We start from the raw sequence: 72,089 nt of genomic DNA, 5'->3' as shown, positions 1-72,089 counted from the left end.
TAGAAAGCTGAAAATTCAGCATAGTCAGATCAAAAAGATTAAGGATGACCAAAGTCAGGCAGAATGCTTCTATTGTAATAAGCAGGGGCATTGGAAGAGGAATTGTCCTCAATACCTTGCCTCACTTGATCCGAACAGGCTAAGTAAGAGAAAAGGGTAATCAGTTGCTGATCAAGGTATTTATATGATAACACCTTGTAATTTCTCTATATATAATAATTCGACCTGGGTATTAGATACTGGAAGTCCGTTTAATATATGCAATTCGTTGCAAGGATTTCAGGTCAATGAGAGATTTGAAAACAGCGAGAGATTCCTAAATGTTGGAGATGGAAGATCTGTTCCAGTTCTAGCTTTAGAAAATCTCAAACTTATTTTCAATTCTCATGTAGTTGTCTTGAGTGATTGTCACTATTGTCCTACGTTCTTATTGAATGTAATTTCCGTAGGCCTTTTGGCCATGAACGGTTATGAAATTTCAATAAAGAAATATTCTTGTGATATCATTATGAATGGTATTACTGTAATGAATGGACAATTGAGTAATGGGATTTACATATTATCACAGCCTGTTAATGTAATGTACAAGTCAAGTAAGCGTCCTAGAATAGATAATGTCACGGATGTCTACTTTTGGCATCATAGGCTAGGTCATCTTAACAAGAACAGGATGAACAGGTTAAGTAAAGAGGGAATCATCGATGTTAATGATTGTGAATCATTGACAACCTGTGAATCATGCCTTATTGGTAAAATGACCAAATCACCTTTTACCGGAAAAGGTGAACGAGCCAGTGATTTATTGACCCTTGTACATTCTGATGTTTGTGGGCCAATGAGCACAGATGCTAGAGGTAGGTATTCATATTTCATTACGTTCACAGATGACCTTTCGAGGTATGGTTATATATATTTAATGAGACATAAATCTGAAGCATTTGAAATATTCAAATTGTATCGTAATGAATTAGAAAAACAAACTGGAAAGAGTATTAAAACTCTACGATCAGATCAAGGGGGTGAATACCTTTCCAATGAGTTTTTGACATATCTAGGAGAGAATGGGATTCTTTTCTAATGGACTCCTCCTGGTACACCACAGTATAACGGTGTATTAGAAAGAAGAAATCGAACCCTATTAGATATGGTTCGATCCATGATGGGGTTTGCAAGTCTGCCCATATCCTTTTGGGGATATGCACTTGAGTCAGTTTGTTACATTCTTAATAAGGTTCCAAGTAAGTCTGTAAATAAAACACCACATGAGATGTGGACGGGACGGAAACCGATACTCTCTCACCTAAGGGTTTGGGGGTGTCCGGCGTACGTCAAATATTTGAAGACAGACAAACTTGAACCTAAGTCTGACAAATGTTTCTTTGTCGGTTACCCTAAAGAAACTAAAGGATATTATTTCTACCTTGCTGAAGAACAAAAGTTGTTCGTAAGCAATAGAGCTATTTTCTTAGAGAAAGAATTCCTTAGTGAAGGAACTAATAGCTCTAATGTTGAACTTAGGGAAGTTCAACATGTAGAAGATCCGACACCATCCACTGAACCAATTGAGTCGGATTTGATTAGATCAGATCCAGAACTTATCTTAGATGCACCATTAAGGCAATCAAGTAGAGTACCACGTCAGCCGGATAGATACTATGGTTTCTTGGTCCGGGACGGGGATCCTGTCGAACTTGATGAAAACGATGAGGATCCGATCACCTACATGGATGCAATGCATAGGTATGACTCTGATGCATGGCTTGGAGCCATGCAATTCGAAATGGAATCCATGAAGGTTAATGATGTATGGACATTAGTTGACCCACCCGAAGGAATTAAACCCATAGGGTGTAAGTGGATTTTCAAAAGGAAATGGGGCGCAGACGGAAAGGTAGAGACCTATAAAGCCCATCTGGTTGCCAAAGGATATCGTCAGCGTTATGGTATTGACTATGATGAGACGTTTTCTTCTGTGGCAATGCTCAAATCCATTCGGATTATGCTTGCGATAGCAGCACACTTAGATTATGAATTCTGGCAAATGGATGTAAAGACCGCTTTTCTAAATGGAGATTTAGAAGAGGAGGTGTATATGATGCAACCTGAAGATTTTATATCTACAGATGAGTCAAAGGTGTGCAAGCTTCAAAAATCCATTTATGGATTAAAGCAAGCTTCACGGAGTTGGAACATACGATTTGATAAGGTGATCAAATCGTATGGCTTCATTAAGAATGAAGAGGAACCTTGCATTTATAAATGGGCAAATGGTTCAGTTATTATATTTCTTGTTTTGTATGTGGATGACATTCTTCTAATCGAAAATGACATTCCTGTATTACAAGGAATAAAGGTTTGGCTATCATCTCAATTTGCCATGAAGGATTTGGGAGAAGCATCTTACATCCTAGGGTTGAAGATTTATAGAGATAGATCTAGAAAATTGCTTGGATTATCCCAATCCACATACATTGATACTATGCTGAAGAGATTCAGTATGATTAATTCCAAGAAAGGCTATCTTCCGATGGGCCATGGAATTAACCTTTCTAAGAGGGATTGTCCGACAACCCTTCAAGAAAGAGAGAGTATGGATAGAATTCCATATGCTTCGGCAGTGGGATCTATAATGTATGCCATGACATATACTGTTGCCCAGTAGATACAACCCAAGAGGGGGGATGAATTGGGTCTTTCAAAACTTTTATGCTACTTCTAAAACTTTTTGATTAACTATGCTAAGTTGTATAGATGCACAGTGAAAGTTAAACTTAGCAAGGGTTTGATGTATAGACTTCGACTTGATTAAATATGCTTGCAACTAAAGGATGTGCGGATAAGAATTAAGCAAGCAATTTATCTAAGTAAGTAAGTGTGTTAGTTAGACAATAACTAGAGGCATTACAAACACAAAGGACATATAGTGGTTCGGTGCACCCCAGCACCTACATCCACTCCCCAAGACCTCTTGGGAATTTCACTATAATCCTACCGATTACAGCCGGTTGTTTTACAAGCTCACAACCCAACTTGTTGTATTACGAGCGCACAACGAACTCGGTCGGTTTTTCCAAGCTCACCGACTAGAACCACTCCGATTGTTTTTCCGAGATCACAATCGAACCCTACTCGTTGGTTTTACCCTTGGCTCACCAACAAACCTAACACAGTTGGTTTTCCCTTTGGCTCACCAACAAACCTTACACAGTTGGTTTTCCCTTTGGCTCACCAACAAACCTTAACCCCTTGATTCAATCCCTTGATTGAATCAAGTTACAAGATATTAAAACAAAGTATAAAACAAAACAAAGCTTCTTAAACAAGCAAATATGACAATATAAACAAATAGAGTAAAGAGAAGCCCTCAAATGAGTTTTGAAGATGAAGGAGCTTGGCTTCTTCTTTACTTGACCCTCTTCTGATTTGGCACGAAGTAGAGGATCACCGAGGCAGCACACGGATGGAGAGGAAGCTTTGGGATTCACTTGGATGCTCTTCTTCTCTCTATTTTACTTTGAATGGCCCTTTTGTGCTTATGGAAGATTTCCCTTGTAATCTCTTTGGAATCTCTTTCCTAAATGATCTCTCCCACTTCCATAACTTCTCCCCTAGCTCTCCTCTTGTTTTTATAGCTTTTGATGGCGTGGAAACAAGAATCTAGCCGTTAGAGACAAAAATAGAGCCGTTGGACACAGTCTGCACTTCCTGACAATATTACCGTTGGGATCGGAGTCGACTCGCGCGATCAGGAGTCGACTCGCCTGTTGCAGGAGTCGACTCGTGCTTTACTGGAGACGACTCGGCCACTGTTCCAAATTTGAATTATGGTGCATCCTCGACTGGGAGTCGACTCGTCTTAACCCGGAGTCGACTCGCCAACTTCTGGAGCTGACTTGGCAATTTCGGAGTCGGCTCATCCACTGAAGTCCGTGGATCCAATTTTGAATTTTGTCCTCTCGAGTCGACTCGACTGTCCTGGGAGTCGACTCGAATCTCAGAGCCCGAACTCCCGATCCTCTGTCTTTTGGCTCGTCCAGTCTTGGAGTCGACTCGAACTTCCTTGGAGTCGACTCGGCTCTCAGTTTGCGAAACTTGGTCTTCTGCCTTTTTGATGTGAAGCTGTCTTGGAGTCGACTCGAGCTGTCTGGGAGTCGACTCGAATCTCAGAGGCAGTAACTTGGTTTTCTGTCTGTTGATGGTCGCGGAGTCTCGGAGTCGACTCGTGCAATGCGGGAGTCGACTCGAATCTCAGAGTCCCAAAAATGCTCTCTGACTTTTTCCTAGTGTTCCGCTGAGAGTCGACTCTTGCTTTCTTTGGAGTCGACCTACCAACCATCGGAGTCAACTCGCGTTCCACTGGAGTCGACTCGAATCTCAGACCCGAAAACTACTCTCTGACTTTTCTGCCTGTGACTCCTAGGAATCGACTCAAACTTCTCCGGAGTCGACTCGGTAAACATTGGAGTCGACTCGAAATCCTCAGGAGTCGACTCGAAGACTATTCTTTTGAATTTTTCCTTTGATTTTACTCTTCCAAATTGAATCCTTTGAACTTTAAGCTTGGGCCAATAAATTGTAGCTTTCTTCCAACTTGAGAGCTTTGGAGGCCTTCTTCCAACTTGCTATGTTCCTTGCAAAATAAATATCTTTCTCCTTGCAACATAAATATTAGTATTTATACTTCAAGGTTTTGTGATCATCAAAATCAATCTTTGGGTCATCAATCTCCCCCTTTTTGATGATGACAAAACTTGGAGTATATGCAATATAAAAGATATTGTTTTCTAGAAGTAATACATAGCTGAGTTGCATGAAGTAGAAGACATGTATATTTAAAACATACTTCATGATAATGCTTTTTAGATTTAATCAGCTTAACATAATCAACATATTTCAATTTCAGCTTTGTAATACAATTCAAAAACACAACGCATTATGAGCATATACTTAAAGATTTCTCCCCCTTTTTGACAACATCAAAAAGATAGTGAAACATTAAGCACAAAAATCAGAATGCTCATATATTTCTTTTCCTTATTGTACTCTGATTTGCAAGTCAAATTATTGCAAGGATATGAATCATATAAGTCAAGGCAATAATATTAGAATCAGATTAACTCAAGGCAATTTCAGAGCAGAACACATCGAATGTGATACCACAGATAGTTTTCTAAGCAAGTGTAGGTGGAATCTTTCTTAAGTTAATTCAAGAAGTACCACACGAATGGAAATCTAACCTCTCTTCAATAATAAGTATGAAAGCTTGTTCATTTAGGACCTTTTGCCCAATCTATTAAGTATTTTATCAACCATGAGAGCAATTTAATTAATTTTCTTAATGACTTCAAAGTTCTTTTATGATAATAGGAGCATTGGGGCACAAATATCAAAATATACATTCATGCAATTTTTGATACATCTTAGAGCTCTTTTAAAGACTTTCTTTTATTTCTTTAGAAAATAAGCACAATTTGATACATAAAATAATGAATTTGCACAAAATTGAAGTTCCAAAGAGCAAGCCAATTAGGACTCATTAGTGAGGTTCAAAATAGATTTTCTAAGAGATACTCAAGAAAATTTAATACATTGTTCTCCCCCTATTTTATTAAATTAGAGGCTCTTAAGATTTGTAATTTGGTTCATGAGTGATGCATAAGATATACTAACCAAATAACACGCCTCAAGGTGTATCATAAAGATTTTCAGATTTAAATTTCAGATGATACATATTGGAGAGTATTAGGATCACTTTTCATTTAGTATTCTTTCCCTCTCCTATAGATTTATGTAATTAAGTTCCATAAGACCTCTCCTTCTGAAATTTTCTTTCTCCCCCTCAATTGATCATTCCATTTAAGAGTTTAGAATCCTAAGAAAATGTTCAATAAGATTGTCAATCTCAAAAATATATTTCAGCTTATTTTCATAAGACTCAAGGTTTGAGACAAGACAACCTTTATAGAACTCATCTCAAGGTATAAACTTATAATTAAAGCAAGTATTGTAATATAAGGAGGTTCATCAAAATCAATCTATAAAAATCAAGGTATGCATCAAAATAAAGTGTCTTTGGGATAGGATACTGAATATCTAAAGCTCCCCCTCAAAAGATACATTCTTCTTTAATCATTTTAAATTGTTGAATTTCAGATTTTAGTGATAAACGTGAATAACACTGAAATTCTGTAATATCAAGAATGTAGAGTGATCTAGAATTATTCAGAATTTATAGTAATCACTCTTTCTAATCCTTTAAGAACAAGTTATGCTTTCTCCTAATCTTAGAGAAAATGTATAAAAGTATTAATCAGAAAATGATTCAATTGAAGCTCAATTTCTTTCAAAAGCATTTACATTTTCTTTCTTTTAGAGTCATTTGAGTGAACTGAAATATTTTTAGTTTTAAGATCATTCACTCTATTGATATTCTGATGGAAATCTTTAAGAATGTAGGAGAGAAAAACATATAGATGATCATTGAGGTATATATATTTATAGAACTCAATTTCTTAATCATAGTTTTTCACCAATGTATTCATGAAACACAATAAATCTTTTTAATATCAAAATAAAATCATATATTTAGAAATTTTTGTTTGCAATCAAGATCATCGAAAGACACATCATTTGGACCAATATTAGTACACTTTGAAGATAAGAAATGATATGTTTCGGATGCGTATCGGAGCAATCAACCAAAGGCATCAGAATTAATTCTGTTTTTCTTACATTAAGATTTTATTTAGAAATCATATTGAGTTTAAGCTTGTATATAAAATCAGATTCTGAATTACATAGGATTCTCAATTGAGGCTTTCAAAATCATAATTTGAGATATGTATCTTCCACATTATAGCTCATCTTAAATCATTACGATTGAAAATACATATTTCAAACATATAAGAGCATATTCAGAATATTTGTATTTATGTTGAATTTTGGTGTGAATTAGAACATTATATACTAAAATTAGGCAAGTTGAAAGATAAAACAAAATCAATTCATTTTTCCTAAATAGATATATCCTTCTCTTCCCCTTTTTTTTTTACAAATTTTATTCTACTTTCAGACTTTAGAGATGATTGTGAATGACAAATCTGAAATAAAATAAAAATAACTTCATATAGTACTTCAAACATTCAATCATGGAACATTACAAAATATTGGGAATTCATAATTCAGAACATCAGGCCACATGCAAAATATGTTATGTGTTAAGTCATGCATTAAAATAATAAGAACACGCATGTCAAGGATCAAAATCAATTCTTTTCAAATAAACTCCCCCTATTTAAATATAATCTTGCATTGATTTCATCCTTAAATTATGTTTTCAAGTGATAAAAAAAGATGACTTGATTCTTCTTATATACTTTCATTTACTTTGTCTTTCATTTTTTTACTTTCTTATGCTCTATACTCTATTTACTCCCTATCCGGTGGAGTTGGGAAGGGGCACGAGGTACTACCACTAGCCTCCCTCTTGTGCCGTCCCTAATATGCCCTACACCGAATAGTTGGGTCAAATAGTGCCGGGTACTACCACTAGCCTCCCCATTGGCACCATCCCTATGATGAGCAATATAGAAAGGTTAAAATGTTCACTCCAAACTCTCCCTGTTTGAGTGTAATTAATTATAGATTTTATCCCTTCCAAATGTGCCGAATATATTATGCTTGTTTTGCTTTTCCTTAAGATTGAAGTACTTGCCTTTGCTCAGATTTTTCATCTCTTGAACAATGTCCATTTTCTTTTCTTTATCTCTCTCTCTTTTTGTCATTCTCAAGTAATTTACATGAAAGAGTAGAATAAAGAGATAATCTTATGTATCATATAGATGTATATTATACAAACAACATTTTCATTGTGCTCAAGGATTCATAACTTCTCACAAGTTATTTTACATCAAAATTTTAAGCATATACTTGTGTATTTCATGGTTATGACATAGGCAAAGATATATTTTAGTTTGGGCAAACCATGAAATAATTTCTAAAAGTATAAGTCAGTCAATACACATATAGACATGATATCAAAAATTAATAATTAAAGAATTTAATCATGCCATAATAAGATTTAAGTTACTGACTTTGCTCAACTAATTTGTGAGAAAGGTATCTAAATTACCTATTCATTATATGTTCTTCAAGCCAAACTAGATTTCTTATGTGTGAACTTTTGGCTGAAGAAGATCCTCTCTCTTGTTTGCATGTGAATCTTTAGTGTATCTTACATGAAGATATCCTTCAAGTTGAAATTTCTCATTTTTCTTTCTTGAAGGAAGGTCATTAGTTTCTTTAAGATACAAAGCATTCATCCAACATATATATTTTTAACTAGATGACTCAATATAAGATATGACAATAGTTGCATGTTGAGTCACTTTACTCAAGAGATTGCCTAAATATAAGCAAGCACATATCACTTGAACTAAAGAGATAGATTCATTAACCAAGATAGTTCAAGGACAAGCATGTGAGGCAATAGACAGATTTATCAAGGTCAAATCAATTTAGTTTAGATTCTATTTGCTTAAGATAATTATCAATAAGATGTGTTAACTAAGTTTTAATCAACTTATCTTAAACGTTTGTTTCTATCAAAATTCAGATTATGACGTATTTGTTATCAATAAAATATGATTAATTAAAGTTAGATTGAAGTCTTGCACAAGGTCACATAATGAGCATACAATCTGGTCTACTAGCTGTATGATAAAATAATTATTCTATCATGCTTCAATACAGCTTTAAACAATAGATCTACTTTGCTCATCCTTTACAATTTCTACAAGATGGGGTCATAGATATACCTTCTTCACGCCAATCTTCTATAAGAGTTTTCTTGTGGACTAACATTGGTCAATGAAGATCCCCTTTCCTGTTTGTCTTAATTTGGAGTTTGAGAGAAGATGTTAATTCATTCATCATATTTCAAACTCACCTTGCAATATAACTATTCATATAAATTTTCATTGGTAGAACAAAAATGATGCCATCAATGTGTGCTATGAGCAAGCAAGATATCATAGATTCTTCTTTTTGATGCATAGATTTATCACTATTACTTTCTATCAACAAGGTTACCTAAGCTTTTATATATCAAGCTTTTGATGCTTGTTTTAAATCACATATTGCTTTATCATATATGTAATGTGTAATTTTTAAATATGGTGGTTATTTGACATAGATCTACTTTTTAATGAAATAACCACATAGGAGTGAATTCTACACATTCATTTGACAGAATATAAAGCTCATGAGTCAAGCAAATGATAGTGGTGATCTTTACTTTTAATCATGCAAGAATCAAGATCTATTTCATCTTTTCTTGATTCAGTCTTTTAGTAGTTATCAATTTTTCTTCATTAAGTGCATTTCTGAAAAACTCAATTTTGTTATAATTATTAACAAGTTTTCAGATTGTTATATGTAAAAGATTAACCATATATAATTTGATCTTAGTATCTTGACAATAAATCATTAGTCTCATAGAGAATAAGACGACTTGATATTTTTACAACTAAAATCTTTTCATTGAATATTCTATATGCATTGCTTGATGAATGATATCCAAGGATAGACATATCTCTATCAGATTTGGCATTATTTTTCATAAGAACATATCAAGCATAACATGTACGACTGAAAAATATGAAAGATATGCAATGGTTCATTTTCCATTTTTCAGAAAATCAAAAGGAGTTTTCATCAAAAATAGATCTAAATAGAAATCATATGTATGACAAGCAGTGATGATAGCTTTTTTTCAAAAAATCATTTAAGTAGATGACTATCATACACAATTGTCTTTTTCATTTCTTCAAGAATTCTATTAATCCTATTTTACTTAAGGTGTCCTTGGTGCTGAAAATATTATTTTTCTGTGCACAACTTAACACAAAATTGGTTTTCAATTACTATGCCATGATTTCATAGTTTGCAAACCTTTATCATTTGATCGCTCTTTGTGAGTTTGTGCCAATGCAGAAAATATTTTAATTTGAGAGCCAAGAACAAGGCTAATGTAAGCTTTTGAAAAAATTAGTGTTGGAAACAACATCTCTAGATTTAGAAATTATTTTTGTTTGTTTCCTTAGTTAGCATGCATAGTAAAACTTTAACCTTTAAGAGGATAATCTAAGTAAGCCTATGGCAAAGTCTTTTGAGATTAAGTACATACTAGCATGAGCTGATTTCATATGCCAAATATGGTTTCTTTAATCTTGGTATTCATAGTGCATATATTCAAAAGCATACCAAGTACACATTATCATATCTATGATCAATAAACAATAATGCCATAGATAAAAACTCTCAATCAAGCATATAGAGAATTCATAGAGTTATTCTTAATAAGTTGATTAATCATTTAGCACCTTATCCACTAGTGAGTAAAATGAAATGATTTGATTATATTTCCAAAAGTATTTTCTATATCACAAAATTGATCACTACTAGCAAATCATATCAAATACTAAAGCACAAATAATGATGAGATGCAAGAATTACTGATTTCATTATTATTTTTTTGTTAATAACTTTTTAAGTTTCTTTATGTTCCATGGGTACCTTGGTACACCTATGTGTACATCCTCATTTTCTCATTTTGGGTACCCAAGCTTGCTTGAGTCCTTGAGAGTTAGGACATATGGTTCCTTTTGGAACCCATATCTGTTTAATAGTAATAACTTTACCATTTGATTTAATTATACTAGAACGATAGGTAAAGTTGTTATTCCCATCCTTTTCATTTTTGAAATAAGTTATCTTATTTAATGGTTTGCTTGGTAAATTGATAACCTTTTTCTCTAGAGATTTATGGCTAAGTGAAGGAGTCAAGCTAAATTTTGATTTATCAAAATCAGCATGTTGGCTTTCAAACATCATTTTTAATCTTTCTGAGCTTACGGTGAATTTGTTAATGCAAGATTTTAATTGATTAATTTCTTCGCTTAAGTTTTGATTTTCTTTAATTAAGCTATGATTTTTCTGAATCAATTCTTCTGAAAATGACCTTAAGCATTCATTTTCAGAATTTAGTTTCTCTTGTATTTCATCATTAGAATTTCTTTCTTTTGAAATTTTCAGATTTAGTTTCTTAAGATTTTTATTCTTTACAGCTAATTTTCTACATTCACCATACAAATCATGAAAAGCATTTAATAATTCATCATAAGAAAATTCTTCTTGAAAATTATTTGATGTAAGAGTAGATTCAGTTTTTACCTTGTCTTCTTGTGCCATAAAGCACAAGTCAGTTACCTCTTGTAGTTTCTTGGAGCTAATATCATCATTGTCGCTCCTAACTTTTATTTTCTGGCTTGACTCTTTCTTGGTCAAGGCTTTCTTTCTTTTTATCTCTTTCTTCCTTTCTTCTTGCTTCCTTTTCTTCTTTGTCTTTAGGAAGCTGATTTGCCTCGGAGTCGACTCGGACCTTATTGGAGTCGACTCGGTGAACTTGAGAGTCGACTCTGAGATACTTGGAGTCGACTCGACTGAGGGAGATTCAACACCCTTTTCTGCAGTCTCATTGTTAGTATATATTTGAAGCACATGTGAGCTAGTCTGAGATTTATCATAAATATTTTCTAAAGTATCCCAGATCTCCTTAGCAGATAAGCATGCAGAAATTTCATTAAACTTCGTTTCTTGAATAGCACAATATAACATGTTCATAGCATTAGCGTTCAATTGTGCTAAGTCCTTTTCATTAATAGTTTGTGAGAGTGTGTGAAGGTCATTTGTTATGATTTTCCATAAATAATAGTTTTGTGATTGAATAAAAATGCGCATGCGTATTTTCCAATGTGTATAGTTTATGCCATTAAATAGTGGAGGTGTATCAATTGATTGTCCTTCTCCTAGAAAACTATCTATTTGACTTGTCATGATCTTTGGCTCTTGATCGTGAGATCAATAATTAAACTTAGAGCACCTGCTCTGATACCACTTGTTGCCCAGTAGATACAACCCAAGAGGGGGGGTGAATTGGGTCTTTCAAAACTTTTATGCTACTTCTAAAACTTTTTGATTAACTATGCTAAGTTGTATAGATGCACAGTGAAAGTTAAACTTAGCAAGGGTTTGATGTATAGACTTCGACTTGATTAAATATGCTTGCAACTAAAGGATGTGCGGATAAGAATTAAGCAAGCAATTTATCTAAGTAAGTAAGTGTGTTAGTTAGACAATAACTAGAGGCATTACAAATACAAAGGACATATAGTGGTTCGGTGCACCCCAGCACCTACATCCACTCCCCAAGACCTCTTGGGAATTTCACTATAATCCTACCGATTACAGCCGGTTGTTTTACAAGCTCACAACCCAACTTGTTGTTTTACGAGCGCACAACGAACTCGGTCGGTTTTCCCAGGCTCACCGACTAGAACCACTCCGATTGTTTTCCCGGGATCACAATCGAACCCTACTCGTTGGTTTTACCCTTGGCTCACCAACAAACCTAACACAGTTGGTTTTCCCTTTGGCTCACCAACAAACCTTACACAGTTGATTTTCCCTTTGGCTCACCAACAAACCTTAACCCCGGATTGAATCAAGTTACAAGATATTAAAACAAAGTATAAAACAAAACAAAGCTTCTTAAACAAGCAAATATGACAATATAAACAAATAGAGTAAAGAGAAGCCCTCAAACGAGTTTTGAAGATGAAGGAGCTTGGCTTCTTCTTTACTTGACCCTCTTCTGATTTGGCACGAAGTAGAGGATCACCGAGGCAGCACACGGATGGAGAGGAAGCTTTGGGATTCACTTGGATGCTCTTCTTCTCTCTATTTTACTTTGAATGGCCCTTTTGTGCTTATGGGAGATTTCCCTTGTAATCTCTTTGGAATCTCTTTCCTAAATGATCTCTCCCACTTCCATAACTTCTCCCCTAGCTCTCCTCTTGTTTTTATAGCTTTTGATGGCATGGAAACAAGAATCTAGCCGTTAGAGACAAAAATAGAGCCGTTGGACACAGTCTGCACTTCCTGACAATATTACCGTTGGGATCGGAGTCGACTCGCGCGATCAGGAGTCGACTCGCCTGTTGCAGGAGTCGACTCGTGCTTTACTAAAGACGACTCGGCCACTGTTCCAAATTTGAATTATGGTGCATCCTCGACTGGGAGTCGACTCGTCTTAACCCGGAGTCGACTCGCCAACTTCTGGAGCTGACTTGGTAATTTCGGAGTCGGCTCATCCACTGAAGTCCGTGGATCCAATTTTAAATTTTGTCCTCTCGAGTCGACTCGACTGTCCTGGGAGTCGACTCGAATCTCAGAGCCCGAACTCCCGATCCTCTGTCTTTTGGCTCGTCCAGTCTTGGAGTCGACTCGAACTTCCTTGGAGTCGACTCGGCTCTCAGTTTGCGAAACTTGGTCTTCTGCCTTTTTGATGTGAAGCTGTCTTGGAGTCGACTCGAGCTGTCTGGGAGTCGACTCGAATCTCAGAGGCAGTAACTTGGTTTTCTGTCTGTTGATGGTCGCGGAGTCTCGGAGTCGACTCGTGCAATGCGGGAGTCGACTCGAATCTCAGAGTCCCAAAAATGCTCTCTGACTTTTTCCTTGTGTTCCGCTGAGAGTCGACTCTTGCTTTCTTTGGAGTCGACCTACCAACCATCGGAGTCGACTCGCGTTCCACTGGAGTCGACTCGAATCTCAGACCCGAAAACTGCTCTCTGACTTTTCTGCCTGTGACTCCTAGGAGTCGACTCAAACTTCTCCGGAGTCGACTCGGTAAACATTGGAGTCGACTCGAAATCCTCAGGAGTCGACTCGAAGACTATTCTTTTGAATTTTTCCTTTGATTTTACTCTTCCAAATTGAATCCTTTGAACTTTAAGCTTGGGCCAATAAATTGTAGCTTTCTTCCAACTTGAGAGCTTTGGAGGCCTTCTTCCAACTTGCTATGTTCCTTGCAAAATAAATATCTTTCTCCTTGCAACATAAACATTAGTATTTATACTTCAAGGTTTTGTGATCATCAAAATCAATCTTTGGGTCATCATATACTAGACCAGACGTGGCATACTCACTAGGAGTAGTGAGCAGATACCAGTCTAATCCAGGTAGCAACCACTGGAAGGTTGTAAAAACCATCCTTAAGTATTTGAGAAATACTAAAGACCAGTGGCTTGTCTACGATGATTCTAACTTAAAACTTGAGGGATATACCGATTCAAGTTTTCAGTCAGATCAAGATGATAGCAAGAGCGTGTCGGGATATATCTTTACTCTTAAGGGTGGGGCCATCTGCTGGAAGAGTTCCAAGCAGCATACAGTGGCAGATTCTACATGTGAAGCAGAATACATCGCAGCATCTGATGCCGCCAAGGAAGCTGTATGGTTGCGGAAGTTCATCACTGAGCTTGGAGTGACACCCTCCATTGATGGTCCAGTGACTGTATTTTGTGACAACACTGGAGCCATAGCTCAAGCAAGAGAACCCAAGGCACATCAGCGGACCAAACATATTCTACGTCGCTACCACCTGGTTCGAGAGATCGTCGAACGAGTTGACATTGATCTTCAAAAGATTGATACAAAAGAAAATCTGGCTGACCCATTTACCAAAGTTCTCGGCATCAAAGAGTTCAACGAACACAAGTCGAAGATGGGTATTAGATACTGTGCCGATTGGCTTTAGGCTAAGTGGGAGTTGTTGGGAATTGTATCCTAAATGTCAATTGTCAGCATGTTGATGATTGAATTTTGTAAATGAATTGATAAATTAATAAAGTGTTATTTGGCATTATTCATCATTTCATTCTACATCTTTAAATGAACTTTTATATGATGAAGTCCTTAGGACTTGTTTTATGATAAAGGAGGATTTATCTTCAAGTCCTTAAAATTGTTCGTGATCAAATGATATGCTGTTACTAGGACGACAGCATTATCGAGATTAGGTCGTTGTGTGACATATACGTTGATTGTCCTCTTAACCAAGAAGTGTGGAGACACTGATATATCATACAGGTGAAGTGTAGGAGTACATTTCACTGAACGTGACCAATTCTGGAACGCTCTGCTGTCAAGAGATGTTCCGAGTGGATATGGGTATAAGTTTGGCCCTTGGACCTGAGACCGCAACCTGTGACTAGAAAGCAACTCACTGTACTTTGGTACCGGACTACCTGAATTTCTAATTCAGTGACGGAAGGTCACTGGGTACAGTCAAGTACTTGCGTAGTCAGTTGTGAGTCAAGATGGAATTGACCCCTCCTGGAAACAGGAGATAATGCCTTGTGTTCAATTTAGCAAAACCTTGGCCAGGGTAATCCTTGTGAGGAATCACAGGATTTCTAAAGTTGAATCATATCATGGATGCACTTATTACAGAGTTGACAGAACTCTGAAGTCATCCTGGCATTTAGGAGTCATAGGGATAAATTATACGGTAACCATAGTCCAAGGGTTCTTGAATGTTGCTTTGCAATCATTCGGCCTATCCGGACGTCGGGTGCCATTGCTAGATGGTCATTTCGATTAGTACAAGAAGTTGTTCTTGTGCTACCGGCTTAGGTTCGAACCTATGGAGTCACACGCATAGAAGTTTCTAGGTTGATCAAATGGCTGATTGATGATTAAGAATCATTCAGGGGTAATTTGGTCAATTTGATTGACAAATTATCCTAAGCTAAAGTTGCATTAAAATAATTATTGAATTATTGGAGGGTCAATTAGTAATTGGATTACTAATAAATTCAATTTGATTGAATTATTGGACTTTAATTAAGCCAAATTGAATTAGATTCAATTTGGGCTAAATTAGGGTTTGACCTAACTCGATCGGGTTCGATCCGAGTCGATTGGGCATAACCTAAATGATCGGACTTGACCCAATTGGATTGGAATTGACTCAAGTCAATTAAGAGTCCTTATTTGATGAGGATTAAAAGTCCAAATAATCAAAATTTATTATGCAGAAGAATTCCTAAAATTTAGGATCCTAGCTTTTTTTCTTGGAGAAGAAAGACACTACATCCTTATCCCTAAAAGTAGTGGTGCCTATCCTCTTTATTTTTGGCCAATTTTTGGCATGAGGAAAGAGGAGGCGTGGGGCAATTTTTTAGAAAAATATGGCGCCTCAAATCTTCCTAAAAAGATAGGAATCAAATCCCTAATTTGTAGGGACTGCATGACGCATCAAGTAGGGTGGCGTGCAGCTGTTGTTTGGGGCGCAATAACCCCTGATTTTTAGGGATTCTTGGCACAAGATTAAAAGAGAATTTGTTCATCTCTTAGCTGCCGATTCATTAGAATTTTTTGGAAATTTTATCAGCCAAATTAGTTGGCCAAAAGAGGTGTGAGGCGTGGGGGATCTTTTGGCTATAAAAGGACACCCACACTTAGGGTTTAATAAGATGGTCTTTAGAAAGGGTTCTAAATTCTGAAAAAATTCTGAGAGCCAGCCACCTTCTCTCCTCCTTCTTCTCCTTCGTCTCCATCCTTCATCCTCTCGAAGAAGAATCAAAAGTTGAGTGCTTCGAGGGAGAAAAGTTCAGCCACTGCAGCATATCAAAGTTCTCAAAGCAAAAAGATATGAGATCTGATCTCATTAAAAATTAAAATTAGAAATCAACTAGGTTGCTGAAATTTCTGCATGACTACATGTTAGACATAGAATCATGCCTACTTGTTTAGGATAAATGTTTAAAGTTCTGGATCTATTTTTGTTGAAGAGATATGATCTCTAGCATGCATAGGAATTAAATAGTTTAATTCATGCTTCCGCTATAAAAGTTTTAAAAAATATATGCATGCGACCACCAGGATTTCCAACAATTTCTGCTTTATGGCCAACGAAAATGAGGTAATGTCTAAAACTCATTTGGATTTCACATTTGAAGAATTGTATGATGCTTTTAATGAGCTAATGAATGAATATAGAACAATAACATTTAAAAACAAAGAATTAAAGCTATCTATCAATCTTACATTCATAAAACTGATAAATTGATTAAAGATAAGGACACTATTATCAAAAAAAATTTAGAAATTAAAACAAGCAACCAATTGCTAACTAAAAAAACTGAAACTTTAATTAAAGATAAAGAAAGATTAACTAAGAAATTTTCTGAACTTAAGAACAATAATCAGACTTTGAAAGATAATTCAATTAATAATGTTAAATCATTGAATGAAGAAAACTTGAAATTAACTAAAGAAGTTGAAAATTACAAGCTTATAGTTGAAAAATTTACCTATAGTTCAAAAAAACTACAAATGATACTAAATAATCAAAGAGCTGTGTTTAACAAAGCCGGCTTATGGTACAATCCAAAGAATAAGCAAAAATTACTCAAAAACTTCTTTGTGAAAGCTGGAGAAAACAAACCCAAAAATATAACTTGCTTTTGCTGTGGTAGAGTAGGACATAAAGCTAATGTATGTAACTATAGAAAAATAGAAACTAAAATGAAATTAATAAGAGTTTGGGTTCCAAAAGGAACCATATTAACTAATCATGAAGGATCCAAGAGAACTTGGGTACCTAAGGTTGCTTGATTTCTTTGTGAATAGGAGTGTCTTGCGGCCAAGCTCAATAAACACTGTTGGTACTTGGATAGTGGCTGCTCAAGACACATGACGGGTGACAAGGAGCAATTCTTTATCCTAAAATCTAAGAAAGGAGGTATAGTGACTTTTGGAGACAATAACCAAGATCACATCATTGGTATCGGTAAAATACAAATCACACCTTCAACCATTGTCGACAATGTTCGGTTTGTAGATGGTCTCAAGCATAATTTACTTAGCAGTCAATTATGTGATAAAGGTTTTGATATTTTGTTTAAGTTATCTTTATGCATCATAACCAATTCAATTGACAATAGATTAGTTTTCAAAGGACTAAGACATGGCAATGTATATGTAGTAGATCTTGATGATCTTGCTAAAAACAGCCGCTGCTTAGTAGCTAATGATACTAAGCTCAATGAGAAAAGTTGGTTATGGCATCGTAAATTAGGTCATGCAAGCATGGATACACTGTCTAAATTAATTAAAAGAGATTCTGTGATTGGTTTGTCAAAGCTGAAATTTGAGAAAAATAAAATTTGTAGAGCATGTCAATTTGGCAAACAATCTAGAAGTTCTTTTAAGTCTATAAACTGTGTTTCTACTACTAAACCTCTTGAGCTACTTCACATGAACCTCTGTGGACCAACTAGGACCACAAGCCTTGGTGGGAAGAAGTATGGTCTAGTGATAGTAGATGATTTTTCTAGATACACATGGGTTATGTTTTTAGCTCATAAGGATGAAGCATTTTCAGTGTTTAAGAAATTCCATAAGGAAGCAACTAATGTAAAAAATACTTCAGTTATAGCTATTAGAAGTGATCATGGAACAGAATTTGAAAATCATCTCTTTGAAAAATTTTATAGTAAAAAGGGCATAACTCATAATTTTTCTGCACCTAAACTCCACAACAAAATGGAGTGGTAGAAAGAAAGAATAAAAACCTAGAAGAAATGGCTAGGACCATGTTGTGTGAAAGTGATCTTCCAAAGTATTTTTGAGCTGAAGCTATTAACACATCATGTTAAATTCTAAATAGAGTTTTATTGAGACCAATTATAAAGAAAACACCTTCTAAACTTTGGAGAGATAGAAAACCCAAAGTAAACTACTTTCATATTTTTGGTTGTAGGTATTTCATTCACAATAATGGTAAAGATAACTTAGGCAAATTTGATTTCAAATCTGATGAAGATATCTTTTTGGGATACTCTACATCAAGTAGGGCATATAGAGTCTTCAACAAAAGAACTCTTGTTGTTGAAGAATCTATTCATATTATTTTTGATGAGACTAATAATGCTGCCTCTAGCAAGGGAGTAGCTTTTGATGATGATGCAGGGATACTTGAAGAAAAGATGGAAGACATGACCTTGTAAGAGGATGAACCGAAGCAAATTGAAGAGACCTCAACAAGCCAAGAGGTAATTGTTGATCATGGGCTTACAAAGGCTTGGAGGTATGCTTACGGTCACCCTAAAGAGTTAATCTTAGATGATCCATCTCAACCTGTTAGAACTAGAGCTTCTCTTAGGTACTTAAATAATCATCTTGCATTTGTATCACATTTAGAACCTAAAAACTTTGAAGCTGAAAATGATGTAAATTGGATAAATGCTATGCAAGAGGAACTTAATCAATTTGCAAGAAACAATGTATGGAACTTAGTTGAAAGACCTTTTGAATACTCAATAATTGAAACTAAATAGGTGTACAAAAATAAGCTTGATGAAAATGGAGTTGTGATTAGGAACAAGGCTAGACTAGTAGCAAAGGGCTATAATCAAGAAGAAGGTATAGACTTTGATGAGACCTTTGCTCCTGTGGCTAGACTAGTAGCAAAGGACTAGACTAGAGGCAATTAGAATGTTACTAACATTTGCATGTTATAAAGATTTCAAGTTATTTCAAATGGATGTAAAGAGTGCCTTCTTAAATGAGTACATTAATGACGAGGTTTATGTAGAACAACCTTCTAGTTTTGAAAATCATCAATACCCTAACCATGTTTACAAATTAAATAAAGCACTTTATGGTCTAAAACAAGCCCCTAGAGCATGGTATGAAAGACTTAGCAAGTTTCTATTAGATCATAAATTTTTTAGAGAAAATGTTGATACAACCTTATTTTTGAAAAAGAAAAGCAAAAATATGTTAATAGTACAGATTTATGTAGATGATATTATTTTCGGTGCTACTAACAATCATCTTTGCGAAGAGTTTGCTAAATTAATGCAGAGTAAATTTGAGATGAGCATGATGGAAGAGCTGAACTACTTCCTCGGACTTCAAATCAAACAATCTAAGGAAGGAATTTTCATCAATCAAGCTAAGTACATCAAGAAGATGCTAATGAAATTTGATATGGATGGAAACAAGTCAATCAGCACCCTCATGAGCTCATCATGCAAACTAAATAAAGATGAGTCAGGTAAGTCAGTAGATCAAAAGCTGTATAGAGGTATGATCGGTTCATTATTATATCTTAAGCAAGTAGACCTGATATCATGTTTAGTGTATGCATGTGTGCTAGGTATCAATCTAATCCTATGGAATCACACCTACATGCAGTTAAAAGAATTTTTAAGTATCTAATATGAACAAAAAATATAGGTTTATGGTACTCTAAAGAATCAAGCATAAACTTAATAGGGTACACTGATTCCGACTTTGCTGGTTGTAAACTTGATAGAAAAAGCACTAGCGGGTTATGTCAATTCTTAGGAGAAAACTTAATCTCATGGTTTAGCAAGAAATAAAACTCGGTTGCACTATCTACGGCAGAAACTGAATATATTGCCGCCGGAAGTTGTTGTGCTCAAATTATGTGGATTAAGCAACAACTTGAAGATTATGGCATTAAGCAAGATAAGATCCCCATAAACTGTGATAATACAAGTGCCATAAATCTAACTAAAAATTCAATTCAGCACTCAAGAACTAAACACATTGAGATAAGACATCACTTCATAAGAGATCATGTGTTAAATGGTGATGTGATGCTTGAGTTTGTTTGTACTAATGATCAACTTGCTGATATCTTCACAAAACCCTTGAGTGAAGATCGATTTTGTATACTTAGAAGAGGCTTAGGAGTGATTGATCCATTTCTTTGATTCTTTTCTCTCGTTCATTGATTTTGATCACTAATTCATGTTTTATATAGCATCCCACGCCTATGATCATCAAATCATTTCTTAAGCTCTAAAGATTATCATTTCTATCTCTTTTGGCACGGTTCTAACTGAGACTTTGGTTTGTGCCAGAGTTCGAGTCGACCCGGATGATTCTGAGAGTCGACTCGTGAACTTTCAGGAGTCGACTTGAGGTCGAAAATTCGTCTTTTAACCCTAAACAAACTGACATTTTACCAAATCCTCTCTTCAGCCGTCACTGTCCCAAAACCCCTCGAGTCGTCTCCCACGATCGTCTTAGCCTCCTCCCTTCATTTTTTTTCCTCCTATTTCCCTCCCGTTTCACGTCTCTCCCTCCCTGGGTAGGTCGGGATGTCTCCTAAGAAAGCCACCGTGTCTTGCCGGAAGAGACCTCTCATTGCGAGCGGCGCCGAGAGACGATCCAAGGCGAGGAATGAACCGGTAAGATCACCTCCTCCGGTTTCCTCTCCGCCTCGGTCGGTTCCCTCACGCACGTGTGCTGGGAGAGTCATCTCAACCGGGAGGAAAGTCGATTTTGACTTCTTCTCCCGAGATGGGTTTACCGTAGGGCATCGTCTTAGGGGTCAAGGTCTAGATTTCTTTTGTTCTCTTGATCTTCCCACATACCCTGGGTTAGTTCGGAAATTTTATGGCACCGTCACACGAGGTGGCGGCGGTCTTTAGGGAAGGGTAGCCAATGTCTCCATTTGCATTTTGGAGGACCTCATTGCCCGAGTTCTCAACCTCTCTCAGGAGGGTATCGTCCCTACTCACTTCTCTGATAGATCTGAGGCCCTTACGGCCATTCTAGGGAGAGTACCCCAGTCCTCTCTTGAAGAGGTCTTCGCAAATCAGCTCTCCGCTGAGATGCGACTTCTTCTTAGCATTATTTCTCGCACCCTCTTCCCAAAAACGGGAATGTTTGATTTTATTTCTGAGAGAGACCTTGCTATTATGTTCCACGTCCTACATGACGTCCCTCTCAATTTTTCTAAACTCATTTACAGTCATATTTGTGATCCCTTAGAAAAACCAAGATTGAGTCTTCCATATGGTATGCTCTTCACTTTGATCTTTAGGGAGTTTGAGGTCCCGATCCCTGAGGGGGAACCCTCGCATTCACTTCGCTACACTGACTATATGGACGAGGGAACTCTCCACCGAATGGGATTCCACAAAGTTGAGGGTACATAGGTTAGGATGAATTCTTCTGACATACCATCTGACCCCGTTGCTCCTCAATCTTCCACTTCTGACCGTGATCCGGATACCTCCGCTGATCCTTCCACCTTCCCATCCACTGCTGTTCCTTCATCCACTGTGCCACCGTCTGCTCCCTCTGATCATCCCTCCTCCACCTCCGGCCCTTCCGTACCACAGCTGAGTACTGAGTTGATCGATTCCTTGGTAGAGAGGATTGCTAGTGAGGTGACTGCCCGGTGTGAGTCTGCTTTGAGAGGCTGCACCACCGGATTGACGCTCTTGAGGAGAGTGTCAAGTCAGTTGAGAGGAGCCAGCTCAGTCATCAGGAGAGCACCATTGAGCGGATCGAGGGCATCCTTGCCCGTGTGTCAGGATTGGCGCAGCCTGAGCAACTCAACATCTCCGACTTTGCAAAGGAAGCCGCAATCCTGAAGGGGAAGATGGAAGCTTCCACAACTGAGATTTTCTCTCAGCTGGCAGTTTTTTAGGAGCTGCAGCAGTCAAAATTCGGTACTTTGACCAATGCAATGGAGAGGCTCCTACTTGGTTTGGAGGTCCGCTTTGGTGCTGGCGCGCCAGCGCCTCAGCCTTCTCCTCCCAAGCCTTCTGCTCCTCCGGCCAGAGCTTCCGCACCTGGTCCGTCACAACCTTCATCTTCGAGGACGAGCTCGACTTCTTCACAACCTTAACAGCGTGGATGATGTACTGCGCAGAGGAGTGCTCGCCCTCGTCCTCCCTCCCCTAGAGGATGATTTTGTATTTGCTGTATTTTGTATCTTTTGTTGGTTATATGCATTTTGTGTTTTAATACTATGTATCTGTTTACTGTAAATGTACATTCTGAACATCTCTTATGTATTCAAGTTTACAGTGAATGAAAAAGCATATCCTTTTGTCTCATTTACTATGTTTCTTGTATGACTTCTTGGTACTTCACCTTTTGTTATGATGACAAAAGGGGGAGAAAATATGGTATTTTTGGTAAGTAAAGGAAATCACTAAACAAGAAAATACTTAAGCAAAATGTGAATTTGTTCTTAGTGGATTCGATACCTCGAGTTTTTTTTTATTCCTCCATTGGGGCTCCTCAATGAGTAATCTCCAGAATCTATTCAAGGGGTATTCGGAGATTAGTCGGATCATATTCAAGAACAAATTGTCAGATTCTCCCTTCTATAATTAAGAACTTAAGTTCAAGTTTAAAACACTAAAAGATAATCCAGATAACGTGAACAAAGTTCAAACAAAATTGAATGCACATGTTGAGGGAGAGAATCTGAAATTCTAAGAGAGCAAACTCATTAAAGACATATAAGCCAAACAATTGATTGTATGATTTGAAGGCTTATATAATTCCAAATGAAAGGAGGAGCTTTAATTTCAGAGTTTACTGACTCATACCTTTCAATTTTGGATACACTAAATGACTAGACATTTGAATTCATTTCAAAACTTTATCTTGAATCATTCCTTGAATGAGTAATTCACTTTATAAATACTTAATGTTTTGTCATCATCAAAAAGGAGGAGATTGTGGAGTGATTGAGTATTTCCTAATTGATTTTGATGAGCTCAAAGCATTTGAGTATGTCTTATATTGTTCTAATGAATTCAATCTAGTGTTTCGGTAAATCTTTATGAATTTCTATCTAAGTGCCTTGAGCTTTGGTTCAGAGTATTGTGGTTAAGTATTTGTCAGGATCAAGCGCTACCATTATACCAAAATCCGCAAGTGTTAGTGAAGGCGTAACTTTATTTCCTTAAACTAGCACAGGGGCCCATAGCGCCATGAGTCGACTCGGACCAAGCTTCGCCCGACTCTGGACTCCGACAGGGCCTCGCCAGTGGGTTTAGGGACCCCCTAGTGGGATAACCCACCCTACTCCTCCAACGCATCCACGTTGGCAGGTGGCAGGACTGACTCAGCCCTTCAAGCCTCCACCAACATTGACTCGGCCCCTCAGGCCTCCGCGAACAGTATTGAACTCTATTTGAACCAAAGTCTGCATCACGAGTCGACTCTTAAATTTTGTGAGTCGACTCCGGCACGTTTGCAAGTTTCTGACACAAGCTCGAGTCGACTCCGGAACTGCGAATCGACTCCGACTGAGAACAGACAGAAAGACAGAACAATGGATTTTCGGCCCTAAGAGCAAGTCGACTCCAAAAGGTTGCGAGTCGACTTCGGTGCTAGGCGAGTCGACTCCAGATGGTCCCGAGCCGACTCCAAGGAAAAGCTGACAAAAAGACAGAACGTTAGTTTTTGAGACCCTGTCAACGAGCCGACTTGCGAAGACTACAAGTCATCTTCCAAATCGCACGAGTCGACTCCCAGCTTGTCCGAGTCGACTTCCAGAGGAAAGCAGTCTAAAAGGCAGAGAGTCAGTTACGGAGATCCTGTAAACGAGTCGACTTCAGGTGTTCCAGAGTCGACTCCCAAGTTAGCCGAGTCGACTCCAGCAAGGCCCGAATCGACTCTGAGGCAGATCAGTTCAAAAAGACAGAAAATCAATTTTTCGGTCTCTGAGAGCGAGACGTATCCCGAAGATCTCGAGTCGTCTTCAAGTTAGCCGAGTCGACTCCAAGTTAACTCGAGTCGACTCGAGGAAGAAAATCAAAAAATGGGTTCTCTGAATTCCTGAGAACGAGCCGTCTCCTGAGTGCCCAAGTCATCTCCAGCTGTTGGCGAGTCGACTCCAGTTTGGTCCGAGTCGACTCCAAGACAAGGCATGCACTTTAATTCAAATTTGAAATAGTGGTCGAGTCATCTCCAGTATAGCGCGAGTCGACTCCAGTAACAGCCGAGTCGACTCCAGATCGCGCGAGTCGACTCCGATCCCAACGGATACATTGTCAGAATGTGCGGACAGGTCAGAACGGCTCTAATCTCCTCTCTAACGGCTATTTTTTGAAGAAAATTACTTAAATAGCTAGAGTGAACAGTAGTAGACAAGAAGAGAGTAATTCCATTTGAGCATTAAAGGGTTTCAACCACCAAAAGCATATGAAGAGCGAATCAAAGCAAAACAAGAGAGAAGTGCATTCAACTCAAACCAAAAGGGCTTCCTTCGCATTCAAAGCTCTACCTACTATCCTCCTTTCTTCGGCTCATTCAAGAGGAGACTCAGAAATCGAGAAGCTCCACTTTCTCATCTCAAATCTGTTTGAGGGCTTCTAACTCAATCTTGTTTATATTGTTTAATATTTGCTTTTCAGAAGCTTTACTTGTGAACTTTAAACTCTTGCTTTTGTACTTGATTCAATCAGGGGATTGAATCAAGAGTTGTAAGGTTTGTTGGTAAGCCAAAGATAAAACCAACAGTGTAAGGTTGTGGTTGGTGAACCGGGGAAAACCAATTGGGTTTGATTGTAAATCCGGAAAAACAATCGAGTGGTTCTAGTCGGTGAGCCTATCAAAACTGACCGAGTTCGTTGTGATCTCGTGAAAACAACAAGTTTGGTTGTGAGCTTGCAAAACAACTGGCTGTAATCCTAGGAATTATAGTGAACTTCCAAGTGCGGCTTGGGGAGTGGACGTAGGAGCAAGAGTTGGGTATGAACTACTATAAACCTCTCTGTGTTTGTATTGGTCCTTGTCTCTCTCTCTCTTCACTCATTGCGTCTAGTGATCTAACTAATTCACTTGCAATAGATTTAATTAATCATTCACATAATTATTAATTGGTCAATATTTAATCAAAACCCAATTCATCCCCCCCCCCCCCCCTCTTAGGTTGTCTCCTTGGGCAACAAATGGGGCAAGGTATTTTCTAACCCTTATTAATGATTTTTCAAGGCGAGTTTGGGTGTACTTCTTGAGGAAAAAGTCAGAGGTCTTCTCTAAGTTCAAAGCCTGGAGGACAGAGGTAGAGAAGGAGAAGGGTTGCTGCGTGAAGTGTGTGCGGTCCGACAATGGTGGCGAATTCACAAGTAAGGAGTTTCTAAAATTTTGCGAAGATTATGGGATCAAGAGGGAATTTTCAGTAAGGAAGACTCCTCAACAGAATGGGGTGGCCGAAAGGATGAACAGGACTCTTATGGAGAAAGCTAGATGTATGAGATTGCAGGCAGGGCTTCCCAAGGTGTTTTGGGTGGATACAGTAGACACAACTTGCTAATTGGTGAATCAATCTCCTCATACAAAGCTAGATGGGAGGATTCCAGAAGAGCTATGGTCTGGAAAGAAGGTGGAGGTTGGCCATCTTAGAGTATTTGGGTGCACGGCATTTGTGCATATTGATCCCAGTGAGCGGAGCAAGTTGGATGCCAAGTCACGAAAGATGGTGTTCATAGGATATCCGCGTGGAGTCAAGGGTTATCGGCTGTGGGATCCCTTGGAGAAGAAGACTACTATCAGTAGGGATGTGGTCTTTGATGAGAATTCAATCCTAAAGATGTAAAGGGTGGAAGAAGAGCGGAGGGAGAACCAACTGGACAGGGTTGGACAGCTAACTTCTTATTCAGTTTTACCTTTTGCAAGTGCACCAGAAGGACATGAAATTCAGGTGGAGCACCAGTCAGAGGTGCCTCCTCATGTGGAGAGGAGCGAGATGCTAACTCGGAGACGAGATGTGCAAAGGAAGGAACAAGATCCTGTTGGGTTGTGGAGCCTGATCCATTCCCTTTTCCTAGACCCCTATGTGCACTATGGTGGTGGAGGATCAAGGGAAGACAAGCCGGAAAGAGTTTCGAGAAGATTCGGAGTTGAATCAGCAAAGAAAGAAACCTTCAGCAAGGTCCGGAGTCGACTCCAGCAGACTTGGAGTCGACTCTGGCACGCAGGTAGTCTTGGCACAGTTTTTGGAGTCGACTCCAGCAGACCTGGAGTCGACTCCCCAGTGTTGGAGTCGACTCGAGAACTCCAGGAGTCGACTCCCACAAGCAGACAGAGAGGCATTTTTCTGTGGACTGTTGCCGAGTCGACTCGCAGTATTGCGAGAGTCGACTCGAGCACGATTTTCACGCGAGGCTGAGTTATGAACCGGGTCCAAGCCAAGGTTTTTTGAGCCCTAATCAAAGTAAGAGATTGGGAGGTATATATAGACTTCTTAAGGGACACGAGAAAAAAGGTTGCAACCTAGAGAAACCCTAGAACTCATCAACGAGAGGTTCCAAAAAGTAGATCCTTTGTGTGCATCAGGAAGACGACGTGTTGCTCGTCTTGAGAGAGATTGTTTGCTGTGAGAAAGAGAGTTTGTTTCTCTTCTCTTGAATCTCTGTAACTTCCTTTGATCATATAGTGAATTATTGATCTGTGCGGCTGTGGACGTAGGAGCAAGAGACTCCGAACCACATAAACTTGAGTGTCTTGTGCGTTTTGCTAGTGTTTTTGCCGTGTTATTCATTTCTCCTACTATCCTTTATATTCCGCATTCGTAGGGTTGATTCCCTAACAACTGGTATCAGAGCAATCTGGTTCGAAGGAAATAAGTGGGAGCAATGGCGGCTGAAGAAGGCAAGGTCAAGATTGACAGATTTGACGGCAAAGACTTTGGTTTCTGGAAGATGCAGATCGAAGATTATTTATATCAGAAGAAACTTCATCTACCTCTTGAAGGTATGAAACCGACAGATATGTCACAGGCCGACTAGGATTTAATGGATCGTCAGGCTTTGGGAGTTGTTCGCTTGACGTTGGCTCGAAACGTTGCGTTCAACGTTTTGGAAGAGAAGACAACAGCAGGTTTGCTGAGAGCATTGTCGAATATGTATGAAAAACCCTCGGCCTCTAACAAGGTGTACCTGATGCGCCGTTTATTCAATCTGAAGATGAGTGAAGGTTCCTCAGTTACGGATCACATCAATGAGTTCAATCTGATTACGAGCCAGTTGAGTTCGGTGGAAATCAGCTTTGAGGATGAAGTTCGTGCTCTAATACTCCTATCCTCCTTGCCAGAAAGTTGGGGTGCAACGGTGACAGCTGTAAGCAGTTCCTGCGGCTCAAACAAACTGAAGTTTGAGGAGGTCCAAAATCTGATACTCAGTGAAGATATCAGAAGAAGGGAGTCTGGTGTGAAATCTAGTTTGATTCTGAACACATCTGAAGGCAGAGGAAGAACTGTGCAACGCAGTGAAAATCGTGGCAGATCGAAGTCTAAGAGGAGGAGCAAGTCTAGATCGAAAGGCGATGGCTGCTGGCATTGTGGCAAGATGGGCCACACAAGGAAGAATTGTTGGCTCAGAAAGAAGAATCCAAGCAAGGGGCAGAATGAGGAGTCCGTGAATGCAACCACAGATGAAGCCAACGATGCTTGATTCTCAGCGTGGACAGTCCTATGGAATCGTGGATACTAGACTCTGGAGCTTCGTTTCATTCTACCTCACGGAAGGAGTGTATGCTGAATTACACTGCAGGAGACTTCGGAAAGGTTTATCTCGCTGATGATGAGCCTTTAGATATTGTGGGAAAAGGTGAAGTTCATATCAGGATGCTGAATCAGTCAGTGTGGAAACTGAAGAATGTGAGGCATGTCTCAGGCTTGAAGAGAAACTTGATTTCTGTTGGGCAGCTTGACAGCGAAGGGTATGTTACTACCTTCGTAGGTGGTTCATGGAAAATTACCAAAGGTGCTATGGTGATAGCACGTGGGAACAAGTTGGGAACTCTCTACATGACCAATGACACCAAGGATACGGTGGCATTGGCAGAAAGAGGTGCAGATAGTTGTCTTTGGCATCGCAGACTCGGACATATGAGTGAGAAAGGTATGAAGATGATGGTGAAAAAGAACAAACTAGCAGATCTGAAAACTGTTGATGTAGGTCTCTGTGGAGACTGCATATTTGGGAAGCAGAAAAGAGTTAGTTTCTCAAAGAGTGGAAGAACACCGAAGACAGAAAAGCTAGAGCTTGTACACACAGATGTGTGGGGGCCTTCACCGGTTGCATCTCTTGGAGGCTCACACTATTATGTCACGTTCATCGACGGCTCTACCAGAAAGGTTTGGATTTATTTCATGAAGCACAAATCAGAGGTATTTGTCACCTTTAAGAAGTGGAAAAGTCTTGTGGAGAATGAATCTGGTGTAAAGATAAAACAACTAAGGTCTGATAATGGCGGTGAGTATGACAGCAGCGAGTTCAAGAAATTCTGCGCAGAGAATGGAATCCAAATGGAGAAGACAATACCGAGCACACCGCAGCAAAATGGGGTGGCTGAGCGAATGAACAGAACCCTGAACGAGAGAGCCAACAGTATGAGGATCCATGCTAGTTTGCCCAAGATGTTTTGGGCTGAGGCAGTCAACACCGCAGCGTATCTGATAAACAGAGGCCCGTCGGTTCTCCTAGATTGCAAATTGCCTGAAGAAGAGTGGACAGGAAAAATAGTAAATTTGTCACACTTGAGGGTCTTTGGGTGTGTCTCCTTTGTGCACATCAATGCAGAGAAAAGGGACAAGCTAGATGCAAAGTCCAGAAAATGTTTCTTCATTGGATACGGTACAGATGATTTTGGTTACAAGTTCTGGGATGCGCAGAACCAGAAGGTCATCAGAAGCAAGGATGTGATATTCAATGAGCGAGTTCTCTATAAGGACAAGAATACTTCAGATCTTGAGAATGTAGGGGAGCAAAGCAAGGAAAAACAGCAAGTTGAGTTGCAAGAGATTACAGAAGAAGACGTTGCCAAAAGAGTTCAGAGAAATCCTGAAAATTCAGAAACTGTTGCGGCACAACCTCAACCAAGTATACCGCAGCTGAGAAGATCTACAAGAATCTCCAGACAATCGGATAGATATTCATCCTCTTTACATTATCTGCTATTGACAGATGAAGGTGAACCCGAGTGTTATGAAGAAGCCATGGAAAGCAAAGATTCGGTGAAGTGGGAGTTAGCCATGAAGGACGAGATGAAGTCCTTGGATAGAAATCAAACTTGGGAGCTCAGTTCACTACCAGAAGGCAAGAAGGCTTTACAGAACAAGTGGGTCTACAAAGTTAAAGAGGAACATGATGGCAGCAAGAGGTACAAAGCAAGGTTGGTTGTGAAAGGCTTCCAACAGAAGGAAGGTATCGACTACACTGAGATTTTCTCTCCGGTAGTCAAATATTCAACAATCAGAGTGATTCTGAGTATTGTGGCAGCAGAAAATCTATATTTGGAGCAGTTGGATGTTACAACTGCATTTCTCCATGGAGAGATTGATGAAGACATCTACATGCAGCAACCTATCGGCTTTGCAGTCCCTAGCAAGGAGAACCTTGTATGCAAACTGAAGAGAAGTTTGTATGGTTTGAAACAGGCCCCGAGGTTGTGGTACAGAAAGTTCGATGGATTCATGATCAACAATGGTTTTGCAAGATGTCAAGAAGATCATTGCTGTTATCATAAGGTACTTGATGGCAGTTTTATCATCTTACTCTTGTATGTTGACGACATGTTGATAGCCGGACCGAACCTACAAGAGATTGAAAGATGGAAGAAAGAGCTATCAAGAAAGTTTGCAATGAAAGACATGGGTGCAGCAAAACAGATGCTTGGGCTAAGGATTGAAAGGGATAAGGTGGCTGGAACACTGAAGCTTTCTCAAGCTAACTACATTGATAAGGTGCTGAATAGATTCAATATGACAGATGCAGATCCTGTGAAGACACCTTTGGCAAGCCACTTCAAACTTTCAAAAGAGCAATCACCCAAGGATGATGAGGAGCTGACGAAGATGTCAAGGGTACCATATGCTTCAGCTGTAGGCAGCTTGATGTATGCTATGATATGCACGAGACCCGACATTGCACATGCAGTGGGAGCTGTGAGCAGATACATGGCCAATCCGGGTAGACAACATTGGGAGGCTGTCAAGTGGATCCTAAGATATTTGAAAGGTACCAGAAATGTAGGCTTGTGTTATAGAAAAGGCAGTCAAACACTACAAGGTTTTGTGGATGCAGACCTAGGAGGTGATACTGACACTAGAAGAAGCACCACAGGATATGTTTATACCGTAGGCGGGACAGCAGTGAGCTGGTTCTCACAACTGCAAAAGATCGTTGCTCTTTCGACAACTGAGGCAGAATATGTTGCCATTACAGAAGCCAGCAAGGAGATGATTTGGCTACAAAACCTTCTGAAAGAGCTGGGCAGAGAACAGAACTGTAGTGTACTATTCTGCGACAGTCAGAGTGCTATTCACTTAGCTAAGAACCCAATGTTTCATGCGAGAACGAAGCACATACAGCTGAGATATCATTTCATCAGAAAGTTGCTAGAAGATGGCAGTTTGTTACTTGAAAAGATTCAAGGAGTAAAGAATTCAGCTGATATGTTGACTAAGACAGTCACTACAGAGAAATTGAGGCTATGCATGGCCTCAATTGGCCTCCAAAGATAGTTGAATGGAGGTGCCGCACAAAGAATACATATCAAGATATGGAAGTTTGTTTTATTTTTAAGATAGATGCACAACTGGATGTATCAGTCTCCAAGTGGGAGAGTTGTTGGGTTGTGGAGCCTGATCCATTCCCTTTTCCTAGACCCCTATGTGCACTATGGTGGTGGAGGATCAAGGGAAGACAAGCCGGAAAGAGTTTCGAGAAGATTCGGAGTTGAATCAGCAAAGAAAGAAACCTTCAGCAAGGTCCGGAGTCGACTCCAGCAGACTTGGAGTCGACTCTGGCACGCAGGTAGTCTTGGCACAGTTTTTGGAGTCGACTCCAGCAGACCTGGAGTCGACTCCCCAGTGTTGGAGTCGACTCGAGAACTCCAGGAGTCGACTCCCACAGGCAGACAGAGAGGCATTTTTCTGTGGACTGTTGCCGAGTCGACTCGCAGTATTGCGGGAGTCGACTCGAGCACGGTTTTCACGCGAGGCTGAGTTATGAACCGGGTCCAAGCCAAGGTTTTTTTAGCCCTAATCAAAGTAAGAGATTGGGAGGTATATATAGACTTCTTAAGGGACACGAGAAAAAAGGTTGCAACCTAGAGAAACCCTAGAACTCATCAACGAGAGGTTCCAAAAAGTAGATCCTTTGTGTGCATCAGGAAGACGACGTGTTGCTCGTCTTGAGAGAGATTGTTTGCTGTGAGAAAGAGAGTTTGTTTCTCTTCTTGAATCTCTATAACTTCCTTTGATCATATAGTGAATTATTGATCTGTGCGGCTGTGGACGTAGGAGCAAGAGACTCCGAACCACATAAACTTGAGTGTCTTGTGCGTTTTGCTATTATTTTTGCCGTGTTATTCATTTCTCCTACTATCCTTTATATTCCGCATTCGTAGGGTTGATTCCCTAACAGATCCCAGCAGAAGCATCGGAGTCGCACTGCACAAGCCTAAGTAGATTGTGAGGCAGCCGGATAGGTATGGTTTTGGCGAAACCATGTCTTATGCATTGGTTGTTGTGAATGAAGATTCGGAGACCTATGAGGAGGCATTGGCACGCCAAGATAGCGATAGGTGGGTCCAAGCTATGGCAGAGGAGATGCAATCTCTCTAGAAAAATCAGACTTGGTGGTTGGTGCAGTTGCCAAGTGGAAAGAAGCCCATTGGATGCAAGTGGGTGTTCCAATACAAGGAAGGACTTTCAGATAGAGAAGGCATCAGATACAAGGCCAGATTAGTGACTAAGGGATACTCCCAGAAGGAGGGTATTGATTATAATAAAGTATTCTCTCTAGTTGTTTGACATACTTCTATTCGGATGCTGTTGAGCATTGTTGCCATCCAGGATTTGGAGTTGGAGCAAATGGATGTTAAAACAGTCTTCTTCCATGAGAATTTGGAGAAGAAGATTTATATGGAGCAGCCCAAGGGGTTTGGTGAGCCAGGGTCAGAAGGAAAGGTCTGTTTGCTGCAGAGATCACTCTATGGGTTGAAGCAATCATCAAGGAAATGGTACTTGCAGTTCGATACATATGTGAGGAGTATTGGCATGACCAGATGTTAGTATGACCCTTGTGTCTATATGAAGACTCTTGAGGATGAGTCTACATTATATCTACTCTTGTATGTAGATGACATGCTGATTGCTTGCAAGAGTAGAGGAATTGTGGAAGACTTGAAGGTAGCCTTATCTCGGAAATTTGAGATGAAGGATTTGGATCCAGCCATAAAGATTCTAGGCATGGAGATTCTCAGGGATAGAACCAAAAAGGTGCTGCATTTATCTCAGGGAGGTTACATCAGAAAGGTATTGTGGAGATATGGCATGGATGGAGCGAAACTGGCGGCATTACCAATAGCCGGTCATGTCAATCTTTCGAAGACAATGTCACCACAGACTGAGGTGGAAGCTGAGGAGATGAAGAGCATTCCATATGCTTCAGGAGTTGGAAGTTTGATGTATGTCATAGTCTGTTGTAGACCAGATCTTGCACATGCAGTTAGCCAAGTCAGTAGGTTCATGTCTAACCCTGGCAAAGAGCATTGGAGAGCACTGAAAGGTGTTTTCAGATACTTGGTGGGCACAGTTGGAGTTGGTATTTGCTATGGACAGGAAGGTAGTAAGGAGAAGAATTCCAACATGACCAAGGAGAATCAGAGCCGGATGATTGGTTTTGTGGATGCTGATTACGGAGGAGACATGGACACACGGCATTCTACCACAGGTTATGTGTTTTGTTTGAACGGAGGTCCAGTGTCATAGAGATCAAGCTTGCAACTAATCACGGCATTGTCTACAACGAAAGCGGAGTATATTGGCATCACAGAAGCTGCTAAGGAAGCTCTATGGTTGAAAGGATTGGCATTGGAAATGGGATTTGCACTGGAGGCTGTCAAGGTGCATTGTGATAGCCAGAGTGCATTATGTTTGGTTCAGAACTCGGTTTATCATACGAGGACCAAACATATTGACATCAGGTACCACAGGATTAGGAAGTTGGTGGAAGAACGTGGGTGGAGCTAGCCAAAGTTCATACAAAGGAGAACCTGGTAGATGCACTGACCAAGACTCTTCCAAGGGATGGCTTTCTCAGGTGTGTGACGCTGATGGGATTGATGGATCAGGAGAAGCTTGCAGAGGCTTTGGAGCACCAAGGTGGAGATTGTAGGCTCATGTGTGGCGCATCCAAAGGAAAACCAGCTCAAAATTCAGTTTCTACAAGGCTGGGGTCGACTCATGGAAAGCTGGGGTCGACCCCAGTGAAGGAAGGGTCGACCCTAAGAAGTCACAGGGAGACAACAGAGAGTACTTCTCTGTCGGTCTCAGGTGGAGTCGACCCCTAACAGTCAGGGGTCGACCCTTCCGACCCCAGGAAGTCATAGGAAGACGACAGAGAGCTGTTTTCTGTCGTCTCAGGGAGGGATTGACCTCTGATCTGCAGGGGTCGACTCCAACGCCGTGCCAAGCGTGCCATTCAGTCAATGACGGAAATTTTTGGTCTTTGACTGGCTTAGGGACTTCATGATTTATGTTCCTAAGGGTCTAAGTCATTCTTGGGCTAGGTTTAGACTCAAGAGGAGAGAGCATGTAAGTCATGGACTTGGGTTGAGTGCTTTCTAATGTAGCTTAGGGGGAGATTGAGTTGGTTTGGGATTAGACTAAATTGAGAGCCTATATAAAGGCCTGATGTAATCAGTTTTAGGGTTATTACTTGTATTATTTCCTGGAGAAATAAGAGCCGCCAGAAAACTTTCTCCCACGTTCTCTCTTCTCTTCCTCTTCTTCTCCACGAAAACCCTCGTTTGTGATTGTGATTCTTCATCTCTTCTTCCTTCTTTTCCCACGCGGCCTAACGCTCTAGGTTAGGAGATATCAGGGATCCACACGCTTCCGCATAGCGCCAACACCCTCCTCTATAATCGCGCCCAAGCCATCAGCCCCACCTCCGCAGTCAACACATAGCTCAATAATCTTCTCGATAAATAACCGATGTGGGATTAAATACATGCCTATAGGGGTTCTTACCCTCATGGTGCTTCTTGAAGAGTCATGGATCTTGACTGCTGAAGATCCAAAGGCTGATTTTGAACCGGCTCTTCGGTAAAGGGGAAGGGTGGAGAAAGTTGGAGAGACAATGCCGAAGGACCCGATCTGGCTCTATCCATGAACGATTTGATGTGAGAGTGGTCGATCGCTGTCAGAAGGGGCGGATAGGGACCACAGGTGCTGTGATCGGCTGGGGTGGCATGCGGTGGCGTATTATTGAACCGGTAAACCATTAAGCTATTACACCAAATATAGAATATATTTTTTTATAGTAAAATATACATAAACTAGTACTAATTATTAGTTGGATCGCTATCATCTGATCATCTCCAAGCTGGTGGGCCATTTCAATGGCGAAGCAACGTCCATTTTTTGTTCAGCTTTGTAAGGATATGAAATGATTGGGCCCATCCACTAATAATTATTTCTAAAATATGTGAAAAAGAGCAGCGTCGTACCACCTACTTTGATGCATGCCCCCTAACCCAATCCTATATTTCTTTCCCATCTTAACGCAATAACGCCACAACAGTCAACACCTTCCGCCGCACTCCGGTTTATGTGTGAATAAAACCAGACGAAACCTCGCTCTAGAATTCCCCAAATTCATTTCCCATTCGACTCTCGCTATGGCTTCGATCTCGAAGCTCGCCAACCCTAGCTTCACCGCCTCCGGCGCGTCGCACTCCTCTCCGACCCTCCGATCCGATCCCAAGCTCTCCGTCAACTTCCACTCCGGATCTCCGATTCGGAGGGGAATCTCGCATCCGCGGCTCTCGGTTCGAAGAGATCGCGTGGAGAGGATCCCTTTGATGTGAGTTCCCCCATCCTTCTCTCTTTTACTTCTTCTTGATCTTTTCTTCTTGTTTCACTTTCCGTCTGGAATCATCTGTGGATGGAGGATTTTGCTGTTGGCTTTATGGGTGTATGATCTTCGTCCTTCGATCTTTCGCTATCTCAAATTTTGTTTTTTACGGATTGAAACTATTCCAAAGGTTACGACTTTTCGAGATATGAATCACTTCGAGGGTCATGACTACTGGTTTGTGCATATTGATAAGCAAGTTTTGGTGCGCTTTGGTATTGTGAATCTTTGGGTAGTGTTGGCTTTTAATTTCGCTCAAGGTGATGATCGTGAACGGAGGTTGATGCTCTAGAAAAGTTGTAGCTTTGATCAAAGAGTCGGATAACTTGGCTTGAGTTGGATTAGTCTGTTGATGCTTTATTGGTTCATATATCTAACTTTACACTTGAGAATCCTATATAAACCCTGCTGTGCTCTTGTGAGTTTTCCATCTAGTTGGATTGGGACCGTGATGAGTTGTTTGATGGACATTTTTCAGCTTTCTAGTTTTGTAAAGGGTTCACAACTTAACAGGATCATATATTGAATTTGACTATGGTCCGGAACTATCTGAGGAGTGCAGGTCAAGCCTTTGTTAATGGTTCTTGTATATTAAAGGCGTTGATCTAATTTAGGCTAGTGCGACTGCAGAGAATGAAAGTTCAATGGAACACCGTTGATTCTAAGAAATGAAAAGATCCAAAAATGACTAACTATTAACAAATAGCTACGTACAGTGTAAGTTTTGGTCATTACAATTTATTAGAATTTAAATATGCCTTGTGATCTTAATATATCAAAAGATTATCATTTAGTTCAATTTATTCAATGATCTTCTCTAACCGTAGGTGATAAATTGGATCTTTTCGACTTCATAATAGCATCACTGGTGACAAGTTTGTGAAATATTTATTTCCTCTCAAAAGAAAGTAAGCTCACTGAGAGACTTTATTTTTTAAGGTTGATTTAGAGCGTCTATGGGTATGATGGTTTGCTGACACTTCAGTTTGAGGGGTTTCTGATACTGATGGTTAGGTACTCTAATGGTCTTTTCTTGCTTTGCAAGACAAGTCTGATGCCAGCGACACTTGGTGCAGGGCAATGTAGGTAAAGTGGCATTAGGCAAAGCTTGATACTAGGTTAATAGAATGCCAGGCTGATAGTACTACAAATGGGAGTGGGTACTAATGTTATCAGGCAAAAGGAGGCTTTGAATTATGCCTTGACTGTGGATCTGATTGCTGTCACTTCACTTTTGTTCAAATCCCATATTTTATGCTAGGATGGTAAATGAAAAGCTGGAAAAACACTCCGTTGTGTAGAGGTGTTACAAATAAATAATTACTATTGAGGTAAATTAAATTACTAAATTGTAATTTGGACTTGACAAGCTTCACTAATGGTGGCTATGTTCTTACAATGGAAATCTTGAGCTTAATGAGGGTTTACAAGCCTGAAAATTGGTTTGAGGTATATTTTTTTTGAGTTGAATTTACACTACTTTAAAACCAACTTTATCACTAACAATATTTTGATTTTGATTGGCTCCTTCTGTATATATCATATAGTGCTATAGTTTTCTACCTTTGTGTGATGCCTAAATTTCTTCTCTTTTGGTGGAATCTGACTATATTTCTTATTTACTATGTAATCCAGAGTGAGGTGCTCCAAACAAGATGGAAATGGTGCCCCAAATAAGAGAACAACCCTCCATGATCTATATGAGCAGCAAGGGCAATCTCCATGGTATGATAATCTCTGTCGCCCCATAACAGATTTGCTGCCGTTGATTGCAAGTGGTATCCGAGGTGTAACCAGTAACCCAACGGTAATATCTTATATGTATTTTATGTATGTATGCAAAGGTTTTCAGTTTTTCTAAACTTGAGAATCATCTTCAATTATAGTTAATGTACACCTTTGTGTATGATATGGTGTCCATTAATACGTGCAGACTCATTGATTCTTTACTTTTACTTTGGGCCTGTATCATTGGCATTTGTTTAACGGTCACACTTTTTGCAGATTTTCCAGAAAGCAATATCATCATCCAGTGCCTATGATGAACAATTCAGGTACAAGCTGCTGATATATCTACTTTGAACATGTGGAATTTGCTTAGAACTGGACTCACCTGCTCAAAATGTCAACACCACATACAGTAGCCTCAGAATTACATGCCTAATGTTTATTGCTGGTTCTGGGGTAGCTGTGTGATTGATTTTTTAGTTGGCCTATTATATATTCATTTTTTTCTTCGGCAGGTTTTCTTGTCACTGAGTTTTATTACTAAATGAATTATCCACCATGATCAATTTCTTATGTAAAACACCCCCAAGATCTAGTGAAATAGTTGTGATCTCCTAGTTGATATTTGATAGCAGTTTCCCTTGTCTGCTTAAGTATGTTCTTAAGCGTAGCTGGTTAAGAAGTGTAAATGTACTAAGATAAACTACCATCCAAAACAAATAACTAAAACAGTCATTTTTTTTCCTAGTGGAATGTTCATTGGGAACCAAGAAAAAAGATAACTTATCAAGCACAGAGATGCCATCATGATCATACAACTTGTTGAATTTATCTTGGTGATTTACATAGTATTTTTTCTGCAGTTTATTTTGAACTTTTTTGAATTAAGTCACAATGGTTTATGGGTTTTATAGGCAGCTCATATCAGAAGGAAAAGACATAGAAAGTGCTTACTGGGAGCTTGTGATCAAGGATATTCAAGATGCATGCAAACTTTTTGAACCTATCTATGATCAAACAGATGGTGGTGATGGATATGTATCAGTTGAAGTCTCTCCTGGACTTGCAAATGATACAAATGGCACTGTCGAAGCTGCAAAATGGTTGCATGGATCAGTTGACCGCCCAAATGTCTACATAAAGATCCCAGCTACTGCAGAATGCATTCCTTCTATCAAACAAGTTATTTCACTTGGTATAAGTGTCAACGTTACAGTAAGTTCGGTTGCATACACAAGCTTGTATGCTTATTAAGCAGTCTAGTTACAATTTGACACTTGTTGCATGTCTACTATGGATAGTTGAGTGTTAAAAAATGCTCGTCTCTTTAATTTTGATCTTCATATCATAGCATTCTCTTAATTTTTAATTTTTATTAGAAAGATCACCTCCACTTGTCATGTCTTGGTATTAGACCTGCAAGACTATTACTTTCTGAATACCATGATATTGGTTAAGGTTGGGATTTTTCACCAGGGTAACACTACTACTGGTACCATCTTCTGTCTTGAAGCTTCTATTTCTGTTGTTTGAAACAGTAATTCATGCTGTCGCATATCTTTATTGATTGATCTGTTTTTTGCTGATTCCACCTAGATGGGTAAACCTTCTCAATCTGCTTTAACTCAGTTCATTGTTTCCTGGTCGAAATTATCATGATATTAACTCCTAAAAGGAAATGTTAGACAAATTTAGTCGAATGTGGCGTTGTCTTGCAATGGTGCTTCTAAGCCTCATTTACAATGGACTGGCTAGACTATTAATTTTCTGGATACCATGATATTGATTACAGCTGGGAATTTTGACCAGGGTAACACTACTACTGGTGCTATCTCCCATCTTGAAGTTCCTACTTTTGTTGTTTGAAACAATAACTGATGCAGTCGCATGTCTTTATTGATCTGATTATTGCTGATTCCAGCTAGATGGGTGAACCTTATCAATCTGTTTTTAACTGAATTTATGTTTCCCAGTCAATTTTTTTTGACATTATCTCCTAAAAAGAAGCGTTGGACAAATTAAACACTTATTCGAATTTGGCATTGTCTTGCAATGATGCTTGTAAGCCTCATTTACAATATATCATAATCCACCTATCCTGTTGTTATCTTGCTCCTGCTCCAGACCACCAAGATCATATAATTTATACATTGATATTAGAAATAAAACTCTCATGCTGCAAATGATGCTAACTTTCTAGGAAGGTATTCCTTTGGTTGTGTAGGATGATTCTGTAATCAAGCCAGCACCGTCTCTTGCTTTGTGTTTCATTGGTCCAATTTTTTTTGTCATTGGACGCAAGTCTCACTGTTTATGTCAGTGGTCATGAATAGCACAAAAATGGATCTTCTTTATGGATTGTCCTGTAATCAGTTAGAATCACTCATTGACATACTTCTTGCATGTCTTTCTGGAGCAATACAGGCTAATCATCAGATTCATATATTATTACTGATCTGTTGTCTATGATGAACAGTTGATCTTCTCACTACAAAGATATGAAGCAGTTATTGATGCTTACTTGGATGGTCTTGAATCTTCGGGGCTCAGTGACCTGTCTAGGCTTACAAGTGTGGCTTCCTTCTTTGTCAGTCGTGTTGACACCCTTGTTGATAAGATGCTTGAAAAGATTGGGACACCTGAAGCTCTTGATCTCCGTGGAAAGGTAAAATCTGTTGCTTGGATCCGTATTAACTAGGAAATCTGTAGGGACACCTCCCAGCTGTATCTTAACTCTTAAATTCCTGCAGGCAGCAGTGGCTCAAGCAGTGCTGGCATATAAGCTTTATCAAAAGAAATTTTCTGGTCCACGATGGGAAGCTTTGGCAAAGAAAGGTGCCAAAAAGCAGAGATTGCTGTGGGCATCAACTAGCGTGAAGAATCCTGCATATCCCGACACTCTATATGTAGATCCTCTCATTGGACCTGATACGGTGAGCAATAGCAACTTATTTCCCAACAAGCTATTTAAACTGTTCTTCATCTCTCATTAGACCTATACCTTACAATAGTATAAAAACTTGATATTTTGTTTCTAGTATGTATCTGTAATGCAAAACCTGTTTCATTTCAATGAGTGCACTTAAAAATTGCAGCAGTGATTCTTCCTGCTTTGGAGATCAATAATCTGAGTAAGCATTGATTTGGAAATAAGTTGCTCAAAAAATTAGCAACGATTTGTAAGGATACCTTTCATCTTTATGTATTTGGTGGCCAAACAAATAATTTCTGACCAATACAGTGAAATATTTTCAGATTTGCCTTCTGTTAGGGTTTTGATTGGACTGGTCTTCTTTTCTTGGTTATCATATAATTAGGCAAAATCTTAGCATGCAGGTGCATTGATATTGTATTTGGGGTCTATTTACCAACCAAAGAGAATCTGGGGCTTAACAGATTTCTGTCTTTCTTACTTATGTTATTGGATTCAATTTTCCCCAATGATTTCCAGTTTTATGCTATTGTATTTAATTTTTACTTCTGATTTCAGGTTTCAACCATGCCAGACCAGGCTCTGCAAGCCGTCATTGATCATGGTGTTGTTTCAAGGACAATTGACTCAAATGTGTCAGAAGCTGAAGGCATTTACAGTGCGCTTGAGAAGTTAGGAATTGACTGGAGTGAGGTTGGGTCACAACTTGAGGTGGAAGGCGTGGAGTCCTTTAAGAAGAGTTTTGATAGTTTGCTAGTCACCCTGAAAGAGAAGGGCGATTCTCTCAAGTTTGTTAGTCTGTAAACTTGTGATTTTCCGCATACCTTTCCATTCTCTGTGGTTGGTGACTTTAATAAATGACCTTGATAAAGCTGGTTTTGGTTCTATTTAGATGTAATTCATCGTCTGTTTTGTAAGTTGCACTATTAAAAGTATGTGCTCGTATTAGCTCCGCAATGTGCTCTTAAATCTGTCTCAATGGAGAAGTTGTAACTTACAGTTGCAGAAAAGTGAAATGGCAAAAAGAGAACAAAAATCTCAAAAAGGAACAGAATTGTGTAGAAAGCAATAAAGTATTTTTTCAGAAGTCAGGATGCAATAACTTTAGTTCTAGTCCTTGTGATTCTAGTGTCTATTTATTTTCTGATCTGATCTGTCATTCAACTACTAACTATTTTTCTGAATAATTAATAATTGTAGGACTGTTTCACTATATCATCAACAACTGAGTGACTAGAACATAAACATATAATTTTGGTGGGACAATTTATTTGTATCTTTTTTTCAGAGTAAGAGTATATGCAATTATGTTGTCATAAAGAGTCAAGAAAAGGTTAATAATGCAATGGCCTTTCTCTATCTGGTCTCAGGATCCATGGTTTTTCCATGCTAGGTTTATCCTACATTGGTTTCATAGAAGTCTGCAGTTTTAACAGAGATAGGCTTTGGGCGCCTGCTTGTAGGCTTGCATCTACTTCCTCCAAAATGATGGTGGTGGTTGAGGGAAACTGGATATTAATGTGAAGTGAATCAGAAGAATTTTTGAACAGTTTTATGATGCATGTGGTGATGTGCATGGTTTGTAATTTGATAGATGCATTAGTTGAGAGCTATCCAGCATAGGTCAAGAATCTGCTTAGATGCTCAAATACCATGTGCAATTTTCAATCTTCATGAGTGTTAACCAATGTGAATGTGAGACCTGAGATGAGGTTCCTGATCAACTTGCTGCACTGTATCATATTCTATGCAAAAAGATAATTTGCTCTATTCCAAATATTCAATGGTGCAATCTTCGCAGCGTATCATGAACTCATTTTGTATATCCATTTAGTAAAACTCCACAAACCAAATAGCTTCGTCGTCTCCTTTAAGCCTTTCCTACCGTCTGAGTTGTGCAGATAGACAGTTTATGAATCAAAACTCATGTGTGGATATATTGTCTAGAGCGCTCTGACATGCCACGAAGGCGCAAGCTTTGGAGGTATATAGCCCAGTACCAGGCTCCACTTAGGTTTCGCATCTGCTATTTGCCGATGACTGTATGCTGTTGGCCTGGGCGACGAGGCGGTCTGCACAAATGATCCGGAGGATTCTTGTAGAGTATTATGTGGCGGCGGAGCAACAGGTTAACTTGGCCAAGTCGGCTATTCACTTCAGTCCGAAGGTCAAGCCGAGGATGAAGACTTCTATTATGGAGATCCTGCGTGTAGGCAAGCAGGAGGGCATCTTGATGTACCTTAGGGTGTCGATTACTAGGCATTGACTCCATGGGAGGGAGTGTTCCACTATGGAGCAAGGCATGAGGCACAGGTTGGAGGCATGGCAGGCGAGTTCTCTGTCCATGATGGGCAGAGTCACCTTGGTGCAGTCTATTCTCAGCTCGATCCTAGTCTATCTTCTTTGCAACACCATTGTGCCTTTTGCACTGCTGAGAGCCATGGAGCTTTTGTTCAGAAGCTTCAGCTATTGTCGAAGCGGGGGAGGGAGGGGTGTTCACCTGTTGGCCTGGGATGTGATCTGTCAGCCGACCAGTGATGGTGGTCTAAGTGTTCACTCCTTGTTAGAGTAGTGGGAGGTTCTTGCTACCAAACATGTGATGATGCATGAGGACAGGGTATGGGAACGGAAAGGATGAAGATGGGAAGGGATGCTCCGATACCAACTAACACAGACAGGGGTGGGATGGTTGTTGATTTTCTTGGATGATGGGGCTTGATCTCTCTTCTTTTTTTTCTCTTTTCTTCTATCAATGTGGTTTCATGGCGTTGGGACACAACTCTAATTGAGTCCACATGCCCAATTAAAAGGACTCAATGTGACTCTTGGGCGTTGGACACTTGGACTCAAAGGGGACTTGACATGCCCCAATAAATGGACTCAAACTCCATATGACTCAACACAACCAAACTAGAGGACTCAATCCTCACACGCCCAAAGGGATTGGGCTCAATACTCCTGCATCAACATGCGGCCAAGTTTCTTCTTGAACCAGATAGTCTCTGGGGTTCTCTGATGAAAGCCAAGTATGGGGCTCCGGTCGGGGTGCTTGTCTTCAGTGTTAGGCGCCACAACTCCATTTGGAGAGAGATTTGCACATGCGGCCCTGCGGGTCTCGCTACGTTCAGGTGGGAGATCGAGGATAGGTAGGCGATTGACATCCTAGAGGATAGATAGTTGGCTAAGCTGCCACTGTGTGGGTGGTCCACACTGCTTGATTCGGGGTGTCTAGTAGGGTGCAGAGTTTGTAATCTATTTGTTCCAAGAGAGCGAAGGTGAGATGAGGGTGTCATTCGGCGGGCCTTTGGGGAGCAGGCTAAGAGAGTCTTGGCTCTGCCGGTACCTGTAGAGGAGATAGCGGGCAGAAAGGTCTGGATTGGCTCTAGGAGATCGAAGGTGAACTGTCGAGACCTTCAGGGCCTGGTGACAAGGGCCCCAACTCGACATATAGATGGGACTTGGATTTGGATGTTGTGCATCCACCCCCATGTCACCATATTCATTTGGAAGATAGCTTAGGGGTGTCTGCCAACTAGAGAAGTATTGGCCAGCAGAGGGGTGAGGGTCTCCCCAACTTGTGAGGCATGCTTGGAGGTGGAGTCCATCTGCCATGTCCTTTTTGGATGCTCGTGGGCAGCCTAGGTCTGGCGGTGCGCGGTGATCGCTCATGGTTTCGGGCAAGGAACAACCCCAATGGAGGACTTTCTGGCTTGTTTGAAAGCATCTTTGAGGAGGCTCGACACCGTGGATTGGGGGGTCAGATATGCCTACCTAACCTATCACATATGGCTGGATAGGAACACCTGAATCTTCGAGGACATGTGGGTTCATTCGAAGGTTGTGGTGGACAGAGTATTGTTTCACGCGGCCGAGGTCATCAGTACCGCGACGTCACTTTCTCATGGGATGGCTAGGGACATCTAAGACCGTCATGTAGCTTCTTTAGCAACTAGGTTTGCTTTTGTCTCCTAGGAGCCCTCACCCCCTAGCTATCTTAAGGTAAATTTCAATGACAGTATTGTTGAGAGAGGAGAAAGTGGGGGTGTGGGCTTTTTTATCAGGACCACTACTCTAGACTTGTGGTGGCTAGGGACCGGTGGATCTTTGACACTTCTGTCATTGGGGTTGAGCTGAGAGCATCTCCTATACGAGGCACACTCTGGATGCGGCCTACATCCACCTCGAAGGAGATTCGGCTATGGTGATCCAGTGGGTTTGAGGCCGACATACCGTGACGGGTGGGCAGTCATTGCTCCACAACATTTGGAGACTTGCGAGAGGATGTGGCTCCTTCTAGGTCACCCATGTCTACTGGAAGGCAAATAGTGTCGCTGACTGAGTGGCCTCTTTTGCGGCATCACTTTGGAGGGCTCCGGAGAACCAAGCAGATATTTCTTATTCTTTTCACCGGCTTCTTTTTTCTGATTTTGTTGGTTGCACTCATGCAGGTGTCATGTGAGGTGTCGTTGTACCCAAAAAAGAAATCTCAACACTTATTAAATAAAAAGGAGGAAGAATCCCAACTTGAGACCAAAAGCAGAATAATTGCTAAAGAAAAAAAAAATAAAAATCTCAAATTTAGATCGAAAACCCAAATATTATCAAAGAAAGAGGCAGAATTAGTCAATTTAAATAGAAGAGGAGACAAGGGAGAATGGGGGCCTTGGACTTGGTGGAGCACTTGATGAGGCACCAGAGGCCGGGGACGGAGATCACGAAAAGCTCCAGCGACGTGTACTGGTTCATCGGCGAGACCCCACCTTCGCTGCTACCGTCGGCGAGACCTCAAGGAGGAGAGAGAGTCGGGCCACCAATATCTCCACCTGTCGGAGCCATGGACCGGCTCAACCGAGCCTATTATGAAAAATGCCGGACTTGCTCTAAATTTTTTTTTACGAGAAGAGAAAAAGTTCTTAGGATCAAACTGCAGTTAGATAAGTGCAGAAGTATTCAACAATCATAATTATTAGAAATAATGTCAATTTTTCAACGAAATAAGAAGGGCTGACAAAAGTTTGGTAGTCACAATTATACATGGCAGATTTTCTTTTCAAAAGTGATGACATGATTCAGTAACATATTTAAACAAGCAAAATGTCGCTTAGATTGGTCATTATTATGTTTGAAAGGATTCAGGAGTTGCAACATGTTTTATTGATAAAACAAGTGTACTAGAAACTGAGAAACATCTAAGAGAGATGTCATATTCTGAGTATGATTTCCGAATTCAAAGATGTCGCAGCCAAGGATTATACCTGAAACTTGATCAGCCTTCTTCGCTCCTTCTGTCCAGCACCTGCTGTCACCCCCTCGACAAGCTTCTGCTGCTGCCCCAGGCTTCTTCATGCGCGTCGCCTCGAAGCAGGCCTACATCTGCCATGACTGCAGGTCATATCCCTTCTCCCCACCAATCCAATTCTCCATTTATCCTTGGCTTTCTTTTACCATTACTACTTTGAACACTGTTGCATTCAGATGTCTCAATTGTCATCTGTTTCTAAACTGTGTGCAGTTATACATACAATGAAAGAGCACCCTTTGAGAAGCTGCCAGATAAGTATTTCTGCCCTGGTGAGTTGCATTCTTTTCTTCTCCACATTCAGTTTCCTTCTTTTTGTTTCTTTTTTTTTTCCTGTGTGATTAAATCTATTGAACTCTTGACTGTCCTCACCAATTCGATGTTGTCAAGCTCAAAATATCATCCCTTCATGCCTTAGACTTTGATATATTTGGCTTCACCTTGATGGATTTTGCCCCTCCATTCCTTTGTCATATAATCAATCATTGCATGGTTTCAGATCCCTTCTCTAAATTTCCATCTTAACTCCCGCAATTCTTTTATTTCTATCTTTTTTTCTCACTGTTTATTGCATATCACAAGACCATCTCATTGCTTCATGAAAAGATGTGGTACACATTCATAAAAGTAAATTGCAAGCAAAATGCACTTTTATATGCTACTACATAGTATGACCAAACTTTTCCTCAAACTCCAGCTTAAGAGAAAAAGATGAGCACTAACCCACCAAAACTAACTGATCATTTTATCCACAACAAGCAAAATGTCAGATTTTTTTTTTCTTGAAGAGATAATGCATTTTCCTGATAGTTAATTCATTTCTTGTAGTCTGTGGGGCTCCCAAACGTAGATTCAGGACATATGAACTGCAGTAGCCAAGAATGCCAATGACACAAGTTTGTACAGCCAGGAAAGCTCCAATGAAGAGAGATGAAGCCACTGGATAATTGCCTTCAAAAAACTACTCCATCTTTATCTAATTTTGGGTGGATCTGAGAATTTGGAAGCATATCTCACTTGGATCTATCATTCTTGACACTCTAGTACTTACAGGCAAGCATTACCTGTTGCCATAGTGCTTGGAGCTGCAGGGCTAACTGGCTTGTATATCCATCTCAACAATGCCTCCTAGTGTCCAAGAGGCTCTTCTCCATTCTGAAACTAGTTGAGTCAATAGATATTTCATAATGTATTGCCATTTATAACAAAACAGTGAGATAATGTACTTATGCTTCCAATTTCAAGTTGTGAGTCTTGTTAAACGAGCAGCAAATGCGAATGTCACTGATAAAGAAGATAAAACCAAGAAATAGAATTCAACCAACATATGATCTCACTAACAAAATATAGGCGATGAGAATTATGAAAGGTTAATGCGAGCATTTGCATATATTTCCACATCAAATTCTCGAATCACTGCCGCATGGGGCAGTTAAATCTGCATGATTAAATCGAATGAAAGTAAAAATGCACATATAATGAAATAATGTTATGCAACTCTTCTCTGGTTCAACACAATGGATTTACCCTTTTCCCTCGAACCTGTCTGAAGGTGATCCACTTTAATTTGCCAGGTGGTGAATCCATTATTCCTCGTACCAGTTTTCTGTATCAAGTTGGTTCCAATATCTGCAGCCCAAGGAATGCAATATTAAAGGAAAGGGACTCAATTGTACACAGACGAAATGATTTTTCACTCATAAATTTACATGAAGTTGCATAATAACATAGGGAGCCATCATTCACCCACTACAGTGAAACTTATTTCTTTGTTGGCATCAAGAGCTTTTCATTGAAACTCACGCATATCAGGGTTACTGATATGGACCTTCACTCCAAAAGTAACGAACCATAAGAAATCCCATATATTAGTCATTTCAAGATAATATCACAAACATTTGATAAACATAATAAATGTTCTCGACATCTTGAAGATTCCTGTTCTAAATTTGCTAAAAGAAAACAACAGGCATTTGACCATCCCTGGCGTAATTTAGTAGCAAACTATCTCACCAATGACATAAAAATAAGACAAAACTGGAATTGCTATGCAAACAAAGCCAGGTGCAATATCTGAATGGCTGAGAAATTCCAACTCGCAAACACTTCTCAGAGCGGTACTTCAAACATCTGCAAAATTTCTCAGGCTTCACTATGCAACTAATATCTACTCCTCAACCTTGTTCTTCTTTTTCTTTTTCTTCTTCGATTCCTCCGATCGTAATGAAGTATTGGTGATCTGGCTTTCTGGACCAGAAGTATGAGAAGATCTTTCAGCAGACCTCATAGATATCTCAGAATTCGGTGCGCTGTCCTTATGTCTCTTCTTCTTCTTGGAATGCTGTGAGAATTCCACGCTTCTTTGTCCAAGGCTCTGAACTGAAGTTAAGGTATCGCGAGACATGCTTCCCAACTTCTCAGAACAAGACATGCTCTTCCTCATGGAACCTGAGACATAATAAGAACAATTATATTACACGAAATGTTGTGGCATACACTTATCGACCATATGTGCCTTGAAATAAGAGTCGAACATGTTCAGCCAACAGAAGGCTGTTTGATGCTAAAGAGTTGAGCATGCTGTACAGTATCAGAGGTTCCTTTTCTAACAGCAGCATGCCAACATGCACACGAGGAAAGGTGGTGTCTAAATGTCTAGTAGTTTAAGACATGCAGCACTGTTAAGTTTGATTGGAGACAAAAAATGCAACTCGAGAAAGAAATAAACTAGCTTCAAAAGGCATTACCCTCAGATCTTTGCCTGCTCAAGTTGAGATTATGGAACCCAGGTTTCTCAAATTCACTAGGCTCTGGATATCGCACTAAACAAACTCGGCGTGAAATCTTCCCCACTGAAGCACATATTTAAAAGATCAAGGAAACTGTTAGTTTGATGACAGTGGATTCTATACAATTAGTAGGTGATACTAGACATACATATGAATATAAAAACCAGCACTCATTACCTGGTTGGAGTGCAAAATTATGAAAATGAACCAACAAAACAAGATACATGCCCTCATCTCCTCTTGTCAATAAATAACACCAGAAGGCTAATTAACATATAGTTCACAAATTTTACTAAGATCCAGTGTTTTTTTATATAATAAGGTAAAAAGGGAAATTAATTTACAAAAAACTAAAAGTTCTCCAATAAACTAGAAATTTTGCCTGAGGGATCCACATACATAGCATCACCTGCATCTCCTTTGCAAAAAAATTGGCTACATAATCACAGAATCTTCTTGTATGAAGATTTCCCACTAGACATCAGCAACCATACAGAGTACTTTGACAAAACAAAAAAGGGAATTAGATGTACAACAGACCCCTGCATTCCAGGTTACCTACTCCTTACTGTTGAAATTGATAGTATGCATGCCAGTAGGAGACTATAGCTTCAGCAACACTGGCCATGCATGCCAGTAGGAGATTATAGCTTCAGCAACACTGGCCATGAAAACTGCACCTATGGACCTGGTGACATCTACTATATCACATCATTCTACAAACCCTCCTAATGCTGGCAAACTGTTGGTTTCTGAAGAAGCATTTGTCAATTTTTGCTCCAATTTACCCTATAGATGCCTCCATGCAGGCTTTGGTTGGTCCATTTCACTTGAGCAGAATTTCTGTCTAAATGTAAAAATCCAACTCTAGTAAAAGGATGGATTTTAAAAGTTGTGCACGTACAAGAATATTGTTTTAAGATTTTTTTGGGATATAATGATGTATAAGGATTTGGAGTCTGTAAAATTCATTTTAGAACTTAGAATATGTAAATCATTAGTAAAGCTCAGCATACATCACAAACATTCTTTTGTTCAGTTTAATTGAAGGATTCATTCCTAAAAAAGGGATCTTGTAGAGTGTTTCAGCATGCTACTTCAGAACCCAAGGCTTATTGCTCATCAATCCATTCATCTAACCTTGAGTATGTGGAGACATCAGCAGTTCCTTCCTTGATTCCTTCACAGTATTGGGTCACCTGTAGCTCTATTAGATCCTCTTTTACTCCTCTATAGGTTCATTGGATACCCCCGCGACTTTGAAGGTCAACTTTGATAGCTCCCTTAAAGGTAATCAGGGTGCTGCTAAGTCTGTCACTAGAGATCACTGTGGTTGACTGCTCTATGCTGGTTCTAGGCACTTCTTGGCTGCATCTGTTCCTTTGACTGAAATAAGAGTGGCTTAGGAAGGGTTTATGGTTGTGTTCTACACTTTACAATGCAGAAGACTTTTGCTTGAAGGTCACTCTAGCATTGTCATTAATTGGATCAATGGGAAGTCTTCTTCTGGGACACCACATCCTCTACTTCTTGGCATCCTCCATCTATCCGAGAATTTGGACTTCTTTGATACCGATCATGTTTTCAGAGAAGCTAATTTCCCCGCAGATTGGCTGGCAAATAGAGATTTTGATAGTGATATACCCTTAGGTGTTGCTGTGCATCCGGAGTTGGCTCTTTTATTGCAAACTGATTGTATGTGACTTTGTTATTGGCAGTCTCGCTGAGATCATTTTAAGGGTGTTCTTTGTCCATTTACCAAAAAAAAGAAAGAAAAGGGAAAAGGAATCTTGTGGGATGATGTATTTAATAAAGCTGCTGTTTCTTTTTATGATTTCCCCTAGCTCTACAAGTCTTCCATTGTTTTCTGTGGATTCCTTTTCAATAAAGACTGACTAGTCTCACAAGGAACTGGATTTATGAACCGCCAGTCACATTATCTAAGGGCTTTTCAGTATAAAATTGGAAGATTTCAAAGAGACATCATAGAACTAAAGGATGCCTACTATACTGGTCCACCTTGTTTTTGGCCAATGCATCTCTTAATTGTGTTTTATTGTGTCATCCTTCCTATTAGCTTATTGGATGCATCAAGATTGATAGTACCAAAATGATCCATTGTCTCCTTTGTTCGGGGCCTCTTACTGTCCCTCTTACTAGGGTTATCTAACTTCGCCTCTAATTAGCTGTAGGTAGCATCAAAGCAGAAGCCAAATAAGGCCTTGTCATAAACTATAATGGCTACATGTGCATTAAATTATAGGCACACTCAGTTTCACAAAATATTTTTTCAATTCAAACAACAGATCAGTGCCACATTTATGGATCTATTTCAGTTGAATTAACTTACAATCTATATCTCTCCCTTTCCTATGTCTCCTTTTTCTCCATTTCGGTCCCTCTGCCCCCACTTCCCCATTCCCATCCCACCTCACTCCCTCTCCCCACCCCTTCTTCTCATCTTGTTTGTCTTTTACTCTTCCACCTAATTCTCCTCTTCCTTCTGACCTTTTCTTAACTTTTTCTTTCCTTTTCTTTCTTCACATCCTTCCTTTCATATCCTTTGCAAAGACTGCAGCTACACTAGATCTTAGTGAAAGTTCAACTAATCTGTTGCAACTAGTTATCGAAATGGGGTTTTTAGTGCTCACTTAAGCATCGGCAGAGCTTATCATAAGCATATCATAGTTACAATCACCAAATCTGGAAACGATATAAACGCTATAAATAAATAAGGAATCAGTTTTTTCTTCAAAATTCTGAGCATCGTATTAATGGAAGTGAAAGATATTTGGAGAATTTTTAAGTAGCACTGAGGCAACAAGATAACTTGTTAGCAAGAAGATATGATGGGTGAATATTTTGAATTTTAAATATTGAAAATGATCTACGAACATATCCCAATTGATAATAGGTTTTGCTCATGGATTAAGGTAACAGGCATTTCCAATCCATACATATCTATAAACATATGTCCTGTGCAAGACGTGTATGCTAGGAATAGAGATACCTATCTTTGTATCATACGCACTGGTTCGTGCTGACACATTCCCATTTTGTTTGCCACGAGCCTTGGTACGTGGCTAAGCACATGACCAACAGCTTATCACGATACTGTACATATAATATTGTGCCAGCTCATGACTGTCAGAGGTACAACAGACAACACTTTAACCCTTGCATTCACCTGAAGCATGGCCCACAAGTTGATCTCTGCTGCAAATTAGTTACTAGAACAAAATGATCTTTTTTCTTCATGGGTCCGGGAAATAGTGTGATATAAAAACTACAAATACAGACCAAATCTTGTCATTATAGTCATACTTCATGAAATATGCCTCCTTTAGTCTTCATGGTGGCACCCTCTCCATTAAGCTCATTAACGAAATACATGCATTCTACTGAGATTCTTTTCTTCCAGTTTTTTTTTTTTTTTTTGAGGGGGATGCAGTTTGACTCATTAATTTGTTGTAGATTTGCCAATTTTCTCTGTAAGAAGTCTCTCTCTCTCTCTCTATGTGTGTGTGCGTTTCTTTTATGAGGTGTTAATGTTGAACAGGACCTTCAGATTCGTTGGCTTTTCTTTCTCTTTTATTAGATACAATGACAGTAGATTTAAGGATTTTGCTAATGTTTGTATTAGCATAGTTCATTTCAAATTTCCATTGCCTTGTAGGAAATATGGCCATCAGTCACTCTCCTTGCTCTATACTTCATGTCTCATTTGATGGAGGTTCTATCTTTCTACCAATCCATACAAAATCTCTTGCAAGATTTTTCCAATTGATAACATTCTAAAAGGTTTTAGCCTATGCAGACTAAGATTGAGCTATTCTTTTTCAATAAATCATTTATAACTAATTAAAGAAATAACACTAAAATAACTTTAACAGATCATTTTAAGGAGCTTGAGAAATTTAAAGCATTTCATATTTCATATTTTCTGATATTATAGAATACCATAATGAAATAAGGCCTTAATCAAAATTGTAACCACACGATACCAATAATCCGATTAGTTTCATTTTTTGGATCTTAAAATAATTAACATGTGGATGGCGAGAAGAATTTCATGTTTTATGTCATTGGCACATGTATCCATGAGGAAATAGAAGTCATAGAAAACAATGATAAGCTCCAAAGAATTATTTAATAAAATGTCTAAGAAGTATGAAGGGCCCAAAAAACAAGAAAAACAGCAAATCCAAGATTATTACAATCGCTGATCAGTAAAAATTGAAGGGTAGGTGAAGAATGAGCATAATAGAGAGAGAGCACACTAGGATATTAATTGAGGATAAAATAATCAACAGAGGCAACTTTTACTCATTGGTATTCTAGTCATAATGCAAACTGCAAAGTGCTTCAATGCAAACAAAAACTCATTGTGGCAATTAGAGAGCTACCATTCTAGTTTCAAATATTTAATGAGTCAAGACAACTAATAAACTCTTTTAAGTTAAATTTGTTATAAGATAAAATAACCCCTTACATCAAACTTGAAAAAACAAAACAGCCATGTAGTAAGACTGCTTGAAATGCAGTGTACATACTCTATATAATGGAAAGATAAAAAGAAAATGAAGTATCACACAGTTGTCAAATAAAAAAATCAGCACATGTATACACACAACGGCATTAGAAAGGCTTAAACTAAGAAGAAAGATGATATAAGATATGACTGAAGAATTACAAATATTCTAAATAAGGAGTTCAATATGTAGCAGAACCAAAAGCATTAGAAAAGAACAAATGGAGAATATGAATTTATACAGTCAAATGTGTGCAGTAAGGGTTATTGGTTCGGGTAAGACCCTTAATAAATGGGCCTGTTGAACACAAATGTGCTTTTAGGATGTAAAAGATGCAAATGAACCACCAAGGATGACTTATATCTATCCTTTGCCACAGATTATCAAATAAAATGAGTATAGATTGATGCTCAAGAGAATAAAAAATAATCAGCACATACCAACTTTCGATTCTGATGAAGAGGGTAGGAAGACAGTAGCATCTGGCTCTTGAGCAGCAAAGCTGACCACATCATACGACTTTCCTGCCACGGTGAACAGAATCATTAATACAAGACCAATTTCTTAATGCACCTAGTACATGCATTATATGTTAGTGATCCTGTATCTTCAAGCCACAAACACTAGCATACTGATTACACAAATTCCAAGGTACTAGCAACAGTAATAATAGCTTGTAGATCTTATGGATCAGTCCACATCGAAACTATACAAAACAATGAAAAGGTCAGAACTTCACGCTGCCTATCACCCATCAATTGAATGCAAACTCAATATAATGGAAGATAAAGAGAATGGATCAAATAATAATTTGAACCAGGCAAATAAAGTGAAATGGATGGAATACAATTTGAATCATGTAGTTGTCAGCTCATTCACACCTCATCAGTCCAAATTATCAGATATGCCTAACAACTCACCAGATGAACTCTCAAAGCTGCCAAGTTGCCCATCACGATGTAGCTTCAGCTTCAGTTCTTTCCCGTGGAAATCAGCAGCTTTCAACTGTTTACAGCAACAGAATCAATCCAATACTTCAAGTCATTAAAGAATCGAACAACTGCCCACGTTGTACAATATTCATAAAAAACTAAGTACGCTTATAAATGAAAAAATTACTTGGTTGATGGGCCACTGGATGAGCCAAAGCTCCGTCGAGTCTGTCAAAGAGATATCGATAAGTGGATCCTTGGTGTCCTCTTCAAAACCCGGTCCAGGCTTGTACCTACCAATCCAGAAGCAATACCCCATAGTTATAATCCATCCAACAGTAAATATGCAAACTTCTGTAATACTTTTCTCTGCTCGAAGCAAAACTAAACAACAAGGCGTTAAAACACAATATTGCTAATATCCATTATACACAAGATCGGCAGGGTTCACAAAGCATCAAAAAGCAAGCTTTTATTAATAAAAGAAATCAGAAAGAGCAATGAAATCCGTACCCGTCTTCAGAACCATCCATGGTAGAAGATTTGGATCAGTGGCGTAACTTTCTGCAAGAAATTGAGACCGAACGGCTTATATAACATAAAAAATTCGCTAAGAAAGAGGGAAAAATCCTAAACACAGATTAATATATACTACTATATAGAGAAATTCTGAGAAATTGGACGGGGGAGAAAGAGGGAGAGACCGCGTTAAAATGTTGTATCTCCGGTCGCGTTTGTCAGTGCCGCCTTTCCCGCCACTGCTGCCTCCGATGCTGTCCGCCGCCGCCGCCGCAGCGACTCCTTGCCCGCCGCCGCCGCCGCAGCGACTCCTTGCCCGCGACCGGAAAGGGGAAGGAAGAGGGAGGATTGGGCAGGGGAAGAGGATTGGAGGCGAGAGCCGAGGGTTTGTGAGGGTTTTATTATATAGACGAGCCGGATCATTGCTCTGGGACGGGCCGGCATCCACGGCTGGACCGGCTTAACTCCACGGTCCTAGCGAAGCGCTAACCGGCCCGATCCGGCGGTTTTTGGTCAGGGTTTTAAATGGGTCAAGTATGGTTCAAACTTTTTCTCCGACTTGGATCGCGAAGAGTAAAGTTTTATCTGAGTCTGGTCAGATTAAGCACTATCAAAATGATGAGGTAAGATTTTTCAAGAGTGTTCAGTTTTTTTCAGCCGGTTGAAATATGTGTATGATTTCTTTTCATTGCATTATATGGTAATTTGCCATTAACTTTGGTTAGAATTGGCCGTGCCAAGTGGGTTCGGTCACAATTTTATTAGGTCAAATCTAGCAATGGGGCGAGTTTGGGTCAAAGAACCATGATCTCTCATAAGATTATGCCGTGATTGAATCAGGGTTAATTTAACTCTTCATTGTTTTTTATGCAACGAAGAGTAGCCCTACGCCAATATATGTAACTATCCAAATCTTGATGAAAGAGGATCTAGTCCTAGGTTACTGGTAACATGAACAAAAACAAATCCAACATAGTTCATTGCTGCCCTTGCTTAAGACAACGTTTATTCATCAATTAGCTTGTTGTTGATTTTTTTTTTTTTTGATAAATATGGTGGAGAAAGATTCAAACCCTTGACCTTGTGTATTTTTGCAATTAGTTTTCTAAAGAACTTTTCTCTAGTTCAATCAGTTCAATGAACCCTTCAATTTGTACATGGATCAGCAGTAAATGATCGATCGATGGCAGGAACCTGACATATCCAATCACATACCACTGGCTGATGCATGAACAGTAAATCGATTGAACTGGACTCTTTAATATTTTTTTCTTTTCTTTTATCTTTTGGGAAATAACTAGGCTGAAGGTACTGAAGAGTATCTCACCTTTTTCTTAATGGAATGTTTTACTACTTATTTGATTTATAAAAACTAGTAGGGACTTATCCTGTTATGTGATGTACGTAGTATAGCAGCGTCGTTTGGGGTCAAGAGCTACATAACGAAATTAATTGCATGTGAGAGTTAGTTTTGAATAAATCTTCATTGTGGAGTCCTGTGATCTCATCTTTTCTTTAATTTCATATTACCATGCCAAATTATATTAGAAATAGGTTCAATCCATACCAACTTCGATCCACTCTTGATTGAGGACATCAGGTAACAGGAAAATTCCATTTTCTATTAAGTAGTCAAAAATAGTACTCACACACTAAACAAACAAATCACAAGCATATTATAAAGAGGTTTTACCTCATCTTAATGATTCCTGTTGCCACTCAAAATCCAACCTGACAGGCTGATGAGCTGAAGATCGATGTAGCTCTGCTCGCTTTGGCTAGAGAGTAGCTATATCACACAAGCTCTGATCTACAACCATAGAAAATAATCAGGGTCGTCAAAACGTATCCGCTGGAGAACCCTCTGATGCTTAAGTTGGACAGAGTTTCGTAAGAAAACAACATAGATCTGAGAGAGATGGTAGAATGAGAGTATAGCAAAAAGATTTCTCATACCTGGGGGGTCCCTATGTCTTGTATATATAGAGGAGAGCGTGCTGATATGCACGATTAGGTCGCATGATTCTAACAAGCAGTTCAGCTCTTTCCTTATCCACCAATCTAGGGGGTTGTAGCCTTTTCTAGCACGCCGAGCTGTAACCAGTTGCGTTGATATTGCTCTAATTGTTCAGAGTTTTGATTAGTCGTCGATTCTATGGGGCACGTGTCATCTTCTAGTCAACAGGCTAAGCTGGTAGACGAGATTTCAAGGGATGGTGAATCCGAGTTGTATGACTTGCCCGTCATTTTTGAACTGTATCACTTGCCCTCCACTTCCAAGCTCGAACTGTTTTTACTGGCCTCAAGTGAAGAAAGTAACTAAGTCGTTTATCAAGTGAGCTGGCCAAGCTAAAATCGAGTTATCAGATCAGACTCGGATGCTTTTAGAAGTCAGATTTAATGACCAGCGCAATTTTTGTGACGTCAGTTCTTTTCTCGAAGCATCATGCATATGGGCATGCGACCACTCCTTCTCAAGGCTCTGACAGGAAATAACCATGGGAGCCAGGAACACCAAGTGTTGAGCTTACACGTAAAGGCCAATGAGTGGATGATCAGATGGGCGCTGCGATCTCAACCGTTCAAAGCTTTAATTAAGGGGCGAAACCCTTAACCATTCACCCCCTCCTTGGGAGAGTGCTCTTGCATTCCACAAGGGCTTCAACTCCTCCTTTCCTTTTTCTAGCATTCTTCCTTTGGTTTTCTTTTCTGGCATACCTCCATATGTTGGCTCCTTCTCTTTTCTCTCTCTTTCACCTCACTTAGCTATCATGGCTGCTTCGTCCAATGGAGATCTTCCCACCGGTTGGCCAACTCGTGTTACTTCGTCTAAGTATTTCAATAGCTTCCGTGGCACCGAATTGGAGGCCTCTTTTAGTCCCGGCATTAAGGAGTATGTTTTGGACCAAAACAACCTAAACTATTTCTAGAGCGGCTACCACATTCTCTCCGGCTTCTCCCTTAGGTTGCTCGGGGCTAAGGAGAGGGAGAATGGTCGCTACCATGCCCAGGTCAATCTTTACGAGGAGACTCTGAAGGTTGGTTTAAAGCTTCCTTTCCCTCCTCTCGTAGTTCTTCTCAACAGTTTTCGGTTAGTGCTCGTGCAATTAGTCCCCAATGCATGGTTGAGAATCATCGGCTTTTTGTCTCTCCTCGCTTTGCACGGTATTCAGCCTATGGTAGAGTTGTTTTGTGTGTATTATATACTCAAGGAGCACCCTACCAAGCAAGGTTGGTAACACAACTCAGCTCCAAAGGGGTACCAATTGATCTAGAAAGATCCCTCCTCGGTGCATGGCTGGAAGGGCCGCTTCTTTTTTGTATTGTCTGGGTAGCCCTAGGGGTTTAATATCTTTTAGGTCACTCCAACGAAAAATTTGAATCGAGTCCCCCTCCTCACCAATACCAAGCAGTAGATTTTGGAGACTATGTGCAGCATCAGGGCTCCCCCTGTTCGAGAATTGTTGGCCGAGCAGACCCTAGTCAATACTAGGCTAAGTTCGGCTCAGCCTCAAGATAAGAGTCTTTCCATCTTTGCAATTGTCTGAGCTGTTACTAGCTTTGTCTGACTTCATTTTTGTTCACACAGATAGATATGGTGGATAAGTCAATGGTGAGGAAGGTGGCTATCGTTAAGTATAAGGTGGTGCTGGAGGGTAGGTCATTGTTATCTGCCAAGAAGCCCTGCAGTGCTTCTCCCTCTCGTCTGAGTCAGCATGCAGCTGCGACCGCCCCAACCCCTCAAGCAAATTAGACTCCATCTAGTGCCCTCCAAACAGACTCCAAAGTGGAGATCTTACCATCTCCTTGGACCGCTCCTTCTGAGGCTTCGACACCTCCCCCATGCTCTACTCCTAAGGAAGAGGTCCACCATCTCGGCTGCACATTGATGTCGTCCACCTCAGCTCTGATAGACACATAGGTGTCCTGGAAGCTGGTCAAGGGAATCGTCCTCCATAAAGACTAGAAGAAGCTGAAGGACTGGTATGCAGGGAACTTATTCAATGGGTCTTTCCATGCAGCCTTTAAGGTAAGCACTGAATTATGGCTTGTTGATTCTTTATTGGATGATTTTGTTGCTGACAACTATTCTTTTCTTTTAGAGTGCCATCCGTGTCATGCTCATCTATGAGCGGTTCCGCTATCTCCAACAACACTCCCAGGAGATGGAGTAAGAGCAGGATGAGGCAAAAAGAAGGTGGTCAAGCTGGAGGTGTAACTAAAGGCCACCACCATGGAGCTGAAGGGCGTGTAGGGCCAATGCAAGGTAGCTTGGGTCCGAACCCTAGAGGCTGAGAAAGAGTGGCAGGTGGCCTACCAACAAATGGCTTCCACTGAGGAGAGAGTTCTCCAAGACATGGAGGAGTATAAGGCCTTCGTGGACTTTGACTTCTTCACTTCTCCTAAGGATGATGATGAGGAGGATGGCGAGGAGTGGAAAAAGGATGAGGCTGAGGTCGAAGAATGGGAGCAAGGCATTGAGGAGCATGTGCAGAGAGTGAAGGCTCCATTGATCCCCTTATACCCATTGTCAATCTTCCTTAGCCCAAGGTGGCCAAGGTTCCCCCACCAGGTCCCGAGGAGTAGGACTTGGTGTGTGTCTTCTTCTTATGCTTCTTGGCACCACTGTGGGATTGCAAAACAGGCTGGAGGAGTGGCTTCCTGAGCTTGGTGACCTTGCTAGAGTTGTTAGCCCACGAAGAGCTTGACCTTCTTCGAAGCTACTGGCCTTATAGGACTTAGTTTAGGCAGATCTTCTTAGCACACTTGTATTGTTCAGTCACCGAGCTATTTCTATCCTATAACTTTTTTTGGAATTGTTAATGAAGGTATGACGCTTGAGTGCGGTGCTATTAATGGTCTTTACGAGACTCAGCCGATATTTCATCTGTAGTCAGCAATCCTAAACAAACTTGCGAGGCCCACGGAGATAATAGCAGAGATCAGGGGTCATTGGAACGTGTCCGATGGAGGATCCTTTGATGCTTAAGTTAGGCAGAATTTTGAGAGAAAATCGCAGAGATCTGAAAGAAATGGTAGAACGAGTTTATGGCAGAGAGATTTCTCATACTTGGGGATCCTCATGCTTGGTATTTATAGAGGAGAGAGTCGTGATCTGCACAATTAGGATCGCACGATTCTCAGAAGAGTAGTTAAGCTCTCTCCTTATTAGCCAATCTAGGCGATTACTTTTCTGGTATGCCGAGATCACATCGAGCTGTAACCAATTGCACCGATATCGTGCTAATTGTTCATAGATTTGATCAGCCATTGATTTCATGGGGCATGTGTCATCATTGGAATGGCGGGCTGAGCTGGCAGGCAAGATTCCAAGGGACGACAAATCTGAGTTGCATCAATTCCCAACAAGTCTTTTTAAAAAGAAATAATCTTTGGCCAAAAAAATGTACCCGACATTTGCCTCGCTTGGACACTAAAAATAGGCTCACGTGATGGGCCTAGGAAAAAAAACAAGCCCAATCTAAAAATTGGGTCGGGCCTAGAAAAATTAAAAATTGATCTGGCCCAGCTCGACTCAACCTGAGATAATTATATATATTTAATACATATACATATATATTATATATTAATTATATTAATTAATTAAATATTATAATAATAAAAAATCAAACTATATATTAATGAATATATTAATATTGGTTTTGTTGGGCGGCCCAAGACAAAAAATAGAGTCCCAATATTTGGGTCAGATTGAGCCTAAGCATAAAGATCGGGCCTTATTTCTACATAAGGTCTGGCCCGACTTGACATTTGATCAGGTCTAATCTCAAATGAAAGGAGATACAATCCGTGCTCTCATATGACTTAATACCTTTTACCCTCTCATAGGATTAATTTGATTTCGCACTATTAAAAATATTCATTTAAAGCCTTCTACCCTCGAGATTATCAGACGAAATCTGACTCTGGGTCAGATTTCGGTTATGGCCGAGCTCTATTAAGAGCTCCTCCCCATCCTATCTTCCACACCACCAAAGAATTGGCCCCAATCAGAGTTTAATCATTGGATGCATCTTCGATTCCTTCTATGATCGCCGGCTGCTATTGACGTCGTTGCCACAACTGAATGCCACCAAAAGCCAGGTAAAAACCTGGCAATATTTCAATAACTCTTTTCTCCCTCCTTTGTGACCTTTGGAAGCTCGATTCCAACCGACAATTGCCGAATTTTTTAATGAAAAAGGGTGATGCCTTATTTCCTTTATTTTGATCGACCGACTCTTGTTTCTTCTCGATTTTGGTTATTCTCAATGTAGGTGCTCGTCACTAGGGTCTACCTCCATTCCCTCATGGTGGCTGAAAAATATGGACAGAGTTCTAGCCATCAAAATGTGTTGGTTTCATAGGTTACATGATCGAAACTCTTATTTTTGTTGACTTTGGCATTGTCAGCTATTAGTCGCCAATGACTGCCAGCCGCCTGTTGGCTAGCCATGGGTCCCTGACCTCGAGCATCACTTGCAGCCATCCTCTTTCCTTTCTCTTTCTTGGTTAGAGAGAGAAGCTTGTTCTCTCTTTCTCTCTTTTTCCTCTCTTTTCTCTCTTGTTTCTCTCTCTACTGGACTCTCTCTACTCTCTCTAAAAATGTTGGATCTAACATGGCACCTCTCTTAGTGATTTTGGGTCAACCCTGGTGTAGGGCCATGTTTGGCGGGTGGCGTGTCAGCCCCCACCTTATTCTTTTTTAGACACTGTTAGAATTGGTCACCTGATCTCTGCTAAACCACCTTTGTCCTAGCTTGAGCATGATCAAATGAATTCTGCTTCGATCGAATCGACGAGGGTGCCGGGCACTTTCGCTAGGTCGGCCCTATGAGGGTGTTGGAATTAGGGTTTTTATTTTCAAAATAACTATGGTAAATTCTGATGAGAGTAAAATTTTTAAAGTTCAGGATCTAAGAAGGATTTTTGAGTTTAATTGGACTGATAGTTTGGGTTTGCTCATAAGGTAAGTAATGTTTCACTTTTGCTAAATTTATCAACAATAATAAAATTATTATATTTATGATTTTTGAGTGAAATTATTCATGATGCATGAATTTGATGCATAGTATGTTATTACTGAATATGTTATTTTAGAATATTATGGCAATATATGATCTTATTATGGATATGATTAATTAATTTTGATGCCACATGATTTTAGAACTAAAATATAAAATCTAGAAATATTTGAATTTTGACTTGACTATGTTGAGGACCCCGCCAATAGGGGATAATACGTTGGCTTATGATTCGTCCTGCTTTTTTTCAACACAGAGCCGGGAATAACGGCCGGCATAGAAGTCTCTTGCACGCAAGGAGATGCTGCTGCTGCTGGATGTCATGGTTCCGGGGTGCCATGATCCTTCTATCTGGAACAATCGAGGGCATTGACTGACTGCATTATGAGCATTAAAAAAAAGTCAGGATAAAATGTATTAGAATACAATGAACAGTAGAACTGCCTAAATCAATTTCGCTGTGAGTTCTTTGTAGAACCACGTTGGTTAGGGATTTGTACATCTGTTTCCTAGGCTAATAATGAAGGTTGTGTCGCAAGATGATGCAAGACATACCATAAGCAGATATGCAGTTTGAATGACTTTGCTGCAAGATGATGTGCGTCTCACTACAAAAAGATACGCGGTGTTATGACCTTGCCACAGAAAAGATGTGGTCATAACTTAAGATTGATAAGATAAATTAAATAATTGAAATAATTAGAATTCAAGAACAAAAATTTAGTTTTTTGAAAGATTTGATTCGCATGATAGTACTGCATATATGTTTATTTTCTGTAAATTATTATCAATTTGATTGTCTGATTTTTTTTAGCTAAGGTGATCATTACTTACTGGGCTGTCTAATTCATTATACGATTTTTTATTTTTAGAGATTCATAGAACTAACCTGACCGGAGTTCAATATGGGAGAGCGACTAGCAGAACTCTGGTACAGATTATCTTACATTAGAATTTATTTAAATTGATGCATTACCTTAGAATAATGTTAGAATTGTGATATATTTAAATTTTGAGTTAATTATTGAAATAAAGTTTGCATATTATTGTTTAAATTGTTCCGCTGCATGTTTACGATATCATGTTGAGATACCTTGTATGCTTATGGAGAGGGTTCCGTGGAAGTATGCAGCGGTTGATACGACCCTTGGTATGTGTTCTTGGATCGGGGGCATGACACTTACATCTTAAAAGAAGAAGCTCTATTTAGTTGGATGGATCACTCAGGCAACATAAGGTAGGCCAAGATCCATTGTACCTTGAAGCAACTTAGAAGAACTGCTACAACTTTGACCTTGGGTCGCCGCAGGCCTTTGTCGGAAAAATTGCATTATAATTTACCATTCAAATGCAAGCATTGTTGAATTTTTGTAGTTACAGCTTCTCCAGTCCAAATCCTGAATGCTGAGATTGATCAAACATAGACTTGTAATGCTTTTGGAAGTTCGGTGAATAACGACATTGGTGTTCTTCGAGTTTGGAGCATAGCAATAAGAGAGGATGGTAGGCACTAGTCTGCTAAATCCTCTAAGACATCCATATATTTGCAGAAATTCATCAGCCAGAATACTGACTTGAGCACCTAAAAAATAAAAACAGTAACAAATTAGTGAATTCACATGGAGAGATCTATGGACATGAAAAATGATCAGATAACAAAATAGCAGAGTTCGCAATTCTTAAAAATAAAGCAGAAGGAATGTATACAGAATTTCGACATGTAAATGCACTTATAAAATGAACCTTTTCAAGTCTCCAAAAATTTTATCATTCGGAAGATGGTTGCATGAAAGAGGCACCAGTCATCAAATAGCAGCATCAAGAGAACACCATGACATGCAGAAAGCTTATCAACAACATGCATAAATTCTAGTAGGTATGCCATCAAGAGTAGACAGCCATGTGCTTACTGAAAAATTTATTAAGTTCGAAGTTAAGGTGATGACCTCTAATGCTGGATTGATTCCCTATGAGGTCCATTAACTATCCCAAATGCTGTTTTTGTTATTTCTGTACGCCATAGATCAATATATGAACATTTCATTCCAAAAAAATTATAGGGATAGCATACCAACTTGGCGATGTATAATTTTACCTGAACATAATAGTTCGTATGAAAAGGATGAAATTGCCCAAGAAAATGTTCCAATCCCAATGATATGAGAAAAAACAGCATTAGTTTTTATATGCTATGATAACCAACATACTCTCTCTCTCTCTCTCTCACACACACACACACACACACACATATGTATATATGGGTATTAGAATGCCAAATAATCTGCACGAAATATTTGGGATCATGACTATTTCTAAGCTTGAATGGATGTTTTGAAAATAATGCATAACTAAACTTAGCCTAGTATTTCATGCTAGACCTATATATGATAGATCTGCAAGCAATCTAGTGTAATTCATACATGCATTACAATGCATGTGTAAGACCCCGGAACTGGGCCGGTCCACTTGACCGGCCCAGTCCCAATATTTCGCCTCACGTGCAACGTGCGTGAGGCAGCAACGGGATGGATCATCTCCATCCCGAAGAAGAAGGAGGAGCCCTGTTTTAGGGCTTCCTCCTCCTTCCTCTCCCCCTTTTGAGTCCACCGAGGGAGAGGGTCGCCGCACCCCAAGGAAGAAAGGGGGGAGGATTCTTCTTCGTGTTACCACCGAGAGAGAGAGAGAGAGAAAGAAGCCACGGCACGGGTGGCCTTCTTCTTCCTTTGCTGCCGGAGAAGGAGAGAGGCGCGGACGTCGGGGCGGAGGTAAGAATCCTTAGCCTTTCTCTCCTCTTCTTTCACTGCTTGGCCATGACGTGTGGTGGGTTGGAGCCGGCCGATCACCGGATTTGGATCCAAACGGCTTGCTCTAGCCGTCGGCGTGTGTTGCCCAGATAGACAACCCAAGAGGGGGGGGTGAATTGGGTTTTAAATTAATTTGGATAATTAAAACGTTATGGATGATTAATTAAAAACTATTGCAAGTTATTTAATTAATGCTAAGTGCTGTGAGTGATGTGAGAGGAAGAAGAGAAGAGACAATCCAATGCAAACACAGAGTTTTATAGTGGTTCGGAGCTACCCCTTGCTCCTACGTCCACTCCCCAAGTCTCTCTTGGGAATTCACTATAACCCCCTTGGATTACAGCCGGTTGTTTTGCAAGCTCACAACCAAACTTGTTGTTTTACGAGCTCACAACGAACTCGGTCGGTTTTCCCAGGCTCACCGACTAGAACCAACCCCGATTGTTTTTCCGGGCTCACAATCAAACCCTTACACACGTTGGTTTTAACTTGGCTCACCAACCAACCTCGATCCCCTTGATTCAATCCCCCGATTGAACCAAGTAAATACAGTGTGTAAAAGAAAACAGAAAACAGCTTCTCAAAAAGCAGATAAAAACAATATGAACAATAAATGAAGTTAAGAAGCCTCAAACGCTTTTAGATCGGAGATGAGGAATGGCTTCTTGAACTTCTGGTCTCCTCTTGAAAGAGTGGTCGACTTGAATGCAGGAGGAGGAAGCTTTTAATGTTGAGAAGATGTAGTTGGATGCAGTTATTGCAGATCTTCCCTCTTTTTCGTTGAAGAACAAGTTGCAGAGTTGAAAGCTTGAATGCTTGGAGTGGAATGGTTGTTCTCTGCCTTGCTACAGTCTTCTGTGGCTATTTAAGCCAACCCCCACGGAAACTAGCCGTTACACTGCTTTTTCTGTCCGTTCTGCACACTCTGCGCAGCCTGACAATATGACCGTTAGTGGGTTGGAGTCGACTCGCGCGATCAGGAGTCGACTCGGCTGTAGCGGGAGTCGACTCAAGCTTTTCCGGAGTCGACTCGGCAACTGTTCCAAATTTGAATTAAAGTTGCCATCACGACTGGGAGTCGACTCGTCTTGACCCGGAGTCGACTCGCCAACTTCTGGAGCTGACCTGGCAATTTTGGAGTCGGCTCATCCACAGAAGTGCGTGGATCCAATTTTGAATTTTGTCCACTCGAGTCGACTCGACTGTCCTTGGAGTCGACTCGAATCTCAGAGCCCGAACTCCCGATTCTCTGTCTTTTGGCTCATCCAGTCTTGGAGTCGACTCGAACTTCCTTGGAGTCGACTCGGCTCTCAGTTTCCGAAAGTTGGTCTTCTGCCTTTTGACGTGAAGCTTGTCTTGGAGTCGACTCGAGCTGTCTGGGAGTCGACTCGAATCTCAGAGGCAGTAACATGGTTTTCTATCTGTCGATGGTCGCACAGTCTCGGAGTCGACTCGCGTATTGCGGGAGTCGACTCGAATCTCAGAGTCCATAAAATGCTCTCTGACCTTTTCTTTGTGTACCTCTTGGAGTCGACTCTTACTACCCTGGAGTCGACTCGTTGAACATTGGAGTCGACTCGCTCACTTCAGGAGTCGACTCGTTGACAGGTTCTGAGATGAGGCTTTCTGTTCTTCTTTCTGTTCTCAGTCGGAGTCGACTCGTACTAGTCTGGAGTCGACTCGAGCTCGTGCCAGTGAACTTGATACGCTTGGAGTCGACTCGTGATACTCGGGAGTCGACTCGAGTCTCAGACTTTGGTTCAGCAGACTTCTTAACTTATCCAAAATACTATGAACCAAATCTAGAGACACTTGGACAGGATTTTCACTGAAACACTCAATTGAATTCATTAGTAATCACAAGATATACTCAAATGCTTTGAGCTCATCAAAATCAAATGGGGTTTTAATCAATCACTCCACAATCTCCCCCTTTTTGATGATGACAAAACATTGAGTATATGTAAAATGAGTTGCTCAATAAATAATGAAATAAAATCCATAAATGAATTCAAATGTCTGGTAATTCAATTTGTCCAAGCTTGAAAGGAGTGAAACATTAAATTTCGGAGTTAAAGCTCCCCCTTTCATTTGGAATTATATAAGCCTTCATATTATGCAATCAATTGTTTGGCTTATATGTCATTAATGATTTAGTTTGATTAAAGTTCAGATTCTCCCCCTCAACATATGCATTCAACTATGTTTTGATTCTCTGAATTTCCTTTTAATGCTTTGAAGTTTTTGAACTGAATTTTTTTTTGTTTTTAGAGGGAAAAATCTGTCAATTTGTTCATGAGTAAGATTCAGCTAATCTCCGAATATCCCTTGAATAGATTCTGGAGATTACTCCATTAGGAGCCCCAAAAGAGAGATAATGAGCCTCGAGGTACCGAATCCACTTAGAACAAATTTGTGTGTGTTTTTAAGAGTTTATCTTTTTATTGATTTAAGTTTTTAAGAGTTTATCTTTTTATTGATTTCTTTTACATATTTTATCCATGTTTCTCCCCTTTTACATATTTTATACATATTTCTCCCCCTTTTTGTCATCATATCAAAAAGGAGGTAATCACACACAATCAATGGCACAACCAATCATCAAATGGCACATAATTGAAGATAAGATGTCTACTCATTGTATTGATATGAATTGAAGTAGATTTGAGCATACAATAAGTAAAGTAAAACAATACAAAACAGAACTCAAACACATCTATGTCCTCCTCGAGGATGAAGCTCCCCCTCTCGAGGATGCATCTCCTCCTCTGGAGGATGTGGCTCCTCCTCTCGAGGATGGTGCTCCTCCTCTCAATCGGCTCTGCTCCATGAGGAGGGTGACTGCATCTGTGACATGGCCAAGCTGTGTGATGATAGACGTGGTGGCTCTGCTATGTGTAGTGGAGAGCTCTGTCACCGACGCCTGAAGCCCAGTCACCGATGTCTGAAGTGCGTCCAGCTTGTCGATGAGTACATTCGACAAGCGCTCGGCCCCCTCGGTGGTGGTGTGCATGTCACGACCTATCTCCTCTCGCATCTGTCGAGTGGAGCTCGTGACCTCACTCATGCTGTGGAACTGGGCCTGGACCAAACTTCGGACATTGTAGATCTCTTCCCGTACATGAGCCGTCATGTCAGTCACGGCTGTCAAGGAAGGGACCAACTGAGAAGATACGGGTGCAGGAGTGGGAGCAGGCACCGCACCTCGGAGCTCCCGAAGCAGCTCATCCCTCACCTCTCTGACTATCTCCTGTCGCAGCTCCCGGAGCTGCTCAGGATCAATCCGGACCGCCATAGAGGGTGGTGCCGAGGAGGAAGGTCCGGCGGAGGTGGTAGGAGCAGGAGGAGTGGATGGAAGGTCTGGATGGTCTGGAAGGTCTGGGTAGTCTGAATCGGGCTCAGGACTGGGTGAAGGTCTGGTGGTCTGAGCGGTGAGGGTAGACTTCCTAACCCATACCCCCTCTCTCTTCCGAAACCCCATCCTGTGCATGGTCCCCGTACACAAGCGATCTGTCCATCGCAATGCACGAGAGGGTTCCCTCTCAGGAATGGGAATCTCGTACTCCCTAAAGAGAAGAGTAAAAATCATGCCGTATGGGAGGGTGAGCCTAGGTCTATCTAGGGGCTCACACATATACCTATAGATGAGTTTGGGGAAGTTGACCGGGGTGTCCTGAAGAATGTAAGACATAATAGCTAGGTCCCTCTCATTTACAAAATCAAATCTTCCTGTCTTAGGGAAGATGGACCTGGACAGAATACTCAAAAGGATTCTCACTTCAATAGGAAGTGAGCTAGCAGATACCTCGTCTAGGGGGGACTGAGGTGGATGCCCTAAGACGACCGTAAGGGCCTCAACTCTATCCTCAGGGTGTACGGGAGCCACCCCTACTAATGGAAGGTGGAGGATGTGGGCAATGAGATCCTCCGTGACACGCACAGGGACACCTACTACTGTGCCCTCGATACCTCCATCTCCCCGATGGACGGTACTATAAAACTCTTGAACAAGGCCAGGGTAAGTGGGAAGGTCCAAAGTGAGGAAGTACTCTAGGCCCTGGGCTCTAAGCCTATCACCTATGGTGAACCCTTTCCGGGAGAGATAGTCAAAGTCGACATACCTCCCGGTGGTGACGGCCTTCCCGGCCAACGGCCTTGCGGGAACCGCCCTAGGCGGGGAACGAGCCGGAGGTGGTTCCCTCGCGGGATCGTGCCGCGCCTTGGAGCGCCGCTCGGGACCGGCCTCGGGACGGGACCTCTTCCTAACCACGGTCTTACGAGGCATCTTGACCTAAACGGGAAGAAACACCTAAAGGACGGAGAAAGGTCGACGGAGGAGACTCGGGACGGACAGGAGACGACCTAGGAACGGACGAAAACCCTAAGAACCGGTGAAAAATCGACCGAACAGAGGTTGGAGACGATCGGGGACGACCTAGGAGTCGGCTCTAGGGCTTTTTGAACAGTGGCGGCTTGAAAGAAAAGTGTTTGCGAAACGACAAACCTAGGGTTAAAAAGTCGGATCCCGACTGCGAGTCGACTCCCCCGAGTCGCGAGTCGACTCGACCTCGAGTCGACTCCAGAAAATGCGCGAGTCGACTCTCCTTATGCGCCTGTAGACTTCGAGTCGACTCCCGACAATGTGCGAGTCGACTCCCCCTCAGCTGCCATCTTTGCGAGTCGACTCCCGCAAATGCGCGAGTCGACTCCCCCTTAGGAACCGGCTCTGAAACTTACTCGAGTCGTCTCTAACTTTGGCACGCACCTAAAACTCATGCTATAATCGTGCCAAATGAGGGAAAATCACCTAATTATGATCTGATTTGATGATCATTGAAAAGAAACTCTATTTTAACCACATTGTAATCATCAAAATCAATTATTCTAGTGAAAACCACCACTAGGATGGATCAATCACTCCTAATCCCCTCCTAAGCACACTAAACCTCTCTTCACTTAGGGGTTTTGTAAAAATATCTGCTAATTGATTATCAGTACAAACAAATTGGAGTGTCACATTACCATTCAATACATGATCTCTTATGAAGTGATGTCTTATCTCAATGTGTTTAGTTCTTGAATGTTGAATTGGATTTTTAGTTAGATTTATGGCACTTGTATTATCACAATTAATGGGAATTTTATCTTGTTTAATGCCATAATCTTCTAATTGTTGTTTAATCCACAAGATTTGAGCACAACAACTCCTGGCTGCCACATATTCAGCTTCAGCAGTGGATAATGCAACCGAGTTTTGTTTCTTGCTAAACCATGAGATAAGATTTTCTCCTAGAAATTGACAAGACCCGCTGGTACTTTTTCTATCAAGCTTACATCCAGCGAAGTCTGAATCTGTGTATCCTAATAAGTTTAGGCTAGATTCTTTAGAGTACCATAGCCCTATGTTCTTAGTTCCTATTAAGTATTTAAAAATTCTCTTAACTGCAGCTAGGTGTGATTCTTTAGGATTAGCCTGATATCTAGCACACATGCACACACTAAACATAATATCAGGTCTACTTGCAGTAAGATACAGTAAAGAACCTATCATACCTCTATAAAGTTTTTGATCTACAGATTTACCTGATTCATCTTGATCTAATTTGCATGATGAGCTCATGGGGGTGCTGATTGACTTGTTTCCCTCCATATCAAACTTCTTGAGCATCTCCTTGATATATTTTGCTTGATTGATGAAGATTCCTCCTTCAGATTGTTTGATTTGAAGCCCTAGGAAGTAGTTCAGCTCTCCCATCATGCTCATCTCAAACTCACTCTGCATCAAATCAGCAAACTCTTCGCAGAGGCGATTGTTAGTAGCACCGAAAATGATATCATCAACATAAATCTGTACTAATAACATATCTTTGTTTTGCTTTTTCAGAAATAATGTTGTGTCTACATTTTCCCTAGAGAATTCATGTTCTAATAGGAATTTACTAAGTCTCTCATACCATGCTCTAGGTGCTTGTTTTAATCCATAAAGTGCTTTGTTCAGTTTATACACATGATTAGGGTATTGATGATTTTCAAAACCAGGAGGTTGTTCTACATACACTTCCTCATTAATATACCCATTTAAAAATGCACTTTTTACATCCATTTGAAATAGTTTGAAATCCTTAGAGCATGCATATGCTAATAATAGTCTAATAGCCTCAAGTTTAGCTACGGGAGCAAAGGTTTCATCAAAATCTATGCCTTCTTCTTGATTATAACCCTTTGCCACTAGTCTAGCCTTATTCCTTATAACAATTCCATTTTCATCTAGCTTATTTTTATATATCCATTTTGTACCTATAATTAGATATTCAGAAGGCCTCTCTACTAGATCCCACACTTTGTTTCTAGTAAATTGGTTTAGTTCTTCTTGCATTGCATTTATCCAATTTACATCATTTTCGGCTTCTTCTATATGTTTGGGCTCAAAGTGTGAAACAAAAGCTAGATGGTTATTCAAATTTCTAAGTGAAGCTCTAGTCCTAACCGGTTGAGATGGATCATCTAGAATGAGTTCCTTAGGATGCCCGTGAGCATACCTCCAAGCTTTTGTTAGCCCATGATCCACAATAGGCTCTTGGCTTGATGATGCTTCTTCAATCAATTTTTGATTATCATCTTGTAATCCCATCTCATCTATCTTTTCTTCAAGTATTTCAACATCATCATCAAAATTAACCTTCTTACTAGATGAGATGTCACTAGAGTCATCAAAAACAACATGTATAGATTCTTCTATAACTAGGGTTCTTTTATTAAAGACTCTATAGGCTTTACTAGTTGTAGAATAACCTAAGAATATTCCTTCATCAGATTTAGGATCAAATTTCTCTAGATTATCTTTCCCATTATTATGTACAAAACACCTACATCCAAAGGCATGAAAGTAATTAACTTTTGGTTTTCTGTTTTTCCAAAGTTCATAAGGTGTTTTCTTTATAATGGGTCTTAATAAAACTCTATTTAATATGTGACAAGAGGTATTAATGGCTTCTCCCCAAAAGTACTTAGGGAGGTTACTTTCACATAACATAGTCCTAGCCATTTCCTCTAGTGTTCTATTCTTTCTTTCCACAACTCCATTTTATTGTGGTGTCCTAGGTGCAGAAAAATTATGGGTTATCCCCTTTTTACTACAAAATTCGTCAAATAATTGATTTTCGAATTCAGTACCATGGTCACTTCTAATGGCTATGACTGAAGACTCTCTAGCATTTGTTACTTCCTTATGGAACTTCTTAAACATAGAAAATGCTTGATCCTTATGCGCTAGAAACATGACCCATGTGTACCTAGAGTAATCATCTACTATAACTAGATCATATTTATTTCCACCTAGGCTTGTTGTTCTAGTTGGACCAAATAGGTCCATGTGTAGTAATTCTAGAGGCCTAGAAGTAGAGACACATTTTATGGATTTAAAAGAGTTCCTAGATTGTTTGCCAAATTGACATGCTTCACATATTTTGTTCTTTTCAAATTTTAATTTTGGCAAACCTATCACGGAGTCTCTTTTAACTAGTTTAGTTATTGTGTCCATGCTTGCATGACCTAACTTACGGTGCCATAACCAACTAGCATCATTATCTTTAGTTTCATTTACAACTAGACATTGGTTATGTTTTGCAAGATCTTCTAGGTCTACAACATATACATTTCCACGTCTAATTCCTTTAAAAAACTAAACTATTATCATTAGGATTTGTTATAATGCATAGTGATGGTTTAAACATAACATCATATCCTTTATCACATAATTGACTAATGCTTAACAAGTTATGCTTAAGACCATCAACATATCTAACATTATCTATAAAAGTAGAAGGGGTGATTTGAACTTTACCAATGCCAATGATGTGACCTTGGTTGTTGTCTCCAAACGTCACAGCACCTCCCTTCTTAGCT

At 40.0% G+C, this 72,089-nt stretch overlaps 2 protein-coding genes across 2 annotated transcripts; one reads left to right on the top strand and one right to left on the bottom strand.

Moving 5' to 3' along the window:
- The first annotated feature begins 35,168 nt into the window (after window positions 1-35,168).
- On the top strand, window positions 35,169-41,253 carry LOC103696573 (transaldolase-like). Its single transcript, XM_008778244.4, has 7 exons — window positions 35,169-35,573; window positions 37,260-37,431; window positions 37,629-37,678; window positions 38,267-38,567; window positions 39,829-40,017; window positions 40,103-40,285; window positions 40,843-41,253. The coding sequence occupies exons 1-7, from the start codon at window positions 35,389-35,391 to the stop codon at window positions 41,086-41,088; spliced, it is 1,326 nt and encodes a 441-aa protein (XP_008776466.2). The 5' UTR covers window positions 35,169-35,388; the 3' UTR covers window positions 41,089-41,253.
- A 6,172-nt stretch (window positions 41,254-47,425) lies between these two features.
- On the bottom strand, window positions 47,426-54,712 carry LOC103696572 (mediator-associated protein 2). The gene is made up of 7 exons (XM_008778243.4): window positions 54,541-54,712; window positions 54,350-54,400; window positions 54,024-54,129; window positions 53,825-53,909; window positions 53,345-53,428; window positions 48,331-48,435; window positions 47,426-48,031 (listed from the first exon to the last, which is right to left on the bottom strand). Exons 2-7 carry the CDS (start codon window positions 54,367-54,369, stop codon window positions 47,751-47,753), a joined length of 681 nt encoding a protein of 226 aa, XP_008776465.2. The 5' UTR covers window positions 54,370-54,400; window positions 54,541-54,712; the 3' UTR covers window positions 47,426-47,750.
- Window positions 54,713-72,089: the final 17,377 nt, after the last annotated feature.

This window comes from Phoenix dactylifera, chromosome 10 (assembly GCF_009389715.1).
Source record: "Phoenix dactylifera cultivar Barhee BC4 chromosome 10, palm_55x_up_171113_PBpolish2nd_filt_p, whole genome shotgun sequence".
NCBI classification, from domain to species: domain Eukaryota; kingdom Viridiplantae; phylum Streptophyta; class Magnoliopsida; order Arecales; family Arecaceae; genus Phoenix; species Phoenix dactylifera.
Note: the sequence above shows the minus strand (reverse complement) of the source record. Positions and strands in the feature narration are given on the sequence as shown.

Coding starts and splice junctions, on each gene's coding strand:
- LOC103696572 (XM_008778243.4), bottom strand. CDS start 54,369: ATGGATGGTTCTGAAGACGG. Junction 54,130..54,349: donor ATGGATGGTTCTGAAGACGG/GTACGGATTTCA, acceptor CTGGATTGGTAG/GTACAAGCCTGGACCGGGTT. Junction 48,032..48,330: donor GAGCAGGCAAAGATCTGAGG/GTAATGCCTTTT, acceptor ATTATGTCTCAG/GTTCCATGAGGAAGAGCATG.
- LOC103696573 (XM_008778244.4), top strand. CDS start 35,389: ATGGCTTCGATCTCGAAGCTCGCCAACCCTAGCTTCACCGCCTCCGGC. Junction 37,432..37,628: donor GTGTAACCAGTAACCCAACG/GTAATATCTTAT, acceptor CACTTTTTGCAG/ATTTTCCAGAAAGCAATATC. Junction 37,679..38,266: donor GCCTATGATGAACAATTCAG/GTACAAGCTGCT, acceptor TGGGTTTTATAG/GCAGCTCATATCAGAAGGAA.